Source organism: Mauremys reevesii, linkage group 1 (assembly GCF_016161935.1).
Source record: "Mauremys reevesii isolate NIE-2019 linkage group 1, ASM1616193v1, whole genome shotgun sequence".
NCBI lineage: Eukaryota > Metazoa > Chordata > Testudines > Geoemydidae > Mauremys > Mauremys reevesii.
This window is the reverse complement of record NC_052623.1, coordinates 56,470,412-56,542,500: the sequence shown is the minus strand read 5'-3', so window position 1 is coordinate 56,542,500 and position 72,089 is coordinate 56,470,412. Positions and strand designations below refer to the sequence as shown.

The 72,089-nt window shown below is 43.8% G+C and overlaps 1 protein-coding gene across 3 annotated transcripts; it reads right to left on the bottom strand.

Moving 5' to 3' along the window:
• Positions 1-13,448: 13,448 nt before the first annotated feature.
• Positions 13,449-38,322, bottom strand: SERTM1 (serine rich and transmembrane domain containing 1). Of its 3 annotated transcripts, none has more exons than XM_039524373.1 (3): positions 38,191-38,322; positions 37,461-37,590; positions 13,449-14,672 (listed from the first exon to the last, which is right to left on the bottom strand). In XM_039524373.1, exon 3 carries the CDS (start codon positions 14,484-14,486, stop codon positions 14,163-14,165), a length of 324 nt encoding a protein of 107 aa, XP_039380307.1. In that variant the 5' UTR covers positions 14,487-14,672; positions 37,461-37,590; positions 38,191-38,322; the 3' UTR covers positions 13,449-14,162. The 3 variants fall into 3 exon arrangements, with proteins under 3 accessions (XP_039380307.1, XP_039380313.1, XP_039380323.1); XM_039524379.1 differs by having other exon boundaries at positions 37,461-37,526; positions 38,191-38,257; XM_039524389.1 differs by lacking the exon at positions 37,461-37,590 and having other exon boundaries at positions 38,191-38,280.
• Between the last annotated feature and the right edge of the window lie 33,767 nt (positions 38,323-72,089).

The following is a 72,089-nucleotide window of genomic DNA, read 5'->3' as shown; positions in this document are numbered from 1 at the left end:
ACTGTAAGGCTTACCAGGACTTTGTGCAAGAGGGATGCAGCTGTCTTTCCTCGCTTGTGCGCTATCCAGTGCAATGGCGCCGCCAATGAGAGCGTATTCCGAAATCTCGGACTAGTTCTGAGATCTCCTGAGACTTGGTTCCCTCTTTGGTCTTGTTAACTGAAACTGACTAGACTGTGTTTACTGTTGGCAAACATGTATGTGTTCAAGGAAATCACCTACTTTTTCGCATCACACAGCTTCGGCTCCTTCCCGGACTGCCCGGCATCCCACGCAGAGGCTGGCTCAGATTAGATGCCGAAAGAAAAGACTAGGGACGACATGTTCCAGGAACTGATGGCCTGCTCCAGAGCGGAGGCGGCAGAGCAGAGACAGTGGAGGGAGACCCTGTGTCAGCAGCATCGCACACACATGGAACGGGAGGATAGGTGGCGGCAGGAAGACCAGCAGGCGACTCAAACGCTGCTTGGTCTAATGAGGGAGCAAACGGACACGCTCCAGCGCCTTGTAGATGTTCTGCAAGACCGCAGGCAGGAGGAGAGAGCCCCCCTGCAGTGCATCTGCAACCGCCCTCCAACGCCAAGAAGTCCTGTCCCCCCCTCACCCAAAGTTACAAGAAGGAGGGGCGGTAGGGGCCGTGAGAACTGTCCCTGCACCGCAGCAGACCGATCAGGTGCGCGACAACTCTCGTGCTGTCAAGTTGTACAAGCTCTTTCCTTACAGCATCAACCAGTCCCAACTCCAAGTTTAAACTCCCCACTGTGTACTACATTATTAAAAGCGGTTTGGTGTTACTGACTGTTTCCGTCACGTTTCTCGTGTCAGAAGACTTTCTGTGTGTGTGGGGGGGGGGAGGGGGAATTGTAATTGCAGTGCATAGCCCACAGTGCCATGGTACAGACTTGGGTGCAGGGTCAACTGCAGGGCACACACAGACTGCAGTCACTAGGCACCAGGGACAGTCTGTGTGGTGTATGCTGCCCTGGGTCTTTCCTTGATGTGTATGCTTGTCCAGGGTCCTGGTGCCTGCCATCCCCGAATGTAAAGGCAGGCTTCCCTTCACATGCACTTCGACCGTAGCCACGATCCTCCCTGGTGCCCTGAGCCCCAAAAAGAGCCCTCATCCAGGGGCAGATACTCACCCTTCCCCCACACCCCTCACCCCTTCCAACGCCCAAACCCACAGCCGTCATGTTAACCCCTATCCAAAGACGGCACCCCTTGCCCCTTCCTGCAAACCCACCCATTCCTGCAACCCTCCCCCTACATGCACAACCACCGTAAACCGTCCCCCACCCCACAGACCTATGTAGGAGCAGGAGGCTGTCCGTCCTCTTTTGGACAAGCGGTCTGTACATCAGTGCACACCTTACCCAGCACAGAATGCTTCCATGTTTCAACCAAGAAACAGAAATGCAAAGTCAACGAAAGATTTATTATTAATTACTGAAACATGTCCTTAGTTTTAAAACGTCCTTTGGAAGTGGGGGAAACTTGGTTTGTGATCAGGCTCTCTTAAAATCAAGTGGACAGTCACAGGTTACCCTGCTCTGCGAGGAAACTCGCTTTCAAAGCCTCCCTGATGCACATCGCTTCCCGCTGGGATATTCTCTCGGCACGGGTGTCTGGCTGATCGTAAACAGCAGCCAGGCGATTTGCCTCAACCTCCCAAGCGGCCAAAAAGGTCTCGCCCTTGCTCTCACAGAGATTGTGGAGCACACAGCAAGCAGCAATAACTACGGGGATATTCTTTTCACTGATGTCCGAGCGAGTCAGTAAGCTCCGCCATCTCCCCTTGAGACGTCCGAAAGCACACTCCACCACCATTCTGCACTTGCTCAGCCGGTAGTTGAAGAGTTCCTTTTCAGTGTCCAAGGCGCCTGTATAGGGCTTCATGAGCCAGGGCATTAGCGGGTAGGCCGGGTCCCCGAGGATCACTGTAGGCATCTGCACATCCTCAACCGTTATTTTGTGGTCCGGGAAGAAAGTGCCTGCCTGGAGGCGTCTAAACAGACCAGAGTTCCTGAACACACGCGCGTCATGAACCTTGCCCGCCCACCCGACGTTGATGTTGGTAAAACGTCCCCTATGGTCCACCACAGCTTGCAGCACCATTGAAAAGTAGCCCTTTCGGTTAATGTACTCGCTGGCCTGGTGGGCTGGTGCCAGGATAGGGATGTGAGTCCCATCTATAGCCCCACCGCAGTTTGGGAATCCCATCGCGGCGAAGCCATCTATGATGACCTGGACATTTCCGAGAGTCACTACCTTTCAACGATTGCGTGGGCTACTTGAATTACAGCAATCCCCACGGTAGATTTGCCCACGCCAAAGTGGTTCGCTACTGACCGGTAGCTGTCTGGCGTGGCAAGTTTCCAGAGGGCTATGGCCACTCACTTCTGCACACTCAGGGCTGCTCGCATCCTTGTGTCCTGGCGCTTCAGGGCAGGGGACAGCAAGTCACACAGTTCAAGGAAAGTGCCCTTACGCATCCTGAAGTTTCGCAGCCACTCTGTGTCATCCCAGACCTGCAGCACTATGCGGTCCCACCAGTCTGTGCTTGTTTCCCGGGCCCAGAATCGCCGTTCCACACCATGAACGTGACCCATTGCCACCATGATCTCCACTGCCCGGCGTACCCTGGTTTCTGAGAGGTCTGTGCCACTCTCCTCACCGCGCTGCCGGAGCCTCCTCGCCCGGTTTCTCAGCAGCTGACTGTGGAAGAGGTGGACGATAAGGTGCGAGGAGTTGACAACGGCCATAAGTGCAGCGATGATCGCAGCGGGCTCCATGCTCGCAGTGCTGTGGCGTCCGCGCTGTAACCGACCAGACAAGGGCGCGAACAGATTTCCCGCCGGCGCTTTCAAGGAAGAGAGGGAGGGCGTGATTGACGGTTCAATGACGACACTAACCCAAAACCACCCTCGACACATTTTTTCCCCCAGCAGGCATTGCGAGCTCTACCCAGCATTCCAATGGGCAGCGGGGACTGCGGGAACTGTGGGATAGCTTCCCACAGTGCACCGCTTCCAAAGTCGACGCTGGCCCCGTGAATGTGGACTCAGAAGTTCGAATTTGTGTATTTAGTATGGATACACAAATTCGACTTATTAAGGTCGAATCCACAAATTCGACTTAAGTAGATTCGAAATAGTCCTGTAGTGTAGACAAGGCCTGAGATGATGATCATTGATGCTGAAGCTGTGGAGCATGTCCAGGACTTATTGTGCTTGCCTAAACTTGAAAACAAATGTACAGTTGCCTAATGCTGCATCAGTATTAAAAGAGCTGCCTGGAGCAGGATGTGTTTGTGGAAGTTGGGAAAAGCGCAGACATCTTAGTCTCTAGGAATAGAGCAAGAATCAGGCTAACAAACTCAGGCTGACACTGACTCTAATAACGCGAGACTTGAAGCCCTAGGCAAGTAGAAAGTGAGTGGGAAAGAACTGTAAGAGAGGTTGTTTTGACCTTGTATTAGATGAGAATGGAATGCAGACTATAGCAGAAATTAATGAGAAAAGTAAGATATCAGAAGGAGTGTTTGTTAAACAAAAAAAAGTGTCTTTTTCTGCTCCAGCAAATCCTCATATTCCTTCCCCCATTGCAGCTCTATTGGTGTCTTGCTAAACTTTTCTGAGAATATCTTACATTTATAGGGTGACTTTTGGTCTGAAGGTTCCCAGAGCACTTCATATAATTCTGTAGTTACATATAGCACTGCTGAAATATAGCTAAAAAGGCAGCAACCAGGGAGACAACCAATACACGGTACCACCAGTGGAGAGAGAGACACCAAGACAAAACCTTCCAGCAGAGTAGGAACATTGACTCTGCATGTATTGAAAACACTAACCCAGAGGCTGAAACAGGAAGTGTGTATGTAGGGGGAGGAATATACTGTGAACTATCTTAGCGCCTCTTAAATAATTAGTGAGCGAAGTTACCAACCAGTAATGTGTAGTTTTTCAGTACTAGCTCTGGAGACATATTTTAACAGATTATTTCAAAGGCACTGAGCTCAAGACTAAGTTTCTGTATTGGGTTCAGTTAAGATGATCAAAATGGTCTTTTCTGGGCTTATCATCTATATTTGAATATGAGATTGTGCAACACAGTCAGCTGAAATTTCAGGCATGACCAATGTAGAGAAATTTGGAGCTGGTCCAAAATTTTTTCCTCGCAGAAATTTTTGAATTTTTACCCAAAATTCAAAAACTGAAATATTTTGGCTAAAATATTTTTGGTATTGGCTGAAAAAAACAACCCACCCTACATGGAAAGCAGTTAATTTTTGTAAAACAACTGTGTTTAGTTGAAAAAACAATCTCAATGGAAAATTTTCAACTGGCCCTAGTCTGAACCTTTACTTAATTACAGAGTTAAATTCAATAGGAAATTCACCTGGGTAAAGATTCAAGTCCTGATCCTGCAAACCCTTATTCATACTAGTCTCACAAACCTCACATGCTGTTCCATTCCATCTCCCTCTTCCTCATCTGTTTGTTTTGGCCATTTAGGGATAGATTCTGCAATGGAGCCAAGCCAACCACCTCCTAAGTTCCACCTCATGGCTAGAGGTGGCTCTGCAGAAGGCCTGCCTCAGTTTCTCCTCTTCAAGGGGCTTCTTAAACTCCACACCAGCTTTCATGAGTCCAGTGACATCAGCCCTCCTTAGAGTCTGATTTATTAATTTCAAATTCAAAAATAAACCCAAAAGTCTTCCCCCCCCCCCCAGCCCTACACTGGGCATAGCCCGAAACTCCCCTGGTGTCCCAGGCTGCTTCCTGTTTTAGCAGGTTAATCCCAGCCCTTCCCTGCAAGAGCCCACCTTTCTCTCTACAGCTTCCTAAGCATTCCCCAACCTGGCAGCCTGCTGCTGCTCTTTGTAGGAGAATCAGCTCCTCCATGCCCCAGAGGTTCTACTAATTAACCCCAGGCCACATCCCAGGTGCGGGGGAGGCTAACTGAATGGGGATAAGCAGCTCCGGGCCTCCAACTCTTAAAGGGGAAGGCCACCCCATCACAGAGCCACACAGGTAGACCCCTGAGTCCATACACAGCCCCATTTATGTCAATAAGAGGGCGCAGGGGTCCATAGTCACCATCCATTTAAGGATCTTGCTCTTAGGTTGTAAACTCTTTGGGGCATATCAGGTTTGCTTAGGGCACCATATAACTAATGAATTAAAAAAATAAGTCAAACTCTAAAGACCTTAGACCAATGGGAGTTTTGCTCAAGTAAGATCTTTATCTTGATCCATTAATGATAACCAGCAATTATTTGTCCCTTGATCTTGGAAAATGGTACTCTCAGTTTCTCATGACTTTTTTGGGGGGGTACTGGGAACTATTTTTATACCAGTGTAGCTGAGGGATTTATTTTTCAGAATTTCTCATGAGTCCCCTGGAGTTCCTTCACAGACAGATTTAGGGAGCATACCACTCTAGGACATGCTGGTCACATGCAAAACCAGATGTTGCTCTGACTTCCTCCATCACTTGTATTTCTGTAAGGTTTTATAACCAGTGTAACTTTATATGCATTCTGGGACTGCACCCATCATAATTGAGAAGGGAGAATTTTGCAGATTGTGTATTCTTGAGGAATTTGATATAATGTGCAATAAAAATAATTGTATTCACATTCTGCAGCAAGAAAGTATCTGTTATTAGCAAAGCTAATGAAAAAGTTTTCTTCCAAACATTTTCAGCAAAAAATTTTAAGGTAACAAAAGCATTTTTTTTATGAAAACAAGAAAAAACAAAAATGAAACATTTTAATTTTTGTCTAAATTTAAATGTCCTGACCAGGTCTAGTTATTAGCTCATGTACTATTTTTTCTATAAAAGAACTAGCGCTTGGTAAGCCCATAAAACTTGATGGTGAGTATCTACTAGCCTGTGGTTACTCCTGCAGGTAGTCTGTTAGAATTTGCTTGTTATGAGCCAGATTCAGTCTGGTACCACTCCTCTGCAATCCTGATGGCTGAATACAGTCCCACATGTCACTGAAGGATGGAAGTAATAATAATTTTATAAAAACAGGTAAATATTTCCAGCAAAGTCAACTTCCTACAGTTGTTGTAGAAAACTGAAGATCTTTAACATCTTATAAGGACATAATAGTAATGGTGAACACTGCATCACTGTGAATAAAAAAATATTTTTTAAATATACACGCGCACACACACATACACATTTACATAGCTGGTCAAGTCAAGCACGACCCCCCTGTTAAAGCCCCAGGAACTTTTGAATTTTCATTTCCTGTTTGATCGGTGTGGAGAGCTTGTCAGCACAGCTGACAACGGATACTCAAGGCCGCAAACACACTCCAGCATGGTACACACAGGAGGTGGTGGATCTTACTGCTGTGTGGGGAGAAGAGTTTGTGCAGGCAGCGCTCTGAATCAGCAGAAGAAATGCTGCCATCTATGCCAAAATCGCGCAGGGCTTGCGGGAGAAGGGTTACAGCAGTGCCACATGAAAATAAAGGAGCTTCAGCAAGCTTACCAGAAGACAAGGGAGGTGAACAGTCGCTCTGGTTCTGAGCCACAGACATGCCACTTCTATGAGGAGCTGCATGCGATTCTAGGTGGCGAAGCCACCGCTATCCCAAAATGCTCCGTGGATACCTCTCAGGAGCCCCGGGCAACCTTGGGCAACAAGAAAAAGGATATTGTTGACGAGGAAGAGAAGGAGGAGGAGAATGCGCAGCAGGCAAGCGAAGGATCATTCTCCCTGACAGCCAAGAACTTTTTTTAACTCTGGAGTCCATCTGCTCACAGGACCAATTGTCATGTGATGGCGCCTCCCATAAGGCTTTATGGAATATGCTTATGATTGCATATGTGACATAACTGGACTATGTTTTAGGCTACTTATGCCATGTAACGTATCTATGTAAAGGTTATGATCTACTGAATGTATTCATCCTATTTGTATGCATGTATCATTTGTGTATTCAAAGTTATGAATATTGGCTGTGTACTGGCTTGATTTTAACTAGCCTAGTAAAGCATTTGGTCAGCTTCTTGAGAAAAGTGCAAATTAAGTGTCCAATCAAAAACCACTTAAGCTAACAATGAACTTGAAGATGCCAATCCATATCTGAGCCTTCCCAGGAATGTGACTTAGCCAGTAAAAATGGAGTCATACATGGATATGACTTGCCCAGGTGACTCTTAAACTCCATCTTGGAGCTGGACTTTGCATAGGAGTGAGGAGGGGGTCTCAACCCACAAGATAAAGTCTATTTAAACCCCTGGGAGACCCCTCCATTTTGTCTTCAGCTGGCTAAAGAGAGAGCCTCTCCACCCCAAAAAGATACTTGAAAGGAACTGGAACAAAGGGCAGCAACTACAGGGGCTGTGAGTGATTGCTGGACCCAGACTAGCAGGAGACTAGTCTGTAAAAGGAAGCTTAGTGGAACTGGTGAGGTTTTATCTGTATTCAGTTTTCTTAGACATAGACTTGAGTGTTCTATTTTACTTTACTCGGTAATTCACTTTGTTCTGTCTGTTACTACTTGGAACCACTTAAATTCTACTTTCTGCATTTAATAAAATAACTTTTTACTTATTAATTAACCCAGAGTGTGTATTAATACCTTGCGGGGGGGGGGGGGCGGCAAACAGCCGTGCATATCTCTCTATCAGTGTTATACAGGGTGAACAATTTATAAGTTTACTCTGTATAACCTTTGTACAGGGTAAAATGGATTTATTTGGGGTTTAGACCCCATTGGGAGTTGGGCATCTGAGTGTTAAAGACACAAACACTTCTGTAAGCTGCTTTCAGTTAAGTCTGCAGCTTTGGCACATGTGGTTCAGATCTGGGTCTGGGTTTGCAGCAGGCTAGCGGGTCTGGCTCAAACCAGGCAGGACACTGAAGTCCTAAGCTGCCAGGGCAGGAAAGCAGGGGCAGAAGTAGTCTTGGCACATCAGTTGGCAGCCCCAAGGGGGTTTCTGTGATCCAACCCGTCACATCCATCCACTCACAGGACCAATTGTCAGCGGAATGTGATGCTAGGAAAGGCACGTCTGGTGAGTGCACATTTTCAATCAAACTGTAGTGGTTACATGCTGTTATTTTTAATGTTGAATCTGAATTAAAAAATTGGGATAGAAGTTATTGGCGGCCACTCCAGCTACCCAGAGGGTGCTCTCCGAAAAAGACTGCTTATGTGTCCAGGGATGGCTCAGGAATCCTCCCTTGAGATCTCTAGGAAGCTTTCATGGAGGTACTCTGCAATCCTTTGCAGAAGGTTTCTGGGAAGGGCTGTCTTATTTCATCCACCATGGTAAGACACTTTCCCACACCACTCCAGTATTAACTCTGCTGGCATAATTGCAGCACACAGTACTGCAACATAAGGACCAGGTCTGTATCCACATGCTTGCAGCATCTGCTCCTGTTCCACCTCTGTTACTCTCAGGAGAGTGATATCACATAGGCTCACCTAGGGGAAATGGGGGAAGTTTTAAATGCTAGCCCTTAAACCATAAGCAATTCGATAAGTAATCTGCCCCTATCTGGTGAATTCTGGGTCACACAATGACACTTTCGCAAGCATGCCGTGGTTGTGGTTGGAAGGGATCACCGCATATTGCAGCCAGCATTTTAAAAGGGGGAGGGGGCTTCCTGTTTGTATCTCTTCTCCCCCAACCCGGTGCCGCTTTTGTAACAAACTATTTGGGGGGGGCTTTACGCTGGTGCCTGTCCTCAAGCACCATCCAGGCTGCTAGAGGAAACGGGGTTGTGTTGAGGTTGCAACCATTGATCCCAAGGATGTCTTAACACAAGCTGCAGCAGAAGACCTCTTGCCTGTGCCTTGTGGCCTTACTCACCATGGCTGGAGCAGAAAACTGACTCTTGCAGTAGCCTGCGGTTCTGCTTAAGTTGTAGCTTGCAAGGAAGTGCCATTGAGGGGTGTTTCTTTTATAAAAAGATTTAACCTTGCACCAGAAACAACGTATGCACTGTCAATGCTACCCTTGTGTTTTGTATTCTTTGCAGCTGAAACCTTGTCCATAGGCGCATCCTCCACGCCGGGACACAGACATTCCCAGATTAGAAGGCGGAAAAAGACGACTTGGGAGGACATGTTCAATGAGTTAATGCGTGCCTCTGAGAATGACGAGACGGAGCTCAGCGCATGGAGGATTGTACTGTCGGAGAGCCTGCACAATGACCACGAGGACAGGGAACACAAGTGTGACACGCAGGACGAGATGGTGCGGATGGTGCAAACAGACATGTTGGGGCATCTGGTTGAGGTTCAAGAAAGGCAGCTGGATGCTAGAGTCCCACTGCAGCCTATGCTGAACCTGCTGCTATCATTGCCAAGTTCCACATCCGCCTCTCCCAGACGTCCTATGAGGCGGAGAGTTTGGTATCCATTGCACTCAACTCCAGGGAAGGGTACAAGGACCAGAAGGCGCCCATTCCCATGCCTTTGATTGTTGTTGCAGTGCAATTGTAAGCAAGCTGTCCTTGTTTCCCCTGCTCCCTCAGTGTTGTCAGCCGTTTTGCCCCAGGTTATCTTACTTTTCTTTGCGGCCTCTCAGTGTTTGTGAGCATAATAAAACTTAATGGATTGAGAAGAAAAGGCTCTTTATTCATTCAGCACACAGTGGTTAGCAGGGGTGCAGTTTACAGGGGAGTACATGCAATGAAGGGGACAGCTAGGTAAGGAACAACACACATAAGTGTCACATTACTGTTGGTCATTGATGAAACTAGTTTTCAAAGCCTCACGGAGATGCAGCATGCCCCGATGTGCTCTTCTTATTGCCCTAGTGGCTGGCTGCTCAAAATTGGCTGCCAGATGATCTGTCTCCACCCCCCCACCCCACCAGAAACTTTTCTCCCTTTGTTTCACAGATATTATGGTACACACAGCAGGCAGCAATAACAATGGGGATATTACTTTCACTGAGGTCTAACCTAATAAGCAGACTATACCAGGGGTCTTTTAAACACCCAAAAGCACATTCCACCACCATTCTGCACTTGCTCAGCCTATGGTTGAACCGGCCCTTACTGCTGCTGAGGTTGCCTGTGTACAGCTTCATGAGCCATGGGAGCAAGGGATAGGCTGGGTCTTCCAGGATCATAATTGGCATTTCAACATTGCCAGTGGTTGTTTTGCAGTCTGGAAAGAAAGTTCCTGCTTGCAGCTTTCTGAACAGCCCAGAGTTCCCAAAGATGCGTGTGTCATGCACCTTTCCCGACCATCCCATGTTGATGGTGAAACAGCCCCTGTGATCCACCAGGGCTTGCAACACCATTGAGAAGTACTCTTTTGATTTATGTACTCTTTGGCAAGGTAGTCAGGTGCCAAGATAGGGATATGCGTTCCATCTATCGCCCCACCACAGTTAGGGAATCCCATCACGGCAAAACCATCCACTATGGCCTGCATGTTGCCCAGAGTCACTACCATTCTTAGCAGAAGTCTGTGGATTGCCCTGGAAAGTTGGATCACAGCAGACCCCAGAGTAGATTTACCCATTCCAAATTGATACCCCTCTGACCAGTAGGCAGTCTGGCATTGCAAGTTTCCACAGAGCTATCACCACTCGCTTCTCAACTGTCAGAGCAGCTCTCATTTTATTATTGCTGCGCTTCAGGGCAGGGGAAAACTCTTCGCACAGTTCCATGAAAGTGGCCTTGCACATTCAAAAGTTCTGCAGCCACTGCTCATCATCCCACAGCTGCATAACTATGCGGTCCCACCAGTCAGTGCTTGTTTCCTGGGCCCAGAAGCAGTGCTCCACTGTGTAAAGGTGATGCACCACTGTCGCCAGCATCTGTAAATTGCTCCACTCCAGGGCTTCTAGCAGGGCTGCTTGCGTGGCATCACATTGTTCTGCGTGGTGGCTCCTGTATCAGCTGAGCAAATACTGCAGGATAAGGCATGAGGTGTTTGTAATGCTCACAACAACAGTGTACAGCTGAGTGGGGTCCATGCTTGCTGTGCTATGGCATCTGCGCAGGTAACCCAGGGTTAGGAAAAAAGGCACCAAAAAGGCTTGGTTTGTTTGCTGTTGATTTCAAGGAGGGAGGTAAGTGCATCATGGGAGGCTAATACCATGTTCCCATAATCACCTGCTCAAAGGTTTTGGTCCCAGGAGGCATTGCAAGCCCAACTCAACATTCCACTCGGCTCCATGCACTGTGGGATAACTACCCACAGTGGCAGTGCTCCATGCGTTGATGCAAGCCCTGCTAGTGAGGATGTGCTCCGCCGACACAATGTGCATAGTGGGGACATGTAGAATCGACTGGCTTAAATCGGAGGCTCAGTGTCGACTTAAATAAAATCAACCTAATTTTGTAGTGTAGATATACCCTTAGATAATATTACCCATTTTCACGCTGCGGATCCCACCTCCATTTTTTATATGGGTGTTAACCTCATTTGCTGCAAAGGAGACACTGGCGACTGAATTCAGGCTTTGGCAGGTAAATGAAGATGGAGCTGGTTTTCAGCTATCTTGTTTTAAAGTTAATTTATTTGTATTTGGAAGTCTACACACAAACACATTAGGTTACAGCTTTTGGGATCTTAAACAGCTTTCATAAAGGAAATGTTACTTCTTGTTCAACTTTAAATAAATAACTTAGTAGTTCCCCATGTCCTTTCACCAGTTTCTAGTGAAAATGGAGTGAAGCTGTTTCAGGAAAACTATGTCTGGATAAATAGAGTAATTGAGAGACTATATATCTTTACAAAAGCAGAGTGAATCAGCAATCCCAGTGACTTAATTTCTTTATTTTGCAACAAAATGCCTTGGCTCTTAAGAATCTAATCAACACCAAAACTTATTGTATAATACATTAATTTTTAAAAGTTGAAAACACCAACTCCAATTTAATCTGCCTTTGTTTGGCACTGAATCATGATATTTCTAATTACTACATTTACATTTGATGGTAAAAACCCTGCATTTTCATAGAGCACCCAATTAATGCTGGATTTTGGGATATGTGTCCTGCCAGTAGCAAACTGAGAGCCTGGAGGATAAAAATGTTTTAAAAAGTTGTGGAGTGTTCCATGTACAGCTGTGGCCTCATAGGCTGTAATATACCAACAACTCCTTAACTTTAACAACATGCTGGCCAAATAATACATGACTTGATCCTCCAAGGATCCAATTATCTCTTGAAAGCTGCTGGGTGATGGGTGTGAAGGGTGCTGGTACTTTGCAGGAGGCGCACAGACCTCTGCAGGATCGGGCCCACTGTTTGTAAGGGGAACTGTAACACTGGTCAGTTAGAGCGACTAGTGCAGCTCTGCTAGTTAAAACCAGCGATGACTCATTTCTGTTCTTCTCATGGTCCTTTAACTGAGTTGGATCTTGCTCAAGGGCAAAGCACCCATTGACTTTAGGTGAAGCAGGATTGAGCCCAATGTACAACTATTCCCATTGGATCACGTTCTGTAATGATGCTATAATGTAATAACCTGGAACAATTTGGAGGCTGCAATAACAAACCAATCTTTGCATTCCATATCGTATCACTGCCAATTTAATGGGACTAAACCCACGTCAGGTGTGCTGGAGACCTCACAGCATTGTGCTTTGCAATAATAATAATTGCTTTATGACAGTAACCGAATACAGGACTCTGTTTTAATCAAGGAAGCTACTGTATTACATTTGGACACAATGGACAGTTACTGAGAGTATGTCATACCAATTACGTAAGTGTGTATGGGTCTGTTCTCTATGCTGGAATCAGTCCTGCAAACCCTTATTTCCCTGGGGCTAGGTTATGCCATTTCAGCACAGCTCAGACTATGGGGGTGTGTGGAGCATTGGGAGGCATCTAGGCTCAACATACGTGACCCTGAACTCCCTAGAGCAGGACGAAGGCATGCCCACTGCTACACCTCTTAATAGGGTACAGCTTATTCTCCCACCATGCGTACTGGGCCCATTCTGTAGTGTGGAGGAGGGGCTGGGCCATGGCCTCACCTCCCCCCAGCTCTTCTTATCCTCACTGAGGCACTGTGCATCACTGGTGGAGTAGGGAGAGAGCAGGCTCTGTGAAGGGACTGCGACATTGCCTGGCCCTTACACAGGCCATGCCAAGAAGGACATCCATGTAAGGAGAAGGCAGAATCTGGCCCTTCACTAGTTCTGACCGATATAAGTAGCTCCACTGAGGTAAGAACTCCTCATGCCAATAAGGGCTCTTAATACAGGCAATCAGCTGCCAGCAACAGTAATGGGAGTTAGGCGTCTCTCGAGGAGAGAAAAGGCTGCTCAGATTGTGTTTGACTACATTAACAATAAGCTAGAGTAGCACTGAAGTGTGGAAAGGAGGTGTGCTGTATTTGTGATGCAGAGGCAGAAACCATCCCCCTGAGAAGCAGGTAGTCCTGTCAACTGCATGCAAGTAGGTTCTAAAAATATCTTTACAACATACAATACAACTTGAGTTTACAACTGTGCATATTTATTCTAGCTGCTTTTGCTAAATAAAATTAAGCAAATATGTCAAAGTGTATGTGAAAGTTGACTTGTAGAGGCTTTATACAGAAAGATTCAATGGACAGGTATACATAGACAAAATTAATGCTTATTAACAAAAGAATTATTTTAGTTTTGTTTTAATAACATAATTTAAATACTGAAATGACATCACAATTAAAAACAAAAAACCCCACCCAAAACTTTAAAATTGGCCAAGGTGCCAATTTGTCTATTAAATCAGTGTGGTAGCATTTTTGTGAAAGCGATCTTGTCCAGAAGGCGCTATCCAGTGAAAAGTCAATGACACACTAACAAAGGGAAATCCAGGTAAGAGGGATACAACTGCAGACAAGAATTAGAACAACCACCTAGAACCATATTTAAATTTGGCAGGAAGTCGGTGTGTATGCATGGATGTGTATACGTATGAGAGAAAGGCAGCATTGCCAGTACATACATGAAGCTACGACCAGATGCCATTTTCCATGCTCCAAGATGAAAAGCATCGTTAATAGAAGGGGAAATGGAAACTAAAAAGAGGAAGAAAATCAAAGAGAACTTTAAAAGTCACCTCTTTCATGATTAATAGTCCTCAATGGTAAACGCTACATGCACTATTTCCCTCAAAAGCTGGACAAAGTTGTTCCTTTCCCAATGTATTTCCGTCATTTCTTTTCATGAAGAAAGGTTTGAGAAAGCAGATCGCTGGGAAGAAATACTACAAACTTCTAAATTAGTGAAAGAACTTCCAGCATCACTAGTGTATTCTGGGTAGGAGGCACTGGAAGAGATGATGTTTTTCAGCCTCTGAAGTGCAATGATTAATAGCAAAAGAAGAAATGCTAAGAGACTGAGAAATATAGAAACATAGACATAGACATTTGATAAGCGGCCAGATGAGGAATCCACTGAAGTTGACAAGGATGTTGGATATAGCTCCAGAAAAGTCCCATTTTCCATGTTTCCTACTAATCCAGATGAAGGGTCAAGTTCTGACATTTTGTGTGTGTGTTTTGAAGGGAATAGATGTTGTACTCAAAGGCAGTTTTAGAAGTATAAAAAATGCTGTATTCTAGATGCTTTCATTTTTCCATCACAACATAGACATAACAAGTCACCCTGTGATCAGAGTTGTTCTTCACTTCTCAAACCCACAGGTCATATAAGATGCTGTATTCTTCAGTCCTGAAAGAAAAGAAAAACAGAATTAATTTACTATTAGATCATGTGCTTTAATTGTTCACCTGAGGCAATATAATTTTAAAAACAGTAAATTATTTCCCCATAAAGTTGACCTCAAGAACTTAAAGAAAAGAAAAAACAAATCAGTATCTGTTGCTTTATGGTCTGTTTTCCCCAAAAAGCAGGGGTAGAAGGAAAATTCTACAGCTTTTACTAGAGATTAGCCAGATCCAAAACTCCGGATCCAAACAGCTCTGAACTTGGTGTGGGAGAAAGTCTTGGACTGCAAACCCAGATCCAAATTTCTTGCTGACTATATCCACATGGAGCCAAATGAACCCCAGAATCCAAGCACCCTTGAATTTTGTAGTGGAAGGAGATGTTTCATAATGAAGATCCAGATCTGAATTTAGTGCCTCAGGCCATCTCTACTGATGTCATCTACAGTCATGTTTGCCAGTTCATGCGTCATGTGATGCCTCAATATGAACTAAACTGGTGATATCCCAGCTACTCCCAAACCTTGTTGGAGCATGGTGCTGGCCAAATAAATGCTGTTTCATAATCTATGGTGAAGGTTTGTGCTACCGCATGAATTCTTTGCTATGGGGAATCTTTACAAAATGCAGGAATTCAGGAATTGGCCATCGACTTTCTGTTTCCACACCAGAAAAAAAATAAAAAATCCTTGTAAAGAATTAAACTTGTAATCCTAGAGTCAGGTTTTTAAGCAAGGTGAGAGATGGTAAACCCACTACCACTATTAAACCTATGTCTCTGTGATGTCTTGTCTGAGGTAACCAGAACCAGAGAATTTGCTGTGGCTTATTTATTTTACATTTATAAAATGTGCTGATCTAATTTCACAAACTGCATATACAAAGATTAAAATGCAAGAATCAAGTCAATACCAGGCTGATCTGCTATTGATAAGGTGGCTTCAATAAAACACACTTCTCAGCCAAAAACTGCCCCTTTTTCTACCCGCACCCACAATTCAGCAAACTTGGCCTCGATCTAAGGCAGGGGTGGGCAAACTTTTTGGCTCGAGGGCCACATCTGGGTATAGAAATTGTATAGCGGGCCATGAATGCTCACAAAATTGGGGTTGGGGTGCGGGACGAGGTGAGGGCTCTGGCTGGGGGTGCGGGCCAGAAACGAGGAGTTCAGGGTGCGGGAAGGGGTTGGAGTGAAGGGGGGGGTGAGGGCTCTAGCTGGAGGTGTGGGGTCTGGGGTGGGGCTGGGCATGAGAGGTTTGGGGTGTACGAGGGTGCTCCGGGCTGGGACCAAGGGGTTTGGAGGGTGGGAGGGGGATCAGGGCTGGGGCAGGGGGTGGGGATATGGGGGGGTGGCTCAGGGGTGCAGCTCTGGGAAGCACTTACCTCAAGCAGCTCCCATAAGCAGCGGCATGTCCCCCCTCTGGCTCCAATGTGGAGGCGCGGTCAGGAGGCTCTCCTGCATGCTGCCCCATCTGCAGGAACCGTCCCTGCAGCTCCCATTGGCCGCAGTTCCCGAGCAATGGGAGCTTTGGGGGTGGTGCTTTGGGCAGGGGAAGAGTGCAGAGTGGAGCCTCCTGGCTGCCCCTACACATAGGAGCCGGAGGAGGACATGCTGCTGCTTCCAGGAGCTGCACAGAGCGGCCCCTGACCCTGCTCCTCAGCTGTAGAGGGTCAAGCCCCAGACCCTGCTCCCCAGCGGGAGCTCAAGGGCTGGACTAAAATGGCTGGTGGGGCAGATCCAGCCCATGGGCCGTAGTTCACCCACCCCTGATCTAAGGGCTCATCTAGACAAACACTTAGTTCACTGCACTCTGGGGTGCAAATCTACCCTGTACTAACATGCCACACAGTAAGGTGCCTGTGTGGACCCTGCTGCTGCACACTACAAGCTCCCTAGTGCACTTTAACTTACTCCTGTTTCAAAGTGAGGTCAATCAAAGCACACCACAAAACTTTCCATGGGTGGTAGGCTGGCAGAAGGGTCTGCATTGACACTTAAAGTGGGGCAGACTAGTGCAGGGTAGATTTATACCCCAGCCTGCCATGAACTAAGACTTAAGGTTTGTATAGACAAGCCCTAAGAGAGTGGATTCCATAGATGACGAAGGCCCTTCAACTGAAAATACTTTGCTTCCAGACCCCTCATGTTTAAATCTGGAGGCTCAGGTGCCTCAGATGATCCCAACAGTCAGGGTAAAACTGAGGCAAGAGGAGGTCTATACTAGTGGCTTTTGCACCATGTAGCTAATCCCCAGTGTAGATATGCTTCACCAGAGTTAGAATGGGTTTAGTGAGTAGAAAATAGGTGTAAAATACTAATATTCTGTTTTGGTAGCTCTGTACGCCACTGTCCATTAACTTTGCACTCATGTCAATAGCTACTCAAATTATAAGGCATTGGAGACTCACACCAACTACCTATCTATCTATCTACATGTACATCCATCCCTTGAATGCACCTGCTGAATCCTCTTATATTGTTGGGGAAAGGTGGTGACCTTTTCTTCCCCTACAAGAAGAGAACATCTACAGAGAACCCAAGTCCCCAGCATGAAGATGAAGAAGACATGGGTCCCACCTATGATGAACTTGCTTTGAACCTTAAACTTTAGTTTCAATTCAGTTTAAGTATTTTTAACCTTCATTTCCAGGCTTTGAGGAACATTTTTATCTACTCTTTTTAATGCTTTGTAGAGAAGAGAAGGATTTTCCCTTGCCAAGATTTTTCTTCTAAACCTACATTTATTAGGTTTGTATCTGCACCTTTCTACTATATCAGTGAGCATTCTATACTCTCCAGCCGGGGAAAGTAAGCAAAGTTGATTTTACAGGTGCCTTAAAGCTCTGATGTATCCAACCCTGCACAGGTGCATAAGAGAGGAGGAAGAACACAAGTGACTCTTTCATTGTTGTGTCCCTGAGAAAGGGCAGGCAACATTGTAGTCTAGGGATGGAAAAGACTGTGAAAGATTAGTGTCACTAACAGCTCTAGACTATCCAGAGGGACCAGGGAGGAGCCTGGGCCAAGGAGCCCAGGTTGCATGCTGTTCAAAACTAACACGGCAGTCATTTTCCCCTCACCTCCAGGAGGCACTGTACCCTATCTAACCCTAAGCCTCTCTGCACATGTCCAGTTCAGAATCAGCCATGAGTGAAACAGGAAGTTGAACTTTTGATGCAAGGAACTCTTCAGCCTTCATCTGACATCCTCTTAAAGGGCAAAGAGATTACCCAATAGTAAAACAAAACAAAACCACACAAATACAACCCTTAAAAAAACTGAATTACCTGTTCCTAAAATAAGTGGTTTTTATTACAGACTACATTGGCCATCTTGAGAGGCCTCACATTTTCAAACATTGTTATCGTTATTAAGGCCCAGTTCTGCCATTGTTACTGCCATTGAGTAGCATCTTACTTCATAGATAATCCTCTGTGACTTGACTAAAGCTTCCTGCAGCATAGGTTCTATGCCGTGTAAATAGCAGTGGCAGAATCGGGCCCTTAAAATAATCATGTTATCACTTTGTGGTCTTTTTTGGATGTCACACTAAAGCATCTTGCTATGTTTCCATGAAAATGTTCCAACACTCTTGCCCATAATGCTCCACCTTATAATTTTACCTTTGAAATTTATATTTCCTGTCAATTCGCCTAACTTAATTAAGAATCTCTTTCTTCACAAGGCTGACATTTTAACTGCCTGTGAGAAAAGCAAGAAATTGTACTAATGATCCTCAAGAAGGATGAGATAAGTTTCTGCTGGTGCTGTTTCTTCCCTGGCAGACTAATAAAAGCCTAAGGAGACACCTACTGAGAGTGCTAAAAAATCTGACTTGCAGTTTCTATAATAATTAGCATAGAGTTACCCATCATGCTTTGCACTGTAAATTAAATTTAGGAGAAACACTATATGCCATAAATAGCCCTAAGTATCCAAGTAATAATGGCTAAACTAAACAGTAAAGAGTCTTTTAATATTACAATTATTTTCTGTAAACCTTAATTTGTTTTCCATACCTAGACTCCAGTGTGAGTGAATGCAATCTAAGGGCTTGGCTACACTTACAAATTTGCAGCGCTGCAGCAGGGTGTAAAAACACACCCTCTCCAGCGCTGCAAATTGCGGCGCTGCAAAGCGCCAGTGTGGTCAAAGCCCCAGCGCTGGGAGCTCTCTCCCAGCGCTGGCGCTTTGACTACACTTAGCGCTTCAAAGCGCTACCGCGGCAGCGCTTTGAAGTGCTAAGTGTAGCCACAGCCTTAGTGTCTCCATAGATAAATAAATAATTACACTGTGGTATGAAATCTGTCTTGGTTTTATTGCACACTCTTTTGTCTTTCTTAATTAGGCATCCAAATGGCCTAAATTGTGTCCACAAAATAATTAGAGGTGCAAAAATGCACCTGCAAATTTCATACACAAAAAAGAAGGTTTTGAAAATCTGACCTTTTTGTTATATATCTTTATACTGATTCATAAAATATGTTGAAACAAACAATTGTTTTAACCCCAATATTATTTACACCAAGGAATAATATTTAAAGTACACTGTGAAATCAGTTATATTAGACTCAACAGGGAGAGATTCTCCTTTACTTTAGAGGCACAAAGTGAAGTAATGGGATAAAATGTAATGATTTCTTAGTCTGTAATTCCTTAAATGTCTTATGGCTAGATTATGGTTAAAAAGATACGCTTTGATATAAAAGATTTTGTCCTTGATTAATCATCACAGTGAACAGCTGATCAGTTGTTAATTGCATTTCTCTATAATAATCTAAGAAATTAATTCACGCTTGTTTTAATTTGGTAAAATGTGGGAGATTTATTCAAAATTCCTTATAAAACTTTAAATCTAGTATGTCTTACTTTTGCAGTTAAGAATTATGGACCAATTCAACAAAGCATTTTAGGCCCATGCTTAGCTTTAAGCACACAAGTTGTTTCAGTTACTTCAAGGGAACTAATCACAGGCTTAAAGTTAAGCATGCATATCGATAGATCGATATGACTTGCTGTACTGGGGGCCTTTATGCTCAGTGTAGATCATTACAATATCAATTAGATTGTTGTTTTTTAAAAAACTGAATACTATGTATCAATATCATAGACAGTATAAAATCTTATACTCCAATGGGCTAGACTCCAGTTCCCTTACTCACAATGAGTAGTAGCTGAGTATCTGGCCCAACGTAAGCATGAAGTGATGTGAATATGCCTACCACAAGATGACAGGGACTCTCTGGAAACATTTTGGGGAAACCCAGAAAAAAAGGTATTTTATTTAAAATACATATTTAAGAGGAAGGAACTTCACATAGAAATGTTAGATTCAAATGTATCTCAGGTGCATTTGACAAATTTTCATTATCCCGTTGACATTAATGGCAAAGTCCTATTGACTTCAATGGGAACAGGATAGGCCCTGCAGTTCTGATGTTATTCATAGAAAGGCACAGAACCTGTTATGAGAAAAGAAAATGAAATAGACAGGTAGGCTCTATCCTGCTATGTTCCCTTGGGCAGTTTCTGCATCATGAAGAAGCTGGAAAACAGCCAGATCTCTCCATCTAGGCCCTGCTAGCATAGGTGGCTAGCACTGTGTAAGGGCTGTGTAATGGGGTGTATCAGGCCCTTTGAGGCCCCCTGCTGGAGGCCTCTTGGTCCTACCACACCCCGCTCCAGGAAACTGCAGTAGTGGTGGGCCCTCCAAGCTGCACAGAGAGGCTGAGGGGAAGCAGCCAACCAGAGAGAGGCTGCAGGGAGCAGCCAATCAGAGCCCAGCAGGCTCATATAAAAGGAGCTGCTGACAGCAGATCAGGTGCTCCTGGCTAGATGCAGGAGTTACAATATCTGGACAGAGCAGTTCCTGGCTGGAGTCAGAGAAGGTGCTTCTGGTGATGACTGGGACTTAAGCAAGACTTCAGTGCTCTGAAGTAAGGGTGAAGCTGAAAGTGCTGGGGCTAAGGGAAGTGGCCCAGGGAAATGCAGCAGCAAGTACTTAAAGAGAAGCAGCTGGTGGCTGCTACTTATAGGGCCCCTGGGTTGTGACCTGGAGTAGTGGGCGGGCCTGGATCACCTCCCCCACAGGCAGAGTGGCCTGAGCCCAGAGAAGGGAGCTTTAAGCAAGCCCAGAGAAGGGGCCAGAAGACCCTGAAGAGGGTCAGCATTTAATTGAACCATGTTAACTCAAAAGGGGATCAAACTGAACTAGTGACTCAGCTGGAGAGCTGGGGTCTGGAAGGCTCGCTACAGAGCGAAGAGTCACCAGGGAGCGGCCCAGGGGCATGACCTAGACCATCATTGTCAATAGAGTGGAAGAACTAATTGTAGTACTTTGCATTTGTCCTTTAATTCAGACCATTTCTCCAGTTTGTCAAGATTATTTTGAATTCTAATCCTGTCCTCCAACACGCTGCAATCCCTCCCGGTTTGGTATCATCTGCACACTTTATATGTGTATTCTCTCTGCCATTATCCAAATTATTTATGAAGATATTGAATAGAACTGAACCCAGGACAGATCTCTATGGGACCCCACCATATGCCCTTCCAGATCAATTTTGAATCATTGAAAACTACTCTCTGAATATGGTTTTCCAGCCAGTTATGCACCCACCTTACAGTGGGTTCGTCTAGGCTATATTTCTCTAATTTGTTTATGAGAAGGTCATGTGAGACACTATCAAAAGCCTTACTAAAGTCAAGATATAAGACATCTACTGCTTCCCTCCTATCACAAGGCTTGTTACCCTGTCAAAGAAGGATATTAGGTTGGTTTGACATAATTTTAGCCTACCCTATTTACACTAATGTTCAGTATGTTAATTGTCCAATCACTGCCAACTTTTTTGGTGAAAACCGAAACAAAAAAGGCATTATTTTGTCTACACTTGAAAGTTGTTGTGGATTAAGCTAGGGGTGAATTTAAAGTTCAGCAGCTAGAATAGAAAAATTTGAAATGGGATAACTCCATGGGTGGACACTTATTGAAAACATTAAACATATTCGGGTGTCAGGGTGGACACTTATTCCAGAATAAGAGTGTCCACACATGGAGTTATTCCTGAATAGTTTATTCCTGCATAACTCCATCCCACATCAGTCCCAATAGTGAAGACTATGCAAGCCAAATTGAGCTCTCATTTACATTTGCGTAACCTTCCTGCCTTCAGATTAGGCCTTCACTGTGCAATCCCATGACCTTTCAATACGTTGGCATAGCCTGAACTGATTGGAGCTTAGTAAACAAATCTGCTGATCTTGCTAAAAAGGAAAAGAATCTAGCTCCGCTCTTTGTTTTGGCTATTCAGCCCTAATAGGCATAAAAAATAAATGATTTTTGTCACTTAAGACACCAGATATGACCGACTACATACCAGGAGACAGTCTATTGAATATGATTGTGCCATTCTTATATGGTCACTTTTCAGAGTAGAATTGCTCTTTACATATTTTCCTGTCAGCTATTATTCTTCCATTCATCTCTAAGTGTAATTCACAGACTAAACCTGATTAATCTTATTCTAATTTATTGCCTGTTTACATCTCTCTCTGAATGGCACCCCTCTGAAAGGCTATTTCTTGAGAAAATTACAATGAGCTGTTGTCAACAGCACAGACAACATCAATTAATACAACATCCTGACACCCGAATATGTTTAATGTTTTCATTAAATGTTGAGCAGTATGTGAGTCAGTAGTGGTCCCCAACTGCAGACTAAACTGGGTTACAAATGACTGCTGCAATCTCAACATGACATACAGTAAATAGGGTACTTTTATAGACAACCTTGGTTACACAGTGTTATAAATCTGTTACAATGCAGTTGCGTCTCTCTCCACTTTCTTTCATCGCCTGGCCTCAGCAAAAATGGAATTTAATGGATCTTCTTCACAATTGCTGAGGCTTTACAAATAGTTGGGAAGGCTGAGGAGTGGGGAACCAAAATAAGCCTGGGATATTCATTTTCTTCTGAGCGTATTGGTCACAGCCCTTACGAGTTTTTTCAGGGATGGCACCTTGATTTCTTGTTTCTTTCTGATCTGTTGGGACTATGAGTTGAGAGATATTTTAGCTATCACAGAGGTTTGTAAGTGCTCATGAAGAGTGCCAGTTTGAGATCACTGAAAACTGAAATGTTTTAGACACTAGTATTTTTGTTAGAATCTCCCACCATCTCTCTTCTTTTCTCTGGTATCCTAAATAAATCCTAAATGAGCACCTCACAATCATATTTTTTAAAATGTATTTATTTTCACAACCCCATGAGGCAGGGAAGTGCAATCACCACCCATTTTACAGAAGGTGAACTGAGGTACATAAAGATTAAATGCAGCAAAGAATCCTGTGGCACCTTATAGACTAACAGACGTTTTGCAGCATGAGCTTTCGTGGGTGAATACCCACTTCTTCGGATGCAAGCAGATGACTTGACTTCGGATGACTGCTTGCATCCGAAGAAGTGGGTATTCACCCACGAAAGCTCATGCTGCAAAACGTCTGTTAGTCTATAAGGTGCCACAGGATTCTTTGCTGCTTCTACAGAACCAGACTAACACGGCTACCCCTCTGAAAGATTAAATGACTTACCCAAGGTCACAGGAAGGCTGTGGTGGAACAGGGAATTAAACCTGGCTCCTGACGTTCTAATTTAGAATACTAACCACTGAGTGTCCGTCCACTCCGCTCTACTGTCAGTACAGCTTCACTCATTGGAGCACCAATCTAGACCAGCCTGTAGCATTTTAACCACCATGTCACTGGATGACAAGTGGTTAAAATGGCAGCAGTTGGTCTGCTTTACTGATTTCACCATTCATAGAATCCGCAGGACTGGAAGGGACCCAGAGAGGTCATCTAGTCCAGTCCCCTGCACTCATGGCAGGACTAAGTATTATTTATTGCCAGTACTGGTTGGAGAATGTATTGTTTTCCTACATTTGTTTTCCTTTTTGCATAGAGCTTTATGCATATAAGACTCCTTTCAGCTAACAAAGCGTTCAACAAACTTGATATGCAGGGATCCCTTCAGCACTGAAGTGCAACCAACACTGGTGTGGGAGGATGTAGCCTTTAAGTTGCATACAACCAAACTATGCAGTAGCTCAGAAGAGAGATGTAAGATCACTTTTTCCAATTGAAGCTACAGGGTGATTAGTTGGGGAGATAGAACATAATTCCCCAGTGAGAATTTGGCCAGAATTACATGATTAGTACTCCCTATTGCTGTAAATATTGCCATTAGCAATTAAAAGTCCAAATAATAAGAATCTTGTTTTTACATTCATCTGAAAGATGGACCCTCCCACAGCACAGAGTCCTATGACACTATGCTGGGGCATGGGATCAGCTAAGTAATGCCTCAGTGGGAAGAGTGCCACCTAGTGAATCACCAAAACTACTGCCTGCCACAACTAGTTATTTCCTCAGCAGTTTCCTATTAAAGTCCTAAATAGGCCCATCACTTTTTAGCTTATGAACTAACAAGATAGGAATCCCAGGTGATTTGGCTACCGGTTAAATCAGGTGGTATTTGTGCAAGAGAAAATGTTTGTTTTTTCTCCTTGGCTTCGAAAAAGGACACTTAACCTGCTTCAAAATCTTAGGGATACTTACCCTGCCCTTGATTAAATAGGCTGATGTGTGGGGTCTGTGTTTTTACCATCTAGAATACATTTAACGGGTCAGATTTTCCATTGCTCTGTATGTGGTATAGTCAGTTAAACCAATGCAGAGAGGGTGTAAATTGTTACCATTCTGACTCAATTGCACTTTACTTGCACTTTGTACCATGGCTACACAAGGTGCAAGGCAACTTGGGATCAGGCCCAACCTGTGTAACATTTAGCTGTTTTCTTAGGAAGGTGAGAAAGAGGAAGTAAAGCAAAGGAACAAAATACTTACTAGCAGGGAGGTGCAAACCCTAGAAGTCAGATGCCAAATGGCCATTTAAATTAGAGCTGTAGCTGGTTATCTCAGCCAGATTTAAAGGGACAGCTAGCAGGAGAAGGGCATGCTGAGAAAAACTCCTATAAAAGAGTAAACTCAAACTTAAGAGTTTAGCGATGACCAGACTGTCATGGCAAAGGTAACTATGGGGGAAAGTGACTGAATTTCTAAGGGTCAAGCATTTGTATGAAAGACAAACTGAGTGGGTGCCTGGTATGTTGTGTGTCTCTGATTGGTATGTCCTCCTATAGTTTAGCTAAAAAATTATGTTTATATAGTAAAAAAAATAGGGCTATCAAGCAATAAATTAATTGCAATTAATTGTGAGATAAAAAACAGTAGCAATTAATTGCTGTTTTAATCACACTGTTAAGCAATAACAGAATATAATTTATTTAAATATTTTTGGATGTTTTCTACATTTTCAAATATATTGATTTCAGTTATAACACAAAATACAAAGTGTACAGTGATCACTTTATATTATTTTTATTCCAAATATTTGCACTGTAGAAAAGATAAACAAAAGAAATAGTATTTTTCAATTCACCTCATCAAGTACTGTAGTGCAATCTCTTTATCATGAAAGTGCAACTTACAAGTGTAAAATTCTCTTTTATTACATAACCGCATTCAAAAATAAAACAATGTCAAACTTCAGAGCCTACAAGCCCACTCAGTCCTGCTTAAGAACATAAGAACCGTCATACTGGGTCAGACCAAAGATCTATCCAGCCCAGTGTCCTGTCTTCCAACAGTGGCAAATGCCAGGTGCCCCAGAGGGAATTAATAGAACAGATAATCATCAAGTGATCCATCCCCTATCGCCCATTCCCAGCTTCTGGCAAACAGAGGCTAGGGACACCATCGCTGCCCATCCTGGCTAATAGCCATTGATGGACCTATCCTCCATACACTTATCTAGTTCTTTTTTGAACTCTATTATAGTCTTGGCCTTCACAACATCCTCTGACAAGGAGTTCCACAGGTTGACTGTGCGTTGTGTGAAGAAATACTTCCTTTTGTTTGTTTTAAACCTGCTGTCTATTAACTAGGGGTCACCAAATGAAATTCTTGTGTTTACTTTCTTCACACTAGTCATGATTTTATAGACCTCTATCATATCCCCCCTTAGTTGTCTCTTTTCCAAGCTGAAAAGTCCCAGTCTTATAAATCTCTCCTCATACGGCAACCGTTCCAAACCCCTATTCATTTTTGTTGCCCTTTTCTGAACCTTTTCCAAGTTCAATAGATCTTTTTTGAGATGGGGCAACCACACCTGCATGCAGTATTCAAGATGTGGGCGTATGATGGATTTATATAGAAGCAATATGATATTTTCTGTCTTATTATCTATCCCTTTCTTAATGATACCCAACATTCTCAGATTTTTTGACTGTTGCTGCACATTGAATGAATGTTCTCAGAGAACTATCCACGACTCCAAGATCTCTTTCTTGAGTGGTAACAGCTAATTTAGACCCCATCATTTTATATGTATAGTTGGGATTATGTTTTCCAATGTGCATTACTTTGCATTTATCAAATGGGCCATCTTGATTATTACTACAAAAGTTTTTTTTTCTCCTGCTGATAATTGCTCATCTTAATTAATTAGCCTCTTACAGTTGGTAGGGAAACTCCCACCTTTTCATGTTCTCTGTATGTGTGTGTATATATATCTCCTTACTATATGTTCCATTCTAAGCGTCCGATGAAGTGGGCTGTAGCCCACGAAAGCTTACGCTCAGATAAATTTGTTAGTCTCTAGTACTCCTGTTAATTTATCAATACTGAATTTCATCTGCCATTTTGTTGCCCAGTCACTCAGTTTTGAGAGATCCTTTTGTAGCTCTTTGCAGTCTGCCTGGGACTTAACTATCTTGAGTAGTTTTGTATCATCTGCAAATTTTGCCACCTCACTGTTTACCCTTATTCCAAATCATTTATGAATATGTTAAATAGAACTGGGCCCAGTTCAGACCCCTGGGGGCAGGGCCATACTTAGGCATACGCAACATACGCAGCTGCGTATGGCACCTGAAAATTTGTGGCACCACTGGGTCTTAGTGTCCACCCTCCTGGCTTTCCTATCCCTGTTCTGACCCTTGCAGCAGGCTCCCACAGCCCGCTGCTGCAGCCTGGTGACTCTTCCTCATCTATTAGTTAAAAGTGAAAGTCTTCCAGCCTGCCAGACCTATGAGCACAACATTGAAACTGTTAAAGAGCTATTCAAGGGGTAATGAATCCATTTAACAGGCATTTGCCAAACCCCAGGTATATACTGTCAGTTTCTGAATTTGCTGACAAAAACAGCTGTGCATTACTGTAATACAGGGGTAAGCAACCTATGGCATGCGTGCCGAAGGCGGCACGGGAGCTGATTTTCAGTGGCACTCACACTGCCCAGCTCCTGGCCACCGGTCCAGGGGGCTCTGCATTTTAATTTCATTTTAAATTAAGCTTCTTATACATTTTAAAAACCTTATTTACTTTACATACAACAATAGTTTAGTTATATATTATAGACTCATAGAAAGAGACCTTCTAAAACGTTAAAATGTATTACTGGCACGCGAAACCTTAAATTAGAGTAAATAAATGAAGACTTGGCACACCACTGCTGAAAGGTTGCCGACCCCTGCTGTAATATTTCTCAGAATATGTCAGTCTACAGGACCTTAGTTTAAAATTTGCTGTAAAAATATTTCATTAGTGAGTTGGTGAAGATGATAAAATCACATCTCTAAAAAATCCTTGCATAGATTTTTAGATGCACAATCATCTTTAGCCTTAAATGCTTGGATCTTCAGACATATAGTTTTTAAAATAAATCCTTCAAAAGACCACCCTTATATAAAATACACATTTTAATTACTATAGTAAAAAAAACTCGCTTCCAAAGTCTTCCTGTCCTTTCCGTCCACCCCTTTTTCCCTTCACCCCCTCTCCTCCTACCCTCACACCCCCACTGAAGAGAGCCCTTAAAGGGACAAGACTCCTTTGCTTCCAGATAGCTGGACAAAGAGTTTCCCTTTCTTTACTTCTGACTATCTGATGAACTAGTTTTAAGAGAATCCTCCAGCAAAATCAATACTTTAGTAAGATATAAAATCCTTTGTTATGCCTAAAATCTTTGGAAACATTTTTTTAAAGTTGGTGAAATTTCATAAACATGTCTATTGTTATGGAGATCACACAAAGTAAATGTGTTCCCTTTTTCTAAAAGCAATTAACATTGTTATGAACATACTAAACCTCTGTCACTGATTAATTTAAAATAATGTCTTTGTTTCAGTGAGTTAAATATGTAGTAATCTGGAATGATTACTTTATGAAGCTTAAGAGTACATTTAAAAATATAAAATCATCTTAGAAATACTGATTAAGAAAATGTGAAACAGAGAAGAGCTGCATCACATATTCCATAATATTTAATGCTGTATTCAGCAAGACAGCTGACTCACCCTTACTACAAAGTTTTTGCAAATAAATGTCTGACAAACTTCAGGGCATATCAAAAAACCTGTGACTGCCATTTTTTATTCCCAAGCTTAGTGCTTTTAATTCGGTACCTTCTGCATATCCATTTTGCATGAGGGAAAAGGTATGGGGGTCTCTGACTGTGGGGACTGTGACTCTCTGCCACCGTGAGGCGGGATGGACATCTCGTTATCCTTTGCTGCCTCATCCCGCCCCCGGCTCCTCCCCGCCGAGCTGCAAGCTGGGGTCACCAGTTTAATAATACTGCGTAGGGCCCCATAAATCCTAGGGACGGCCCTGCTTGGGAGACACCACTATTTTCCTCTCTGCATTCTGAAAACTGACCATTTATTCCTACCCTTTATTTCCTATCTTTTAACCAGTTACCAATCCATGAGAGAACATTCCCTCTTATCCCATGACTGCTTACTTTGCTTAAGAGCCTTTGGTGAGAGACCTTGTCAAAGGCTTTCTGAAAATCTAAATACACTATATGCACTGGATCTCCTTTGTCCACATGCTTGTTGACCCCCTCAAAGAATTCTTGTAGATTGGTGCGGGATGATTTTCCTTTATAAAAACCATGTTGACTCTTCCCCCAACAAATCATGTTCATCTATGTGTCTGACAATGTTATTCTTGTTTTTGACTTCCTGTTCAGTCAATCAGAAATAAGGATGGCATGGTACATGGTGTATTATCACCCCTACTTCTGTGCTGTTGCTGTGGCTCGTGGTGCCAGGCACTTGGTCAGCGGCTCAAGGCGGGCTCCATGCTGTCGCATGGGGCTGTATCTCGCAGGATCCAATGTCCCTCCTGCAGCCCTCTGGCCACTCCTGGCTCACCACGGATGCCATTTCAGATATTGGTTTAGTATGAGAGTGTGTGTGTGTGTGTCTGGGGGAGACGGAAGTGTGTGTTTTCGGGGGGAGCGCTGTCTTTCTAAGCAGAGCACTCAGGAGCCTGAACACTTTTTCTTCGAGCAGCAGCTGCTGTCGGCAGCAGTCACTCCTGAGCCAGCAGCAGCTGCAGAGAGGCTCTCCCTGTTCCCCGACCACAGCTCAGTGGTGACTGGGTACATGGGCAGAGAAGGGGGACACCCCAACATCAGTTCTTTTGCCCCTGCTCTGCACAGCAGACAGAAGGCAGACTCCTGGCCCACACCAGCTTGGCCAGAGGCGGCTCCATGGGGTGGGAGGGCAGGGGGGGAGCAGCAGAGGAGCAGGGCAGTGGGGGGAGGGGCACCCCCACCCCAAGGCATGCAGCAGCATCCCCCTGAGCACGGTGCCCTGGGTAGTGGCCCACCTTCAAAGTCAGTCCTGTCAAGCAGGGAGGGGATGGTGTAGGCGGAGGGGCTCCTCTCTTCCCCCTGAAAGGTGTTTAACTGGCTGCCTCAAATTGCCCACAGACGACAGGACAGGGTCACAATCGATTAGTGCAGCGGGGGGCTGCTGCTGGAGTCACCCAGGGGGTGGGGTCCTGTGGCAGCGGCTCCAAAGCTCCCTGTCCCTTCATGTCCTTGTGGCTGCTCGCGATTACTCTTATCCTTCTCCTCACATCAAGGAAATCAATAGATTTTCATGGGGAGTAGGGGGCATGAGGCACTTCAGTAATCTGTGCAACTGGCCTGGATATTATGGAGTCTCTTTTCCCTGGCCGCCTCCTGCTCACTACCATGGCCGCTGCCTCCCTCCCCACCTGGCCGCTGCCAAGTCCCATCTCCAGAGATGTGCGATTAACACTTGTTAAAAAAAATAATGTATTGGTTTATTTTAAGTTAATCACATGCATTAACTGTGATTAACTGACAGCCCTAAACAATTCTACATTCGTAAATTTCACTTTCATGCTAGAGATTGCACTACAGTACTTGTATGAGGTGAACTGAAAAATACTATTATTTTATTTACCTTTTTTACAATGCAAATATTTGTAATAAAAAAATTCTGTGTATATTTGAAACTGTAGAAAAACATCCAAAATATTTATAATAAATGTACATTGGTATTCTATTATTAACAGTGTGATTAAAACTGTGATTAATCACGATTATTATTAATCTAGTTAATTTGTCTTGAATTAATCGCTTGTGTTAACTGTGATTAATTGACAGCCCTATAAAAAAAATCCTTTTTAGTCTGTGTTTTACCACCATGTCATCCTACTACCCTTCTCGTCATCCCTCCCCAGGGAGTGAATGAGGAGCACTGACAGCTTGCTTTCCTGTGGCACTGCTTTCCAGCTTTGGAGTCATAGAGCTAGATTCTAATCTCAGGTGGGCTTGCATTAGCTCTGATCTTAATAAAATAAACACTACTACGAATAATTCATAGGTATTATTTATATTGTGGTAGCACCTAAAGGCCCCTCTGCTACACTAGACACTGTACAAACACATAACAAAAAGACAGCCCCTGTCCCAAAGAGCTTACAGTTTGCTTTCTTACCGTGAAAGACCCATCAGTAAGCACAAGGTCTGCACAAGGGCAGCAACAGATTTTGTGTAGCACTACGCATCACATATCTAAGATTAGAATCTGGCCCATGTGCTGTCTTCAGCAATGCAGATTAAATTGACTGCACATGAGGGAACAGTCCAGACCATGCAGATTAAAACAAATAGTGCCACTTTCAAAAAGATCCTCCCTGAAAGGAAAACAGACCCACATAATCTTTATATTTAAAATCTCTACCCTTTCAGCACATTTGGTGTGAACTACTCTCGAGAAACAGCTTTCTAGGGATAAATGTTAACACATCGGTATGTTGCTTTTATCCCTTCTATCGCTGTTTTACTTATGGCTTAAGCCTGTCCAAATTCAATAAAGAAAATTACCTAGTGCTACTAAGTACATTGTTGACATTCAAATGTTTTTATTACATTTATTACACTGTTCTGACCAAAAGCATCAAGCATTATCCTGGAAACCTCTCCCCATTCTGGAGCTAAGTGTTGATGCCCCTTAAGGAAATTGGTCATCATCACATAATAACCCTCCTAAGTAGACAACTCAAAAACTAAATCCTGAAAGGTGATGAGCACCCTCAATACCCAGCACCTCCCAGGATAGAACCTCCATCTACTCATTTCTTTCAGAAAGACTCTCTGGAGGGAAGAAGCATGAGTCTTTTCAAAATGCACATTGTCCTCAAACAAGACAAATACAAATGATTGCACTTGTGTTCCATGTCTCTTTTGTCTACAGAGGACTTTCATGAACAAATTCCTTTCACACTGAACACTGCACTTGCTTATTTATTCTACTGTTACATACAGTGCAGTGGCTCCCATACATAGCAAAGAAAACAGTGCCTACACAAGCCAAAAATGATTATATATGCTGGAGCTGCAATGCAAAAACTAATTCATCCTCAAGTCTATTGGAATGTGTTCATTCATATTCAAATGGCAGCTGTACCCATTGAGACAGACAGGGCTGAGTTTTGAATTATATGAGGAGTACCATTTGAGAAGGACTAGTTAGTCTAGGAGATCAGGAAGCTAATCTACAATAGGTCCTTTGGATAAGCAGTTGTATCACACACTTTTTATTCCTTCTAATATCTGTTTAATGCCTTTAAAAGCTATTCCCAAAGGCTCGGTTGTGCCATTTACGCAGAGCCTATTATTAAGGGGGAGTGCATCATGGTACTGCCCTGGTTATAACTCGGAGAGGAATTCTGCCTTGATGAGCATATATCCACACTTGCTCTATGGACCAGTGAGTTTGGGGGAGGAGGATGGGGCCAAGATCCTGCCTCCTCCCTGCACCTCTGTGGGAGTAAATAGGGAGCAATCTCTGCACTCCTCAGCAAGGACTGCAATTGTGCCTGACCACACAAGGAGGGAAAGCCCGGTGCCCTCCCAAGAAAGGAGGAGGCTGAATCCGACTCAAAGGAACTGTTGTATGTAGTGGGTTTTTGTTTGTTTGTTTGCTTTTTAAATATCTGAGTTTCTTTATTAACCTGAGTATAACATATAACATGTACACAGTATAAAAATGACCATAGAGCATGAGAGGGTTATGGGTACAGCACAGGTACGTGATCTATACACAGGAGTGGGTGGTAATATATTAAGTATTTTGTTATTTGGAAAAAAGCAAGTTCTGATCTGTAAAATTTTTAATTTTAATCCCGTTCCACTGAAATTACACAAAGTACCTTCAATACTTAAAAGCGACTGGAGGGCTTCAACACTTAAAAGTGACTGGAGGGAGGCAGGATCTGAAATTATGTTGGTCCTAGGATATTACCTTTTATTGGACCAACTTCTGCTGGTGAGAGAGACAAAACTTTCAAACTTACATAGTGCTCTTCTTTCCCAGACCTGAAGAGCTCTGTGTAAGTGTAACCCACACACCTTCGGGGTGTGGTGTTCTGTCCCATCTAGTGGCACTGAGACCACCTAGGGAGAGAGAGAGAGATTGATGAGCTTGCTGTACAGCCTTAGCTACCAGCCATATGGCTTTTGGATCACGCATTTAGCTCCAGAGGTCCTAGGTTCGATCCCACCCGCCGACGACTGGGGTCTGTCGCTGTGACATAAGCTCAAAAGCTTGTCTCTCTTGCCAAAAGAAGTTGGTCCAATAAAAAGATATTACCTCCCCAAAGGAAGGGGTCTTGTAACAGATCTGCTGGGGAAATGTTTTTTTTTCTCCCCTGCAAAAAAGTGAATTATTTTTTTCATTGTTTGTTTCAGATTGTCAGGTATGGTTTGGTTTTGTTATTGCTGAAACCAGTCCCCCCCTCACTCACTCACTCTCTCACACACACACAACCAAAATCTCAACAAACCCTCAAAAATCTGATTTTTTTTTGTTTGTTTGTTGGCATCCCAAACTGACAAGTTTTCTGTTAAAACTGCAAATTTTGTGGAGGGGACTGTTGTTTTTTCCATGAAAACCTGCAAGATTTAATTCAAACCCCACTTTTCACGAAACGTTACATTCTCAATTAAGTTTGAATGAAAATAAGTAGTTGAAAAAAATTCAACTAGCTCTGTCTGATGGCCTCCCTTTGTCATTCAGGCTGGGTCAGGTTCTGCCAGCCTCAGGCACAGAGAGTAGGACCTTAGGCTGTGAAAAGTCCAATGGAAATGAGCAGGGTTCATGGACTAAGGTGCTGGTCAACGTGTGTAATGGTGGCACCATCTGTGTCCTCAGAGTAAACAAATGGCAGCTGAATTATGTTAGTGTGATTTGCTGTTAGCAGGCGTTCATGCCCATCTCCTCAAATAGTGACATGCCTTTCTGTTCCCATCAAAGTGTCTTCTGGTCAGTGAGGAGCTCTCTTTGGAGCAAATCCTGCCTGGCCCTTATGCAGGAAAGCAGTAGAGGAATGGGGAGTGTGTGTCCCCTGTAAGGATCAGAGAGAATTCCAGTGCCTGCACTTCAGGGAGAAAAGGGGGCTACTCCATCCTGAATCCCCAGGAATGCACTGTGCCATGCTCCACTCCCTCCCATTGCAACTATGCACTGGCTCACAATGCTAGCTGGCGACACAAGGGGAATTAAGCTGCACCTCCTTAAGGGGTTTGGTAGCAGGCATACAGTCTCTGCCCAGCTAGGAGCTCTGGCAGGTATTCTGTGACCCTGAGGCAGAATTGCTTTCTGGTATTTGGGGCAGTGCAGCTCTGCAGCATCATTTACTATAGGCTACACCTACAAGACACAATTAACCCTATGCATGTTGTCCTTATTAGCACCCCTCATTCACATTGCACAAGTAATGCAATCTTTAGTCACACATTCACTTGTGAGACTAAGGGTTTGCAGGATTGGGCCCCTATGGTTTGATACCACTCAAAATAACATCAGTCAGAAAATTCAATATTGGACCCCACTATCCTTGTTTCCAAAGAATACCGAATAAGGACTCTCATGGTGTCAGTTTCCCCTTAACTAATGAGAAGTGTTGTGGTAATTGAGCCTACATATTTACCCTAATTGTGAACTCAACTGTAAAAAGTGAGTGAAAGTTCATCAAATGTCACAATAACCAATAACAATAAATATTGATGGGAAAAGATGCAAAAGGGAGACAAAAAGACTAGTCTAAACAAAAAGGCCTACTGATATAATTTACGGGTTGTGTTAAGATCATGCCTGAAAACAAGAAAAGCGTGGGACTGAAAATCAATGGACCAAAATTGGTGTCATAAATTAGGCCCAATTGGTGGCCAAAATAATGAGAGGATGGGCTATTCCACTCATCGCTCCCTTTTGGGGTCTTTAAACAGAGACTTTGGGGTGAAAATTAGCAGAGTGGAAATGAACATGACAGTTGCTAGCTGAAAGAAGAGAAAAGGCTGAATTTCAGCATCATGGCTGTCACTCCCACCATTTCCCGGGTCCCTAGACTTCCTTCGTCCTAATCCATCCTGACCAGAGCAGGACAGAGGGAGGGACTCAGATGACATCATCACCTCCATTGGCTCCAGGTGAATACCAAACACCACCTGGCATGTGAGACTTCCGTCTCTCCCCCTACCTCCTCCCCCGACGTGTCCTTTTCCTTCCCCCTACCTGAATTATTCTCTTTCTTATTCCTCTCCTTTTTCCCTAAGTGACTGTCCAATAAGAGACTGTCTTAGCCAACCAGGACTGCTTATTTTGCAACACTGCAGTAAGCCTGTCACCAGAATGGCAGTCAATGCAATGCTCTAGAAAGCCCGATGCTGGTACAAGTTTGCCAGGTTTCGGAGTGGCTGATGAGACTCTGTGCTGTACCTGTGTTCTTCCAGCAGTGAGGTTTCAAGTGAGAGTCCACACCAGAGACAGAGAGCTGCATTTTCTATCTTTGCTGTTCTCTCCTCTCCTCTCTTGTGTGTGTTTGTCTTGTTTGTCTTCTAGGAAATGAGAACTGACTCCATCAACAGGCTGGAGCAGCTGTTATCTCAATTAATTTCCTCTCTTCTCCCCAAAGAGGACAGTTATTACCATCTTTAACAACACCTTTTCATACCATCTAAAAGGCTGTTAGAGGATGGAGGGATATGCTTGTTTCTTGACCCTTCAGATCATATGATGTGACCCTGCCCAAGGGAAGGTATGGGTTAGCAAGACAGGCAATAGGCAGTGACACCAGTGCAAAAATCCTTCATGTGGACAAGCCCTTAGAGTAAAAATATCAAAGAGGAGGAAGTATGGGTGGTTCCAAGCCATGATTCATTTCAGTCCATTACAGCCTGGAGATCTAAGACCATGGCCAATTTGAATTTAAAAAGTGAAGTCATAAGGGATTAGTATGAAACAGCTCCAGTCCTGCATTGATCCATGACTCCATAATTTTTGGTTCTTGAGTCTCTGAACTGGGAAGATTACCCCCATACATCCCTACATTTCAGTCATTTTCACAATAAAATGGCCAGTACTATGTACAGTATGCTAGAACTCTGCAGTCGTCAAAATGTGGCTCTACTAGTAGTACATTCTACCATGTTACTATGATTTCCTCTGAATTCTGTTTAATCTGATTTATTATGCATGATATCTTTTATATGCTTTTATAACTGTTAAGTTTTCTTGAAAATGTTTAGCTCTTTAACCAACTCCTCCCATCTCTCTCTCTCTCTCTCCTGCCTATTGTTTAGCAATGCAAGGATAGTGAGAATTCACTTTCCCTGCTTTCTGTCCCAGGCTTCATCACCTCACATTAAACATGCTATATCGATGATATTGCAACACCTCCTGGCCTTTACTTGGGAAGAAATTGATTTGGGAGCATGTACTTTTCTGCAGATGCATCAACTTATATTTTTTCCATATTGTACTGTCTAAGCCTGATCCTGATGTAAACTCAGTGGGAATTTTGCCATGCATTTTCAATGGAAACAACTCCTGTCATATCCACCCACAAATAATGTGGGATGTAATGCCGATGGCAACCTTAACGATGTCCAGAGCTCCAGAATATATAGTACAGTAACAAATCTAGCTCTGCACTATAGAACTTTCATTTGGCAGGATAGTTAAAGAATAGAAACCAACATGTGCCTATTCTGACTCTGCATCTTTTCCATTCTGAAAAGAGCCAGTTCATGGACACAGTCCATCACCTGGGCTCAGTGAAAGAGTCCATCCCTGTGCCTGAAAACAAAACAATTTCTCTGAAATGAAAAAAGTATGTTTTTATTTAAGTACTTGAATGAGTCAAGAAAAAGCCAGTAAGGACAAAAATAGTACGCTACTCCATCACATCATGTTTGAAAACAATGAAGCCACGAAGGAAAACAGACAAAACAATCCACAAATTAGATGTCATTGATTACTACCCTTTCTTTTATGGCATAAAAAAGACAAAATATCCAGTATTCTCTTTCTAACTACAGTAACTCATCCTGATGCAGAGGGGACAGAACGGGTTTTCCTACAATTAAGTCAGGCTTTCAAATCCTGTTTTGAAAGCTCTGTTAACATTACTAATATGTTGTTCATCATTGATCTCACCAGTCAGTAACAGGTGCAATATATGGTGATGGGAGGCCTGAGATAAATGGATAGATTCTGAGATAAATAGTACATATCTATCTGTATAGGCACCTTTGACTGAGTGCGATATGTTGATCCAGGACTGAAATCAGACAACTCAGATCATGAAGAAAGCACATCATACTGGCTCAGTAGAATGCAGAAAAATTCCCCAACTCCTGTGCAGCAAGCTAGAACTCCAATCAACTGCAAATATTTTTTTTCCTTCTTAATTAAGGACCAGATCCTGATCTCAGCGGAGTCAAAGGCAACATTCCCACTGACATCAGGGGAAGCAGATTCAAACTCAGCAACTGTTTTCTTCTCTTGCTGAAAAAGCATGAATCATTTTCGTTTAGTGACTTTTATGCAGCGCTGTGGGTATCACATTGCATTAAAAGCCCAAGCAGGGGAAATGTACAGCAAACGACTTAAGAAAAATTATAATCTGAAACAGCAAAAAGTATGTTAATTACCCACCCACCCAACCACCAACACATGCAACTATCAGTTTCAGTAGGGTACTGCGAGAAAACTAATGATGCATAAATCAGTAATGAAAAAGTGAGAATGATCGCTTCAGAAATTACACAGCATTGCCATTAGCCCAATCCACACTACTTGCTTTTACTGAACTAAGAACTGTCCACTATACACCACTCTCCAGAGGTAAGATGCATACACCCTTAACGGGGTTATATTATAATTATCATACGCCTGAAATTGATCCACAATGAACCCAATTTTTATGCAACTAATTTTTTCAGAAGGTGCAGAGAAAGTTGTGCAGCAAACAAATCCCAAAGGGACGGACTCCCAGCCCTTCTCCCAACCCCTCAAGATAGCAGCATGCACACACCCAGTGCTGTAAACATCTGAACCTACCACTCTTCTTTTGCAACTGACCGATCCTTGCCTTGCCGCGCACGATGAATGGACCAAGCTGCCTCTCTGGGAAGTGACCATGGTGGGAGGGGAAGTCAAGCAATGAACCAAAGCAGATTCTCTCCTGTCCCTTTGGAAAGTGAAAGGTTCAGCTCTGGAGCAGCCTCAGAGGCTGCCCAGCTGGCGAATCTCTGCACAACATTGGGAGGAAAACGCCTCCTAGCCCATGCCCAGAGCAGAGCAAGCCCAGAGCGGTGCGGCTCAGGCAGGCGCACGGGGGGATGTTTCCAAGGCTGGTATAAACTAGGACCATTTGAATAAATGAGGTTTTAAGTGGGAAGGGGGGCGGGGGGGGCAATGCCTCGCTGACACTGCACAGAGCAAACTCCTTCTTCATCAGAAGAGCGAGTCTGCCTGGAAATGAACCCCCAGGGCAGTGCCAGCTCCCCCCTCTCCCCAGCGCTCACCAACTGAAGGAGACTCAGCAGCTCCTGATGATCCAGTTCTAAAGTCCCGCGAATCGGCTCCATGGCTGGAGCTGACATGAGGCACGGGCAGCCCCGGGAGAGCGCAACCATTGCAGCGCCGCGCCGCGCCGCTCCCGCTGCCCAGCCGCACCACACGGGTCACTCCGGAGAGCCCCGCGTCCCCCCATGCACCCCCCGTACTCCTGCGGATCGCCAGGCGGGCCCGGGGGAGAGCCCAGCCGGGAGGGGGGGCGCTCACTGACCTGCTCTGGGAAATGGCCCGAGCTCCCCCAGTCTGGCTTCAGCGCGTCGGACCAGAGCGAGCGCGCGGCTGCCTCCGGCCGTCCTGCTCCACAGAGCCGCGCGCCAGCCGGGGGGAGCGCGGCTCCCCTGCCCTGGGCGGGGCCGGGCGCCGGGCAGCCAATCAGCGCGCCCGCCACCTTCCTGCTGCAGCTGTAATGACAGCGGCTCTCCACAGCCCGGCTGCTGCACGGTGCCTAGGGACTGGGTGTGTGTGGATCCCTCACCCCAGCGCCCCTGTTCCCTGTTCATCCCTCACCCCCATCCCAGCGCCCCTGTTCTCCGCAAATCCCTCAGCCTTCACCCCACCGCCCCTGTTCTGTGTGCATCCCTCACCCTCCACCCCAGTGCCCCTGTTCCCCCCAAATCCCTCACCCTCCATCCCAGCCCCCCTGTTCTGTGTGCATCCCTCACCCTCCACCCCAGTGCCCCTGTTCCCTGTGCATCCCTCACCCCCCATCCCAGGATCCCTGTTCCCCCTGAATCCCTCACCCTTCACTCCACCGCCCATTCTGTGTGCATCCCTCACCCCCCATCCCAGCACCCCTGTTCTGTGTGCATCCCTCACCCTCCATCCCACTACCCCTGTTCCATGTGCATCCCTCACCCCCCATCCCAGCATCCCTGTTCTGTGTGCATTCCTCACCCTCCACCCCAGCACCTTTTCTGTGTGCATCCCTCACCCTCCATCCCACTACCCCTGTTCCATGTGCATCCCTCACCCCCCATCCCAGCATCCCTGTTCTGTGTGCATTCCTCACCCTCCACCCCAGCACCTGTTCTGTGTGCATCCCTCACCCTCCATCCCACTACCCCTGTTCCCCCTGAATCCCTCACCCTCCACCCCAGCACCCCTGTTCTGTGTGCATCCCTCACCCTCCACCCCAGCACCCGTTCTGTGTGCATCCCTCACCCTCCACCCCAGTGCCCCTGTTCCCCCCAAATCCCTCACCCTCCATCCCAGCTCCCCTGTTCTGTGTGCATCCCTCACCCTCCACCCCAGGATCCCTGTTCCCCCTGAATCCCTCACCCTTCACTCCACCGCCCGTTCTGTGTGCATCCCTCACCCCCCATCCCAGCACCCCTGTTCTGTGTGCATCCCTCACCCTCCATCCCACTGCCCCTGTTCCATGTGCATCCCTCACCCCATCCCAGCATCCCTGTTCCCCTCGAATCCCTCACCCTTCACCCCACCGCCCCTGTTCTGTGTGCATCCCTCACCCTCCACCCCAGCACCCCTGTTCTGTGTGCATCCCTCACCCTCCACCCCACCGCCCCTGTTCCCCCTGAATCCCTCACCCTCCATCCCACTGCCCCTGTTCCATGTGCATCCCTCACCCTACACCCCAGCGCCCTGTTCCCCCCGAATCCATCACCCTTCACCCCAGCGCCCCTGTTCTGTGTGCCAGGGCTGCCCAGAGGATTCAAGGGGCCTGGGGCAAAGCAATTTCTGGGGTGCCTTCCATAAAAAAAAGTTGCAATATTATAGAATACTATATTCTCGTGGGGGCCCCTGCGGGGCCCGGGGCAAATTGCCCCATTAGCCCCCCCCCGGCGGCCCTGCCCTGTGCAGCCCTCACCCTCCACCCCAGCACCCCTGTTCCATGTGCATCCCTCACCCTCCACCCCACCGCTCCTGTTCCGCATGAATCCCTCACCTCCACCCCACCACCCTGTTCTGTGTGCATCCCTCATCCTCCACCCCACCGCCCCATTCTGTGTGCATCCCTCACCCTCCACCCCAGTGTCCCTGTTCCCCCCGAATCCCTCAGCCTCCATCCCAGTGCCCCTGTTCCCCCTGAATCCCTCACCCTCCATCCCACTGCCCCTGTTCCCTGTGCATCCCTCACCCTCCACCCCAGCGCCCCTGTTCCCCCTGAATCCCTCACCCTCCACCCCAGAACCCCATTCCCTATGTATCCCTCACCCTCCACTCCACCGCCTCTGTTCCCCCTGAATCCCTCACCCACTGCCCCTGTTCCCTGTGCATCCCCTACCCTTCACCCCACTGCCCCTGTTCCCTGTGCATCCCACACCCTCCAGCCCCACCGCCCGTTTTGTGTGTGAATCTCTCACCCTCCACCCCCGACTCCTGTTCCCCCTGAATCCTTCCACCCTCCCCTCCATCCACACCTCCCCTGTTCCATGTGAATCCCTCACCCCTCATCCCCACTGCCCCTGTTCCCCCTGAATCCCTCACCCTCCACCCCCACCGCCTCTGCTCCCCCTAAATCCCTCACCCAACATCCCCACTACCCCTGTTCCCCCTAAATCCCTCACCCAACATCCCCACCACTCCTGTTCTGTGTGTGAATCCCTCACCTTCCACCCCCACTGCTCCTGTTCAGTGTGAATCCCTCACCCTCCACCCCCACCGCCCCTGTTCCATGTGAATCCCTCACCCTCTACTCCCACTTCCCCTATTCCCTGTGAATCCTTCCACCCAGGCCTCCCTTCCCACCCCGCTCTGTGTGTGTGAATCCACCCACCACTACCCCCAACCCTATCCCCACCACCCACTCTGTGTGTGTTGCTGCATCTTGTAGGAGATAGTTCTGGAACCCACAAAAGGAGAGATGAATAAGGGGGATCATGACTGGTATGGAGAAAGTAAACAAGGAAGTATTATTTACTCTTTCTCATAACACAAGAACTAGGGGTCACTGAATGAAATTAATAGGCAGCAGGTTTAAAACAAACAAAAGGAAGTATTTCTTCACACAACACACAGTCAGCCTGTGGAACTCTTTGCCAGAGGATGTTGTGAAGGCCAAGACTATATCAGGATTCAAAAAAGAACTAGATAAGTTCATGGAGGATAGGTGCATCAATGGATAGGCAGGGATGGTGTCCCTAGCCTCTGTCTGCCAGAAGCTGGAAATAGGCAACAGGGGATAGATCACTTGATGATTACCTGTTCTGTTCATTCCCTCTGGGGCACCTGGCATTGGCCACAATCAGAAGACAGTATACTGGGCTGGATGGACCTTTGGTCTGACCCAGGATGGTCGTTTTTATGTTCTTAATCCTGCCACCCACCCCTCCAGCCCCACCACCCTTCTGTGTGTGTGAATCCTTCCCCCCACGCCTCCCACTCCACCGCCCCATTCTGTGTGTGAATCCTTCCCCCATCCCTCCATCCTCACTGTCCTTTGTGCATGAGAGTATCCCTCTGTACTTACACTCTCTCCATCCCCCACAACTCCTGCTTTCTCTCACTGCATTTCTCTGCCCTCTACTACATTGCTATATTGTCCCTGCTCTGTATGCAATTCCTTGTCCCCCTTATATCCTTCCTAGTGTTTCTGCTCCAAAGTGTGTGTGAATGCTCCTTCCCATCTGTCTTCACCAAATCTCTCCTATTTGTATATGCATGTGAAAAAACCCTCCCACACCTTAAGACCTGTGTTTTTGAACACCCTTTCTACATCTTTTTATTCCCCATTCTCCTGCTAGGTTTTTTGTTCTATGTTTTTGATAGAGAATCCCTCTTTCCCCATGGTCTCCTCTAGTGTGTGTTGGCTCTGTGTGTATATGACTATCTCTCTGCCCATGCTCACTCTTTCTTCCCCTTTGCCAGTCCAGTGTGGGTGAACCCAAATCCCATTCCCACCCTCTCTCCTTCTCCACAGGTCCTAGTCCATGGAGGTTGAATTGCTTAGCTCTTCATTGTGATGGCTAGTAGGAGGGAGGAAGGAATTCCCTCCTTTAGAAAACAGGTATCATAGAATATCAGGGTTGGAAGGGACCTCAAGAGGTCATCTACTCCAAGCCCCTGCTCAAGGCAGGACCAATCCCCAGACAGATTTTTATCCCAGTTCACTAAATGGCCCCCTCAAGGATTGAACTCACAACCCTGGTTTTAGCAGGCCAATGGTCAAACCACTGAGCTATCGGTATCCTTTTAAAGCCTTCCCTCATACCTTTGTTTGATATGTATACACCCCCTATGGTCTGCTTGCTATCAGCACTTCTCATTGCTACTGCTCCATGTTTGAAGGTGGGAAAACAGCTTAATTCTTGCAACGAGTTCTAGAGTTCTAGTTCTAGTCCCGCTGCCACCACTGATTCACTTTGAGAGTGGGTGAGTCACTTTCTCACTTAAGCTGTTTAGTGCATCATTTTCTTCACCCGTAAAACAAAGATAATGATAATGACCTAGGGTGCCTTTCAGTGGCATTGTAAAGATCAATTGATTAATGGAATTTTTGGTCCTCAAATGGAAGGTTCTATCAAGTGTTATTATCTCCAGTTTGGGGAGGAGGGACAGGTTCGTGTCCCCTGGTTTGCTCCTGTCCTTAAAGTAGTCCTTAAATACTCTGTCTACCCTGAATGCAAACCCAGGAATTAGAGCTCTCCCTTTTGTCTCATCGCAGGTGGACTCTAGCTCACTTTTTGGATGAGCAGTTTGATGAATGGTTGGCACAGAACCCTTGCAGACACAATTAGATCTCTTGCTAGACAGGGAAGTCCTTGTTCTCTCCCCCATCTTCTGCCACAGACTTTGGAGGTTCACTAAACACACAAAGTGCTAGGTGGGGTTGTGAGAGCAGCAGCCACTCAGCACATCATCTCAGTATGTCTGTTAGGCTCTTGTGAATTTCAGGCAGCTCTTTATTGATCAGCAGAATTTCCGGACAATTTGAAGGTCATTTGGGAGCTACACATTCTGGTCACAGTTCAGTAAAGCACTTAAGCACGTGACTACTCCCACTGAAGTCAATGAAAAGACCCAGAGAAGGAGGCTGAGCGGCTTCCAAGACAGGATGTGTGGAAGGAAGAACAGTAAATCTATGCTCCCTTTCCCTTGTTTCTGGCCAACCCCTGTTTGGTGCAGGAACCAAGGCAGAGGGCAAAGGTGGTACCAGCACTACTGAGAGAAACTTTTAAGTTCCAGTAGCTTGTAAGGACCCAAAGGGAATATAAGAACATAAGAATGGCCATACTGGGTCAGGGCCAAATCTAACCCAGTATCCTGTCTTCCGACAGTGGCCACTGCCAGGTGCTCCAGAGGGAAAGAACTGAACAGATAATCATCAAGTGATCCATCCCCTGTTTCCCATTCCCAGCTTCTGGCAAACAGAGGTTAGGGACACCAAAGGGGTTGGAAGATGGTCAGGGCTCTGAAGTGAGAGTCAGGAAACTCATATACAATTCCTGGCTCAGACACAGACTTCCTGTGTGACCCTGGGCATGTCACTTAATCTACCCTGTCACCCAGTTCTTCCTCTGTAAAATGGGGCTAACTGTTCCCTCCTCACCGCGGGGTGTGTGTGTGTGTGTGTTGTGGGATAAAAGACATTAGTGACTGTGATACACTCAGATGCTACTGTAAGAAGGGCCATATAGATTCCCAGATGAGTAGATTAAACTAGCCAGGGATCACTGGAGAAAGAATACTGTGGTCATGGTCTCTACCATCCCCAGGCTTCCCCCTATCCTGGGAGTCTGGAAGGAGGTAATGTGGAGTTGACTATGCTGGCTGTACACCCAAATATTAGGTGCGGCATACTGGGAAGAGTTAAAAATATATCAGTCCCAGTAGCAAGTGCAGGTTGGAAGTGTCCTTGGGAAATCCATGAGATACCACCTCAGAGTCTTCTGGAGGACTGCTGAGCCTTTTGAGGATACCGTAGGTCACATTTTGATCTCGGTTACACTGGAGTAAATCTAGAGCAATTCCACTAAAGGCAATTGAATTATCTTATTTCCAGGAGTATAACTGAGACCTAAACAAGGTCCTGTAAGTCCATGCAGACAATAACATGTGCATGAAGCCTGCAAATAACATATCTGCTGGGTCCAAATCCTGGGAAAACACTAGCTGGATGGGACACATTTCTTTCTCTGGATACTGTAGGTGAAAAGCTGTAGTTGGTCTCTGGAGAACTCATCTCATCAGCTTTGTTTTTGTTGGCCAAATGGGTTATAAATCAGTGATGAACAGTGTGAAGAGCAGATGGGTCGTTTAATGCATTCGCTGCTGCTCAGTCTTGTGACTGGCTGAAGCCCATGTGCAGTTTTGAGGAAAATGTTAGAAAAGATTGTTCATCATTTTTAATTGCTCTATGGGAGCTGTGCAGTTCATAATGTGCCATTAGGTACTTCTTCAACATATCGCTTTTCATGATGCAGTTTACATAATTTCATAACAGCAAAGGGGCAGCTTGGTATATCATGATATAAAGCCAGCTTTGGAGGACTGAGTAGCAGAAATAAATACAATATAAATCCTAGAGGTAAAATTATTCCCAAAGAATGGACCAAATCCATTCCTGGTAGAGCCCCATTGACATAAATGGAGGTCATGATGGATGAATCAAGAGAGATGAATTTGGTCCCAAATTGGCAAAATCTCCTTATAGGTTTCACCCTGGGAAAAAGTAATTTCTGCTTTTTTTTTATTTAGATATTTGGACATCATGGCGGTGGGCATGGTATAAGAACCAAAGTAGACTATTTATTTCATATTATCAAATCCCAAACATGGAATTACTTAATGTTGGCTTAGCTTAACTTGCGAACACTGCTGAAAGAGACACATGTGGCTAAGGAGTTACTATGGCAAATTTGCTGTGGCAAATAAAGCACAAATCAAGTTGAAAATATACTGTTAGCAATGATCAGTTCCCAGTAGAGGCAAGGAACCCCACTGAAGCCATTTAAACAAAAATACAGAGAATTTGCTATATTCTTTCTTATTTGGATACTGTGCCCAGAGCAATCCTCATGCCAAGCTCTGTATTTGCATGTCACTGGTTACAAACATAGATAAATGATGACTTCACAGGCTCCAAAACTAGTTCTATTCTGCTAGTATGGCTGGTGGCACTCAACTGCAAAGGACTGGAGAAGTCTGCCTGGTGAGCAAATGTCCTTTAAAGTATAATATCTTTAAAAAAAACAAAAAAAGAAGAAGCAGCAGCAGAAGAATTCCCCAGTCTTACAGGTCAATTTTCTGACTGAGTAAATAAAAGTGGGGTAATTAGGACAGAAAGATTCTCCCTCTGAAGAGGAAGAGGAGAAAAAGCAAGTGCAATGGGAATGAATGTGCAAGTGCAATGGGAATTTTCCAGATCGGAATCATGGCCTTTCTAGGTGGCATCTGTGTCTAGCAGTTCCCAAAATCCAATGCTTCCAAAGGAAGTTAACTCCCTCCCTCCTGGCCATAATGAAGTCTTCCCAACTTCAATGAGCTTTATTTACCTCGAGACCTGAGTGAATTGAACAATGGGGGAATTCCTTCCTGCCCCCTGACAAGTGATCAGTTTGCTCCTGAAAAATGAGGGAGACCTAGTTTACTAATAACTCTTGATGTTGAGAGAGAGTCAGAAGCCAAACCTGGATTCTGATTCCAATTCAGAAGCCAGATTAAAAGCCCATATTTAAAAATCCCTGAAATGTGGTAGAGCCAAATATTACAGCTCTGGCCAAACTCTATTATCGTAGCTTATACAGCTACAAATGTTTATTAGTGCTCATGAAATTAATGAGAATTGAGATCATGCTTCTTAGCTCTGTTTTCCTGCATAAAGCAACGAGGCGGGTCGGTGATACATACAGATAGAGATGCAGTGGGGTGCATGTTTGAAATTCAGGTGTGTTTGTTCAGCAGAGAAGGAAGGAGCAGTGGGCCTTTGTTCCCCAGGAGTCACTGATATTCATTGCTTTTTTTCAGGTCGTGTTACATCACTGATACCATGCTGTTATTCATGAGGTGTTCATTTGCTGTGGGCTCCTCCGGATATAACAGCAGGAGAGGAGTTATCAGCAAGACCACCACTTGCAGAGACTTCAGTTGATGCGTCAGAACCTCACGCAGAGGCTGTGGTTGTATGACGCACTGGAGTTCTACAGCATTTAACTCTTTTATTGCTTTTCCTCCTTTTCATTTTGTTGTGAGTACAACACAATATGATCCAAACTTACTCCGGTCAGACGCTTTCGTACAAACCCAGACTGCTTTGCAGTATTAAATAATACAATGACAGCATTCAGTTGTGGATGAGGCAGAGAGAGAGAGAGATGGAAAGAAGTACCAGAAAGACAAAAAATCCATGTTTGCAGATGAGGTGTGAAAAGAGGTGATGGGTAAATGAGGCAGAGAAATACATGCATGATGCAGGTTCTTCCAGATGTTGGGGGGTGCAAAGGAAAAGGCTCTCACACCTGGAGTGATGAGAATGAGTCACACCTAAAATTGTAGTTGAAACAGGAACCAAATTCTGATCTCACTCACAAATCCAAAGTAACATCTATAGAGTTTATCCTGGATGTACATGGGTGTAATTGAAATCAGATTCTAGCCCAGTATCTTGCTAATAACTCTAGTCCCATTCTGCCTCTAGTGTTCAGCATTCTTTTCTTTAATTTTTTATTTTATCCTTATTAAAATACATGAACTTTCCATAGTTCAGTGTCATTTTCATGGACCCCCTAACCCAGAATACAGAAATGTGAAAAATTGCAATAATAGTTGTTTATATTAATGGATTATGATACTCAAAGTGTGTGTGTGAGGGGGAGTGGGCGCGAGTGTATATATTAGGCAGGCAATTTTGTTGAATCCACAAAGAGACTCAGCCAGAAAGTCTGTCAGCAACAAGGACACATCCACTTTCACTGCATGCCTAGGGTGTTTTTGTTTTCTTATTTGACAGGGCTGGCAAGATATTTCCCTTGTCTCCTTCATGAGTCCTCAATATAAAAAATTAAACATGCCTCCTAAGTGTCTTAACACTGCCTCCTTTTTCTCTGGGAGGGCCAGGAAGCCCAACTTTGTATGAGCTTTTGTACTGTGGAAGGCTAAAATATTTTTTTATTAGGGAATCAAACTATTAACCAAGAAAATATTTAAAAGTGCACTTTGAATATCTAATCCAAGATCTTCATTTACCTTTGTGGATCTCTCTAGGCCAGATTTTTTTAAAAACCACCTTCTCATTTTGCACTCACCAATGCTACATCATTAATATACCCAAGTCCATGATTTCCCCACAGATCAGATAATTGTGCATCCGAGTGAGATCTGTGCTTGCAAACAGTTGTGGGTAAAAAAAAAAAAAAAGCAGGTCCACCAATGCCAGGTTAAAAAAGTCCCTTGGTTTCTTTGATGTTTTGTTCTTTGCTCACACACCTCAGTCTTCTCCTTTCTTGCCCCATTAAACCTCACAGAACAAGATTATGAGATAGTGATTAGAGCTGGGCACAATTTTTCAGTTGACTAGTTTCTTCACTGAAAAATGCAGTTTGGGAGTAACCAAAACTATTTGTGAATATCAGTTGAATTTGGAGAATAATTTCAGCCAAATAAAAATTATTTTTAAATATCTCAATAGTTCATGTCAACATTTTCAAAATAAAATGTTTCAACTTTGTGTTTTGGAACTACAGTTCATTTTGAAATTTAGGTAGATTTTTTTTTAATTAAAGGGTAAAAACACCCCAAAAGATAATGAAATAAAACAAACAGAAACCCTCAAAAATTCATTTTGGGTTGAACAAAATTTTTCATTGGACCAGAATTTTTTTTTCAGATTGTTTAGTTTGGTGACTGAACAAAAAAGATCAATTATTCACTCAACGTTAGTAGTAATCTCATTCTGAACTTGACCATACAGTTTTAGCCACTGCATTTAGTCTGTTCTTGCAGTATTGTAAATTGTACAGCAATAGAGTAGATATTGAGCATATTTTTAGGCTTTCTCTGCTTGCAATGGACAAAACCAAATGTGCTTGCAAGGTAAAGCTTTCAAACATCAAAAGAGCTTCCTCACTAGCATCTACTTACATATTACTGTTTTAAAACTAATGGTAAATGATGCAAGTAGAAAAAGTTCTTAAAGATGTATTGAGGTGATGTTTAAATTTTGATTCCTCAGTCACATTAAAGCTACTCTCTAAACCAGATATGTACAATCTCTTAAATGATTTAGAGCTCTATTTATTCTATAATTTTGTGTCTTTAATATATTGTAAGACCTAGAATACTCCTGGTGTGATATCTTTAGCCCCTTTAATTATCTATAGTTCAGCTAGTCATTATTAAAAGTAGTAACTACAGAGTTCATTCAGTCAATCCATGCTTCTTATTAATTAATTTAAGAATTTTGTCAGCCGGAGTAACCTCATGAGATACAACATCTTTAATGAGAGCCCTATGGGATAGCAGGTAATTCATTTTCCTAAATGTCACCTGTATTATATTAAAAATTTCCCATGCTAATAAAAAGGACACGCCCCCTCACACACTTTTTATATATTATATAAAACACTAAAATGAATCATCTCAATCTGTTATTATTTAACATATATCTTAGATTTCTTTTAGTGTTCATATTTATATATTAATTGTTTAATACCTTGCTCGAGAACAAATAAACACAATTAATTTCCCAAGGTCAGCCATTCTTTTCTCTCATGTCCAATGGTTGCATCAACTCTCACTTCTGGGAACTAGGAAGTTGATGTATGGCCACTGGTTAGCAAAAAACAACCCTCTAACATAAGGCCAGATCCTGCTCACAATTAAATCAATTTTGCCATCTACGTTAAAGGGTGCAGAATACGGTTCAGAACTCCTGATATATACTAGCAATGTTGATGATTTGCATTTAATTTGTACTGGTTTGCACCCAGGACCGGCTCTACAGTTTTCGCCGCCCCAAGCAGCGCACCGAATTGCCGCCTCAGACAGCGGAGGCAGTCCGTGTGCCCTTAGGGCGGCAGGCGCGTTTCCGCGGTGGCGGCAATTCGGTGGCAGCTTCTATGTTTAGCTGAAGCCACTGCAGACAGCTAAATATAGAAGCTGCTGCCAAATTGCCACCACCGCGGAAACGCACGTGCTGCCCTAAGGGCACAGGGACTGCCCCCGATGTCCCCGGCGGCAATTCGGCGCGCTGCTGGGGGCAAAACAACAGGGACTGCCGCCCCTTAAAGATTGCCGCCCCAAGCACCAGCTTGGAATGCTGGTGCCTGGAGCCGGCCCTGTTTGCAACTCCATTGACTTTAATGAAGTGACTTCTGATTTACATGGGTGTATGTGAAATCAGAATTAGGCCCTGGTATCTAGAAACTATTGTGCACTGTAGTCTCAGATCAACAGACGAGGATTTTCCCATGCAACTGCCATTAACATTAAAAGGAGTCCTGTCACTAAGGCTCCAATCCTGCCATGGGCTCTGTGAGACCCTGGCACCCCTATATTCACCACGGTCATATAATTATGATATGTTTTGTACAAAGTATGCCTTGTGAGATATCATTCTAAAAGTCTCTATCTGCTAGATACTATTTCGTTAGATTGTATGTGCTATCATCATATATGAAGTTATGAAGTTTGCCTATGTATGTGTTACTGAAACATGTTGTGAGGTTGAAAATACCCACAAGCAGCCTTTCCAGGACAACAGTAAAAAGGCCAAACAAACTGGTAATCACTTAGACTGATCTCTAGCTACCACACTTAAAATCACCACCAGTGTATGAAGAGCCAATCTCACTCAGAACAACAAACTGTGCGTTTAATCCTGTACAACAATACCACTGTGACAGATTCCCTCCAGGGTGCCACCTGGAACGGGGGTACCACTGAGTCCTCTGACCCATCAGCCTGGGCTCCCTCTCACACTGTGCTGCTGTGGCAAGCTGCAAAGCCTTCCAGCCTGCACTGGCACTAGCATTCATACAGGTAGGGACACACCCAGCTGCAGTTACATGCAGGCTCTCTAACCACCAGCTTCCCAGCCTGGGACCCCAGAGCAGTATCTTCCTGCCCTGGTCAAATCTGGCCAGTATATAGGTTTAATACCCGGTCCGCCTCTCCCTCAATGTGAAGAGGACCATGAACATTGGTTTGGATTAAAACATAAAATAAGTTTATTAGCTACAAGAGGATAGATTTTAAGTGATTATAAGTGATAGCAAACAGATCAAAGTAGACTACTCAGTAAATAAACAAAACTGCAAACTGAGTTTAACACACTTCTCACCCAGAGTGATAAACAGGCTGACAGTTCTTAAGGCAAAAGCTGTCTTGGCTTTTCAGCTTGGCTTTCCCAGGTTTTCATACACAGACTAGAAACCCCTTAGCCTGGGATCATCACTTCCCCCTGTTCAGTCTTTATTCCTCAGGTGTTTCAGGTGTGTTGTTGTAGGGACAGTAAGGTCCCCCCATGGTGTCATTTCCCCCCTTTTATATCTTTTTCCCGCTTGCTGGAAAGCTCTTTTGCTGTGACCTGGGTCAAATAGTTCCCATTGTGTAGTGCTATCTCTGAGAGGTTTCTATTGTACACAGTTCCTGGAGGAATCCTTGTGCTTGTGTGTATTTCCTCAATAAACCATTAACATTGCTTGGCCTTATTATTGTTGTACCTGAAAGGCTGCTTGTGGGTGTTTTCAACCTCACAACATGTTTCAGTAACACATACATAGCCAAACTTCATAACTTCACATGTGACGATAGCACATACAATCCAACAAGATATTAATGTCTAGCAGATCAAGACTTTTAGAATGATACCTCACAAGACATACTTCGTACAAACCATATCCTAAGTGAATATTGGGGTGCCAGGGTGTCACAAATATAATCAAAGTATTTTTGTAAAAAAAATATTCATGCAAATCTTGATGGAAGGAGAGGGAAATTTTAGGTGGTGGGGGAATAAGGTGAAAGGAATTTGGGACTGCATCAATGGGAGGGAGGATTATGGGAAGGGGGACAAATGGGGGTGGGTGGTAGGGGAAGTTGGAGGGATTAGGGGGCTCAGGTGAGAGAGAGGAAAATTGGCGAGGGGGTGAATGGCAGGAGTACTGGGGAAGGGGCTTAATAGTATTAATAATAAATATAGGTCTTACATCTGGATTTACTGATTGTTAGTGGTACTTAAATTACAGTCTACTTAAAATTACATATACAGTTTACACTCATTATTTAATCACCCTTATTTTTTATTTTAACTTATTTGCCATATATGTCAACTAACTCTGAAAAATCAACATTAGCATAAAACCAAATTCTTGAATAAACAGAACTGAGCACTTTCATGTAACTATGAAGCATGTCTCCCTGGTTTTCCAGATATATAAACATTGTCTTAAAATAAAACTACTGTATTTATCTTAATGTAGAAGCAATTGTATTTCCCTTTGGTTAGCCTAAATGTTCACAATGTTCTCTAGAATCAACTTTGCAGTTAAATCAGCTTCTATGTGAAGCAGAGCCAGTGAAGAAAATCCTTCTTCTCCTATGGTTGAATGCAACCAGTTTCTAATCCATCTCATTACAGAAAAGCTTGTTCTGTTGTGGCCATCCCAACTGGCGATCTGAGAGCTAACTGAATGAGTTTGTAATAGTTTGGATACATAATCTGAGACATTTCTTCTTGAAGTCTTAGAAAGGTAACAGGTGATTCTGTACTGGTAAAAATGTCCATTTCTCCAGCTGCAAGGTGAGGACTTATGCTGAGTGGGTCTGCATATTTTTGCAAGAGTGGATGAATGCCGTTTTTGTCACACCTTAACACTGAGTCACGCGCTTCAGCAATCTTCATTGATTCCTTTGAGAATCGTCTCTGTAACTCTGCAATTATGGCATCCAAAATAGGAAGGTACAGCTGCTGATGCCACCTGTTTTTTTCAGGTGCAGTTACAGTCTCGGGCATTTCACAAACATTTGTTGCCTCTTCTACATGCTCTCTTTGACCCAAAGTTATTGGGACAATTCAGTCCATAAGAGCTGCTTCGATGAGTGAAGTGTGTCATCTGGCTCTGCGATGTTATGGTCTTGGCAGAATTCTGTAATTTCTTTCCACATTTCATTCCAGCCTTCTTCACTTCTTCATTTTTCAAAATGCACTTTCACTTTCTCTATGATAGAGGAAGCTTTTGCAAGTGTGGTATCAATGCCTGGTAGTCCTTTGTGAGGGACATGAACAACTTGCATAATATGTTGAAAGATAATCAAGCATTCAATGAATTAAACTCCAGTCATGTGATGATAAAGGCTGTTTGCTTCCACAGGCCACTTTTTGCCTTGTTCACTCAGATCTTTTAGCTACAGCACGATGACAATGTATTGCATATTTACTGAAAACACACTTCTCCACTTACATGCCCAGCGCATATCACTTGGCTGCATGATCTTTTGATGCATAAGACCCAAAGCTGTCTGCATGTTGAGAAACATCTGATAATTGGTTGGCTCTGCAAGAGTGAATACAATTTCTCAAGCACATTTAGAAAGCCCACAGCATTATGATTTACTTTACAGCACTCCAAGAGGACAAGGTTGAGTTTGTGAGCCATGCAATGTACATACATTGCAAATGGATGGTCTTTTTTCATTCATTGCTGAACCCCAGCTATATGTCCTGACATCACAGAAGCACAATCATAAGATTGAGCAACTATAGGCACATTCTGCAATCCACTCTTCTCCAAAGCTGTCTTTATGGCAGTATAAATGCCATTTGCATTTTGGGAAGACGAGCAATTGATGAAGCACAGAAACCTTTCTGTAATCTCTTAAATGACCTGGCCTCATCTGCAATTACAGCAAAAAAACAAAACAAAACACCCCACCCCCCCAGAAAAACTGCCTGTACAATTTCTTTGCAAACCAAATCTGTACAAATCTGCAGCACTTTGTTTTGAAATGCAAGGATTGTGTAATTAAAATAACTTGCCTGCATTTTCTTGAAAGTTTCATCATACTTTGAAAAGAAATCACAACATTCGTGGAAATTCCCTTTCCATTTAGATTCCTTTTCCTCATTGTGCCTTGAAATGGTAAACCAGTTTTCTAAAGTAATTTGACAATATCACCAACTTTACTAAGGTAATCCCAGTTTCTCTCAACGATACTTTTATGACTTGCCAAAATCTTCACTGCTACTGATCCATTTTCTTCAGTATGTTGGAAGAATTGCCACTTTTACATACATTTCATGTGAACCTCGCAAACAGCATATTTAGACAATTTTTCAGAGATTTTCTTCCAGTTTGGCACACCTGTTTTGATAAATGAATCATCCACATAGCCTATTTCAGACTGGAAGGGATGGTAGGGAAAGCAGAATACAGCATCTTGTTGAACAGAATATTCAACCCAAGGAATTTTGTTGTAATGGAAAACTGAAAAAGAATGGTTGTGTGTCCTAAACATTCTCCTTGGAAAATCAGGCAGATGTAGTTGATTAGGCCCATTGCTTTTTTTCTCTGAGATCTGTAGGAACAGTTACATTTCTCACAGCATCTTCAGTCATACCTGTACGGAGAGAACCTGTACTTGCTGTATCCAAAGTTTTAAGATCCGCTTGCTGTGATAAGGTGTATGGTGGCAGGGCCTGGCCTGGAGGTGTTGTAAAATCATGCCGTGAATCAGCCGCCAACAGTTCAACAGTCACTTTCACAAAAAAATTCTGAAAGTCTATTTGAGCTTTTCTCAGTTTAGATAGAGTAAAATAATTTGGTTTCAGCCTGTTTTCATCTCCAGTGAGTATTTCCTTTTATCTGAGAACATCACATTGGGATGAATGGGTCACTTCACACCTCTCTGAACCTGCCGTGCTGCTGATGGACCCGTAAAGCCCTCACCTCCATCTCCATCTAGTTTCACATAATATTCTAGTGGCGTGCCAGCTCTGCTTTAGCTAAGGTCGGGCAGCTCTTCCTGTTAAAAAGACCACTCTTCCTTGTGCTCTAAAATCTACCCGATTACACAGATTGTCTTGAAATTTGCTATGCCTCACGGGAATGTAGGGTATGGCTACTGATCTAAATGTGGGGTCACTGGAGCAAGGGGCAGGCGCAGGAGCAGGAAAAACAAAACAAAACATTTCATTACGTTCACAGATTCCAGGAACTTCGAAGTTTGAAATCTACCCCGGGCAGAAATCTGAGAATGAACTACAAACACTTTGGAAAAAAACTGCCTCTCTCAAGGTTGTGGGGTTTTTGTGTTGTCTTCTTTTTTGAGAAACATAATCTGAGTAGAGCGGATAATTAAGAAGGTTCTGAAGCTATTTTTTAAAAGAAAATAAATTACATGAGCGAGTACTCATTGTGGGAGGGGGATTGGGATGAAAGAGTAGGTGGGAATACAGGGAGAGGGTTTGGGTCTGTAGTGGGGGATAGGGTATTATGGGGAAGGGGATAAATGGAAATGGGTGGTAGCAGAGGGAAGAGGGGTTGGGGCTTTGGTAAAGGCTAGGGATTGGGGGGAATAGGAGGGGAGAAGATGGAAGGGGTTGGAGAATGTGAGGAGTAGCAGAGGAAGTTGGGGATTTTTTTGGAGGGGGGCTGTCAGCCCTGAATTCTCCCCTTCCATGTTTGTGCTGGGATCTGAGGGAGCCCTCCCCCTCTGGCGTAGTCTGAACCCCTCTCCCTGCCCACTGTGTGTTCTGGGATCTGGAGGACCCTCTTCCTCTTGGGGTTTCAGAGCCCCTTTCCCTGCCCCTCCATGTGAGCTTGGATCTGGGGAGTCCTGTCCCTCAATGGGCATCTAAGCCCCTCTCTTTGCCCCCCAGGTGAGCTGGGACGGGGAGGAGGGAGTTGAAGGTAGGGTTACCATATTTCAGTTTCCCAAAAAGAGAACACTACCGAGGGGGAGCTGAAGGGGGTACATTTGGGCCTACTGGAGGGGGTACCTGTGGCGAGAGTACTCACTGGAGGCTAGGGTTGCCACCCGGTTTTACCTGGACAGTCCAGTTTTTGACTTCTGTGTCCGGGAGCCATTTACGGTTGCCAGGTGCCTGGTTGTCAACCAGAAAGTCTGTTAGACCAGGTAGTGTCCAGTTAGATGTACTGTCCAGACACCAAAAGTCCAGTTACCCATGGGGTGGGGAGAGGGGTTGGGTCACTAAGCCACACCTGCCCCTGCTCAGCCAGGGCTGTCTCCTACCTGAAGGCAGGCTCCTTGTCAAAAAAGAGGCAATGTCTGGGAAAACCTGGAGGTGTGGTAACCCTAGCTGAAGGTAACACAAAATTAACATCTCATATCCATAAAATGAATAGTTAAGATACATATTATCCCAGTGTGGGATGGGAGGACTGGCCAGAGTGTGTGGGGGAGGGGCCCAGTTTGGAGAAAGGCAGATTGGGTGGGCCTGGGGCATGGCTGGGGAAGCAATGTTCAGCAAAACTCATACTTGTGAAAACCAGGAAATACAGAGTTATGGTAAATGCCCACATAACCTTAACTTTGCCCACTTTGAATGATGCCCCAAAACACATATACTTGCACTTTGCCTTTCAACTTTTACACTTGTAAAATTTAATAACCACATTAAACCCCTTTACAGTACAAAATTGTTTAGGTTTTGTCAGTAGCAGGGCAATGGGGTCTTTTTGCCCTGGGTATTGTCAGTAGTGAGGTAGGATCTAAGAGCAGTCTGTGGATTTAATTATGGGCAAAGGAAAATTTAGGTTTAGGTGGTATCCTCTGTGCAAGTGTGACAGGGTTGTAAAAGGGTATGAAGTGGTTGTTAAATTTTACAAGTGTAGTATTCAGTCAGGGAAGTAGGCTCAATGTTTAAGCATAGGGCAGAATGTGAGTGAGTGTGTTGTGGGTGTTTTGGAGCATAACTCAGAGAGGGCAGAGTTAAGGGTATGTGGGCATTCATCTTAACTCTGTAGTTCCTGGTTTGTACAAGTTTGAGTTTTGTTGAATGCAATGTTCTGGAACGGGAAAAGCTATCACCCGGCCACCTCAATTGTGTGCTAACAATTTTTTTTGCTATTTAATTTATACCAAGGGTATTTTACACTTTTCTGGCAGTGTAAAGCGGCCTCAAAGTAAGCATAAATGTAATTCAAACCCACTTAAAGGCCCCATTTCACTGCTAGAGCAGTGTGCAATGGCCCTTGTATAAATGAGAATTAGGACCTCCATCACAAAGATAAATGAGCCAGAAAAAGATCAATCTCTCCTTCACAAAAAAAAAAAAATAGATTTGACACAAGTATATGTGATTCTCATCAGCAGCCCTTTGTCTCAGTCCTGTAAAAAGGTATGGGAAGGAGATGGTGAAAAGGAAAAACAAAAACAAAACATAAAAGTCTTGTCTCGCATAGCAATCTGCTACCCCTCGTGACTGAAGCTCAGTCACTATCACCCTATCTATATTTCTCTGTCAAAAGTAACATTTCCACAGAGAGCCTCCATCTCTCTAAAAGGCATTAAAAAGCATTACAAACAATAGGTTCTGAACTGAGGGAATTTCAAAATCAGTCTAAAGAAAGAAGGGGGGAAAACAACCTTCATTAGAATGTAAGGACATGAGAGGTTTTGACAATTTTATCATCTGAAAGGTCAATGGTTGCTTCTTCCCTCAGTTCCTGAGAGGCCATTTTCTTATCCAAAACCCCCCTGGCCTCATCAGGATAAAAGAAAATCTACCTACTATATTATCACCATAGAGAGTTATTCAGAGAATTACATAGTGCCTGGGGACCCTAGTCATGGACCAGGGGCATAAAATTATATAAAAGTATAGTAGCATAAAATTCTGTGACATTAGCTGTGGTGCTAAAAGAATTCTGATAACATATCAAGCTTATGCCTTCTGAGTGTGCATTGGCTCAAGCCCAGCCAAGGAACATCTGAGTATGGTTTTCCTATGAGACTAATTTTTCTTCTCAATCCCTTAAAATAATGCAGTTTCTGTCACCAGGCAAGAGTGGGGAAATAATAACTGTTAGCATCCCCCCTTGTGGTTTATTCTCATTCATAGCTCTGATGAAATTGTGAATTCCCATCCAGCCTTGGAGGTTGATAACACTTGGGATAAATAATAATGGATAGATTTTAGACATTAGCTGGCATGTTGTCTCTGACCTGGGATACAAAAACCTATGAAAGAGGAACAAATACTGTCTCTCTGGATCACCAGCTGACTCAACAGTGCTAATTGGGCTGATCACTTTTACAGAGTTTTGGTTAAGACAATCTTTAAACCTTATGGGTCTGATCCTGTGAGGCGCTGAACAAGCACCTCCTGCCATGTGCTGCAGGTTCTCATCTCCCAGCTCCGCATTTGCTGCTCATTTACTACAGCAAAGGGTGCCCTAGAATTAACAGGTTCACAGGACATGCACAGCACACTGCAGGATGTGGATCTTTGCATCTATATATATTGTTCTTCCCCTAAAGCAAGTCCAGGACGTAAGCTGTATTATGTAACCATGCTTGATCCTTGTTATAAATCTCACAGGACTCTTATTTCTGCCTCCTTTGGTTCTTTCTGATAATGCCCTCTCAATTGTTAAATTCTGCATGATGCCAAATAGGGGGCTTAGTCCAGAGGTTCATTGTATTAACTTTTGCCCTTCTATTTTATGTGCCTTTGTCCAAAGATTCCTGTTATTGTTTCAGATTTGGCTGTTGCCCAGGCCAGAAGTAAACTCTGTGCCTGACACAATGAGGCCCCCAGCTTGTTTGGGGTTTTAAGGCACTACTGGAAAACAATAAGAAGAGTATTGAGAGGAAGAGGTGCCATTTCCACAAAGACCTGCTGCAGACCTATTGACATCTATGAGGACAGGAGACATGTAAGTCAGAGTCTTGCATATAACAAAGTTCCAAGGTGGGTTCCCTGTGTTTTGAGCCTGAAGTCTGCCTAGTTTTAATCTTGGATATATTTTCTCCCCATTTTTAAATTATAATTTCCATTAATTTGCAAAACCTTGGTGTTACTTAAATAAGGCACATATTAAATAAATAGTTTAACAGAGGGACTACGACCATTCTAAGAATATGAGTCCCTTCACATGATGAGAAGAGGAGTGTGCTTCAATTCCCACACACACAAAAAATCAGGGATTTACTTATAGGATGCATATTCTTTTTATAGAGAGACTGTCAATTTAAAAATCACAGGCCAGATCCTCAGATGGTATGAAGCAGCACAGCTCCATTGAAATTACGGAAATATGGATGCTATGAAAACACATCCACATCCTTCCCTTCACTGAAGAGTTCAAGAGGATCCAGCATGACCGAAAATATGAACAGTGCTTGATAGGAAGAGGCTAGAGCATCAGTGGGTGGGGATAATTCAGCTCATCCCATTGGCAGTCTCATTTACAGGGACTTCTGCAAAGGCAGCGATTAAACAAAATCTGTCTTCCCTCCCTTTGGGGGAACTTCCCCATGTGTGTTAAGGGGTGTGCTGGCTCAGAGAGGTGCAACTTGTACCTTCCTGTGCCTAGAAGGAACGATTTGTCTCAGCGTCTCTAATGAGAGCTCTCTCCAGAATTCCACAGTGTCATCTGTAATGTATTAGAGCATTTGAGATCCTTTCCAATGAAAGATGCTACAAAATATATTATTCTCATAAAATTCACCATTAAATAATAATATAGTGAGAAATCAAACATATCAGCAATGCAGTGAGGACAAGTGGGCTCAAGCAGTGACAGAAAATTGGTCGAGGAATTTCAGGGTATTGTGGACCATGGCTGATGACCATGTGTTAATGGCAAAGCCAATGGGACCAGGACTGATTTTCTTCTCATACCAGTTTTACACCTTTGTAACTTCATTGGCATCAATGATTAGTATCAGTATAAGCTGGACCATTGAAACTAATTCAAATACCCTGCTGATTATCCACAAATTAACAGATTAATTTCCACTGTATACTCTGGAATGCAGTCGACTTGCGCCCCCTTTCCAATATTTAAATCTGTGAAATGATTACTACTTGGCAGCTATTTGCTAATGCTGCTAACGGAGCTACTAAAAACAAGACTATAATTTGGTTTATAATAGCTCTTTGTCCATTTCAAGTTGTCCTTTGTAATTGATTAAAAGAGCTCAGCTGGTGAAGATTTTTTAGTCTCTGTAGTTAAAACACCACCACCACTGCTTAGGATCTGGATTTGTATCGTTCTACAGTCCACTGATTTCCACTCATGCAACTCTGTCTACGTGTCTGTCATATTTGTAAGATGCCGACCACCTTGGTTTCTAATCATAGTAGTATGCAGCACAACACAGAAGATATGAAGGACAAATTCTGTCTCTGATTACAAATGCATTGGGCTAGATTAATTGATACACTTTGGGCTGCTTCACACTGCTTTGGTGATGCAAATAGTCTGGAATACATCAATTAATATTGTCCAGTGACTGAAGCTGCACAGGTCTCGCTGAGGGGAGGATTTGGCCCAGTATCTTGTAATTGTTAAGATGAGGTAACTGCTATTTAATAGCATAATTCTCTTATCACTGAAAATGGTTTATTGTTATACATCAGCACTGAATTCCCAGTACAGCCATTGAATATATAATTATGAGGTCTTACAGTAATTAGAAAGAATTTGGGATTCTCAGTACTTATAAGATAGGTACTGGGGTATAGTGTCCTTAGCCCCAAGGTCAGTGGTTCATATCCAGTCCAGGTCAGGTTGCAGAGTTACCACTTCATCATTATTTTATGGTTCATGTGAAATGAGATTGTCTCAATATGTTAGCCATGCTTAGTAAACAGATTCATGTAGTACTGTCCATCTCAAAGGCTCTCAAATAGATATAAGAACATTATATACAAACAATGTATATAATGTACCTTGTATAGTACCTTCATTTGATTTAGGAATAACCCAGCGGACATCAGAACACCAGAATCTTATTGGCCTTTCTGACATGCCTCACACAATTCCACAGCGAGGTTTATCAAAATTCAGTCATCAATTAAATTGAAGCAAAGCCATTAAACATTTTCCAAAAATAAGCCCTTATCAAACTATCATTGCTGTTAATTGTCATGCAGCCCATGATATGATGGCTCCCCGCTTCCAATTAATCAGAGCTAGCAGTGCAATTAATTGATATCAAATGAAGTTATCAAAAACATTTTTTAATTTTCACTGATGTACAGATGTTGCTTTCACAGGGCCTGTTTCTCCTCTCACTTGCACTGCTGTAAATCACAAGTAACAGTTCTGAAGTCAATAGAGCTACACCGGCCTACAATAGGGATAAGTGAGAGAGGAACCAGGACCAGAAAGTACAACAGAGCTGCACACAATCATAAAAAATTCAAACTAACTTCAAACATTGCCTTAGGATAAATAGTCCTTACACTCCTTATTTACTGTGGGTGCTAAATAACTCTCAGTTAAGAGCTTTTAGTTCATGTCCAATCTCAGCTATATAAAAATGATATGAGGACTATGGCCATCAAAAGCACAGCACTTCATATATTTGGGCACATTAACTTAGCAAAAATGCTCACATTTAAGGGGGAAACCACCCCCTTCTTTCATTGATTTTCCTTACGGAGGCACATTTGCCTGATGCTCAGTGCCAAATCTAAGATTTGGTTCCCTGACCGTCTCTACTTTGCCTCTTGAATAAACATGTATTGAACTAGAGATTGTTGAGTTGTTCACTACAACTAAGTTATCTGATAAACGTATATCCCTTATTTCAGTGCCTGTATTGTCCATGAATACTGATTTCTGCAGCCATAATTGTTAGGTATACACCAAATAGTCAGGATAGACAATGTTCATCTAATTGTCTTTCACAAACTGTTTGCATATTTGCTGTGCACTGTTGATTATTTGTTAGGTGTGACTGGGCACCTAAGTCACATGATATTGTTTTTGTTCTTTGGTTTGATGACATAATTGTGAATAATAAATAACAAATTACAGCTGGGCAAAAATATTTGGCCAAAATTTTTTTTGGCAAAAGATGCAAATTTGGATTGATTAAAACATTTCAAGAATTTGTGTACATTTCACTGAATTGTTGGTCAAAATGTTTAAAAAATGTTTTGTTTTTTCATTTTCTAATGAAACATTTCCATTTTTTTATTCAAAATAATTTTTCATTTAATTTAAAACAAAAATTAAAAAATGCTTAAAACTGACAATACATTTCATGTGACCTGAAATGAAATTTTTTTCTTTTCAATTTGCTGAAAAATTTGGTTTTGGATTAACCCAGAACTCCCTCTCCCCCGCCTTCCTCCGAACTGTCAATCCATTAATCACCCAATCCATTATTCACCCAGCTGTATAACCAATAAGCCCTTATCAAACTTAACAATACTTTGATTGTGTCTGAAGTAACCCTCACTTGCATGAACAGCCATTCTGAAAGCATATATGTGTAGAAAAAAACCTGTTTGAATGAATGCACACAAGTAGCAACAAGGTGAAGTAAACAGCTGTTGTGAATTTGAATGAACATGCCGAAACCCTGATTTTGCAGTACTTAACAAGTCCTGCATTATGCAGAATTATCTAGGCCCAGCCCTTGGATCCATTTCTCCCTGGCTGTGTTCTCCTGTGGCTTTAAGATCATGCAGAAAGATTTACTTACAATTATGCTTCATTGTCAGAGTCCCAAAGACCCTTTGACACCTCTTACCCAAAACCTCCAGGCATGACTGGCACTTCTAAGATAGCCAACTGGCTTCTTCTTGGCTGTCTGGTTGACACTTCTTGGCTAGGTGGATTGACTGGCTGTGGACGACAATCTGTCGCTCTCTCGATTGGCAGTGGCAGTCAAACTTTCTGACAGACTCTCTCTCTGCCTTGCACTGCTGAGATGATGAATGGGATTTCTCCCTCCCTCTGTGCTGTCTATGGATCACTGATAGGATTTGTCTCTGTGCAGATTTGGGCTGTGTCAGGCTTTATATCACCTTGATTGGCTGTGGGGTAGGCTAGCAGATGGATAAGCTTCATCTTCATGGAAGGAGCAGCATTTCTAGCCATCTGCAGTCTGGTCACCTCACTCCCCATCTTAGTAGCACTGCTTTAGGCTGGCTATGATCCATCTGTCTCCTCCCCCTCCCCCCTCCATGTCTTGGGTCACTGAAAACTTTGGCCTCTGTGTTTCCTGGCTGTGACAAAGTGCCAAATACTTTAATTTTTAAAGAACTTTTAAACACAGCTCATGCTCTAGTCTCTTGCTGCTCAGCCTGACGCATTTGCTTCTGTACTGCCTTGCCTGTGGCTTTAATTATTTCCCCCTCAAATTTGTGGCAACCTGGCTCAAGCTTCCTAAGGTGGAAAAGTGGCTGTAAGAGGCCCAGGCTCTGATCTCAGTTACACAATTATCTGGATGTAAGGTAATTACCTTCAGTGGAGTTAATTCAGGTTTTACATTAGTGGAAATGAGATAATTATTTGGCCCATTTCATCCAGCTGTTTGAGGAAAGAAGTTTCTCATATCCAGCTCCTCCAATATTAGTACCAATCTCCTCACCTTTCCTCTCTGGATTTTTGTTAAAGCACATGTTCCTGGAAATGAGTACCCTTTCCTCTCTTAGCCATCCGTACTTCTGTGGGTAAGGCATTAAACTGGCACTTAGAAGAACTGGGTTCAGTTTCCTGCCACAGATTTCCCTGTGATGTGGGGCAAGTCATTTAATCTCTTTGTGCCTCAATTCTCCATCTGTAAAACTCGAGCAATAATAATTCCTTTCTTTGCCATGTCTGGCTAGACTGTAAGCTCTTCAGGGCAACACCAGTTTCTTGCTATGTGTTTGTACAGCACCTAGCACAACAGGGCTCGGAACTTGGATGGGGCCTCTAGGCACCAGTGTAATATTGTTGCCCCTTTTTGACCTGAGAAGCTAGTCAAAGTTCAGGACCCTGGGGAATGTTTCAGTTAGGACAAATGCTTGTGAGGCATTTATCAGGCATCGCAGGTCTCAAAGCCAGGCCCATGGGCTTGTCAAGCAGAGAGCCTTACATTCTATCTCACTGTATTACCAGGTCAGATGAGGGAACTGTGTCTAATAATCCGCCACGAGAGGCTGCACATACTGACTCAGCAGGGTCAGGTGATTAGCAGCAGACTGCTGATTGGACACCATCAAGTATAAAGCTTCCTGTTCTTGCCCTACCCCTTGTCTGAGCAACTAGTTGCTAGGCCTGTTGTTGCCTAGACACCTGAAATCAAGTCGTTGCCTCCTCACCTGGCTCCTACTCCTTGATCCTTCCCCCTGCTACCTTGCCTTGCCTTGTTCCTGTTACCATACTTCATTGCTGCTTCTGCTTCCATACCCAGATCCTGCTGCTGACTCCTTCTTTGACCCTTGGTGTGACTTCTGACTCTGGCTTAATCCTGAGTGTGGTTTCTGACTTTGGCTTGGACCCTTGGCATGATTCCCAACTCTGACTTTGGCTGGTTGTTTGGTGTGGCTTCTGATCCTGACCCTAATTCAACTCCAAGCTCTAACCATTAAGTCAGACCACCCTGTTATGGGCCCTGACCATTTCCTTCCAATCTTGTTTATTTACTAAGAATGTACAAAGTCCTACTTCACCAAACTCAGAAAGCAAGAATAAAAAGAACAGTTTCTTATCTTATAACCCCAAACCTTTTTAGCCAACACCAGACCCAAAAGCTCTCTCTAGCTTTTTCCAGGGTCCACTGTGCTCCCTGGCTGGTGCTCTGCTTTTGTGCTTTTTTGCTGATGCCTCTCTTTCTGTTCTTGTCCATTCTCAGCTTCTGTGTGTTTGCCCTTCCTTCACATGCACACCTCCCCAAACAAACTCCTGGGTGGGTTCACAAATTCCTGGGTGGGTTTGTCTTGGGTGGAGGGCTCCTGATTAACCGGACAGTTTTGTTAATGGAAGGTTGTATTCAGATCCGGTCTCAAAGAGGTTTGTGATGAAAGCAGTCACCAGTACCTATCAGCATAACAATACTAAAAATAATGTGGATGATGATTACGAGAGAGTAGCACTGGGCCTTTAGTAGGACTACTGATATCGAGGCAGTGGAATTCAAAATAAGGCTGTGTATTAAGTGATTTTAGTCCAGGTGTATTGATCTTAAAAGGATGACAAAATCAGCAAGCTCTGAAAAGGCTGATATGACTCAGAAGCTGTGTGCATGTGTGCTCTCTTTTCGCACCATCCTCAATGGCAGCCATTTGAAAAGTCAGCCTTATGACCAGTTACCATGGTGAAGTAGTTGAAATACTGCAGTATTTCTCTCTCCTTAGAACAGGTAAAGTCTACCATATGCCTGATCCTACTGTGATGATACTGGTGATAAATATATATATATTTTTAATGGTGACATTATATTGCTGTTAGTATTTATACTGCAGTTGCCCCAAGGGGCCTCAATGAAGTTGGAGCCCCACTGTGTTAGGAGCTATGCAAAAGTGAAGGACAGTGTATGTGTTGCCTCTTCCTCAAGCTGAGCTCTGCTATATTTTTAAAAGGGCTCCGTCCCTTGTTTAATCTTGTTCTGGGAGACACTGAAAATGTTTATAAGAGGAAACCTAATTTTATTAGCATTAATGGGAAAAAAGCACAGCATGAATATCTAGGTAGGATAATTAAATAACTAGAAGAGACTCACTGGAGGAAAACACATTGTCCTGATGTCTTCTTAACAGATACAATATTATTCACCATGAGAGCTTAATAAACTCCTGATTGAGGTAGTTTGAAACGCAGCTATAATCTCACTGATCCAAGGTTTATGCATGGGGGAGCAGACAGGCAATTTATTACGGTGGCAGTTTAAGTGGGACAAGGAGGGTAGGCTATTTCTGAAATGAAATGAGCTACTAGAGCTATATATGGCCCTTTTTATTAATCAGATTGCTCCAGAGTAATATAGAGCATTTTCCCTCACTGAGATGAGGCTTTGTTCCTCTTAACTAGAAAGTTATTTGAAACCAATGGCTATCAAGTCACTTTCATGTCAAGACTTTAATGAACTTGAGACTGATTTATCTGATTTTGCCTGTAACTGAAATGACTGAATTTACTATGTTATTGCTCAAGTGAGCAATTTTATTAATCTGCTGGATTTAGGAAAAGTCCCAGGAACCTTAACTGAATTTTATAAAGCTCACAAAGAAATTTTCATTTAATTTTTTTGTAGATTTATTGGTTGGTTTTATGTGGTAGGATTTCACCTGGACCCTGTGATGTAGAGAAAATAGGGAAATTCTGATCTCACTCAGTAAAAATGGTGTAAATCCAGAGTAACTGAGTTGAAATCAATTTACACTGGATTTACATCAGAGCTCAAAATCTGGTCCAATAAACTTTAAAAAAATGAAAATAAAGAACTACTCTAATGGATATTAAGGGGTCTTTTCAATTGCCTTAATTTCATCAACAAAATAAATGGATGTGCAAGTAAGTACATGCATTATACACAAGTAGGCAATATTGGAGGTAGTGTGTTATGTGGTTACAGCATAAGACAGGGAGTTGAGAGACCTGGCTTCTAGTTTTACCTCTGCAACTGACTCATGTGATCTTAGGTATGTCATTTAGTACTAAGGCCCAGATGCTCAAAGGTATTTTAGGCACCTAATTCCAACTGAAATTAATGGGTGTTAGCTACAAACTGCCTTTGAGGGTCAGTGTTGAATGCCCACAACTCCTACTAAATACAAAAACGTAGTTACTTAGCTAAGAACATAAGAACATAAGAATGGCTGTACCGGGTAAGACCAAAGGTCCATCTAGCCCGGTATCTGTCTACCGACAGTGGCCACTGCCAGGTGCCCCAGAGGGAGTGAACCTAACAGGCAATGATCAAGTGATCTCTCTCCTGCCATCCATCTCCATCCTCTGACGAACAGAGGCTAGGGACACCATTCTTTACCCATCCTGGCTAATAGCCATTTATGGACTTAACCACCATGAATTTATCCAGTTCCCTTTTAAACATTGTTATAGTCCTAGCCTTCACAACCTCCTCAGGTACAGAGTTCCACAAGTTGACTGTGCGCTGCGTGAAGAAGAACTTCCTTTTATCTGTTTTAAACCTGCTGCCTATTAATTTCATTTCGTGACCCCTAGTTCTTGTATTATGGGAATAAGTAAATAACTTTTCCTTATCCACTTTCTCAACATCACTCATGATTTTATATACCTCTATCATATCCCCCCTTAGTCTCCTCTTTTCCAAGCTGAAGAGTCCTAGCCTCTTTAATCTTTCCTCATATGGGACCCTCTCCAAACCCCTAATCATTTTAGTTGCCCTTTTCTGAACCTTTTCTAGCGCTAGAATATCTTTTTTGAGGTGAGGAGACCACATCTGTACACAGTATTCGTGATGTGGGCGTACCATGGATTTATATAAGGGCAATAATATATTCTCAGTCTTATTCTCTATCCCCTTTTTAATGATTCCTAACATCCTGTTTGCTTTTTTGACCGCCTCTGCACACTGCGTGGACATCTTCAGAGAACTAACCACGATGACTCCAAGATCTTTTTCCTGACTCGTTGTAGCTAAATTAGCCCCCATCATATTGTATGTATAGTCGGGGTTATTTTTTCCAATGTGCATTACTTTACATTTATCCACATTACATTTCATTTGCCATTTTGTTGCCCAATCACTTAGTTTTGTGAGATCTTTTTGAAGTTCTTCACAATCTGCTTTGGTCTTAACTGTCTTGAGTAGTTTAGTATCATCTGCAAACTTTGCCACCTCACTGTTTACCCCTTTCTCCAGATCATTTATGAATAAATTGAATAGGATTGGTCCTAGGACTGACCCTTGGGGAACACCACTAGTTACCCCTCTCCATTCTGAGAATTTACCATTAATTCCTACCCTTTGTTCCCTGTCTTTTAACCAGTTCTCAATCCATGAAAGGACCTTCCCTTTTATCCCAGGGACCTTGTGAAAGGCTTTCTGGAAATCTAAGTACACTATGTCCACTGGATCCCTCTTGTCCACATGTTTGTTGACCCCTTCAAAGAACTCTAATAGATTAGTAAGACATGATTTCCCTTTACAGAAACCATGTTGACTATTGCTCAACAGTTTATGTTTTTCTGTGTCTGACAATTTTATTCTTAACTATTGTTTCCACTAATTTGCCCGGTACCGATGTTAGACTTACTGATCTGTAATTGCCGGGATCACCTCTAGAGCCTTTTTTAAATATTGGCATTACATTAGCTAACTTCCAGTCATTGGGTACCGAAGCTGATTTAAAGGACAGATTACAAACCTTAGTTAATAGTTCCGCAACTTCACATTTGAGTTCTTTCAGAACTCTTGGGTGAATGCCATCGGGTCCCGGTGACTTGTTAATGTTGAGTTTGTCAATTAATTCCAAAACCTCCTCTAGTGACACTTCAATCTGTGACAATTCCTCAGATTTGTCACCTACAAAAGCCAGCTCAGGTTTGGGAATCTCCCTAACATCCTCAGTCATGAAGACTGAAGCAAAGAATCCATTTAGTTTTTCCGCAATGACTTTATCGTCTTTAAGCGCTCCTTTTGTATTTCGATCGTCAAGGGGCCCCACTGGTTGTTTAGCAGGCTTCCTGCTTCTGATGTACTTAAAAAACATTTTGTTATTACCTTTGGAGTTTTTGGCTAGACGTTCTTCAAACTCCTCTTTGGCTTTTCTTATTATACTCTTGCACTTAAGTTGGCTGTGTTTATGCTCCTTTCTATTTGCCTCACTAGGATTTGACTTCCACTTTTTAAAGGAAGTCTTTTTATCTCTCACTGCTTCTTTTAGATGGTTGCTAAGCCATGGTGGCTCTTTTTTAGTTCTTTTACTGTGTTTCTTAATTTGGGGTATACATTGAAGTTGGGCCTCTATTACGGTGTCTTTAAAAAGTGCCCATGCAGCTTGCAGGGATTTCACTTTAGTCACTGTACCTTTTAACTTTTGTTTAACTAACTCCCTCATTTTTGTATAGTTCCCCCTTTTGAAATTAAATGCCACAGTGTTGGGCTGTTGAGATGTTCTTCCCACCACAGGGATGTTGAATGCTATTGTATTATGGTCACTATTTCCAAGTGGTCCTGCTATAGTTACCTCTTGGACCAGCTCCTGCGCTCCACTCAGGATTAATTGGACATAGAACAATTAATAACTATGGAAACCACAGCTGGACAATTTGTATTAAACTTTTTGCCATATAGCAATCTATGCTTTTACAAAGCCCAATAAAGTTACTAATTAAAAACTGGGAATCATCATGAGCAACTCCCCTTGCATGGGGAAGAGTGGAGTGTGGTTTAAACTAGAGGTAGATTCCACAGTAAAATGTAGCGTTTATTGTTACTGATATGTGTATGGACAATGTTGTAATCCTGCTAGGTTGCAAGGGATTGGGAGAGATGGTCCTGACCTAGGTGTTACTACAATATAAATAATAAAAGATAGTGTGTCTCACTAATGATGCCCTACAGTAGGCGCAAATGGATATACGATATAAGAAAGTAATAAACTGAAGCTACGGTGGCTCAGGCTTCTCATTGATATTTTGAAGCTATTTGGAACTACTGTGATATAGAACCTGATCCTAAAATTATCTCACTCATTCTTTCTTGAGAGCAAGGAGGGACGGTAGCGGATGATTAAATTACCAGTCATATTACTGGCGTGCACTCAGCTATGTATTTACAAGAAGATGAAAGGATAAATTCCGAGCCATTCAAAAAGAATCAAAGGAAGAAGGCTTGATTTCTTTTGAATGGATGGTATTATGCATTTCAATGAAAACAGTCGATTTTCAAAGAGAAAAATGTGGACATTCTGAACTTTTGGAAACCATGTGTTGGAAATATTATTGCTTTCTTTTTTGCTTCCTATTTTTGTTGAAACTATTATTAAGACAGTCACCGGAGTTTACAATGGGAATGCAGTAATTAATTATGTACCAGTATTATGTGTTTACTCTCTCAACCTATGCAGTCTAATTAGCATTAATACATTCTTTGAGTCATTTGTGGCTTGTGTTTTGCATATGTGGAAAATATCACTCTACCTATCACCTGCTTTCCCATATCATACCCCTCACTATAGTACCTGAACCACCTAATAGAGCCAGAAATGGGAGCTTGGGATAGAAGCTGGTGGTCCAAAAGAATAAGGAGAGGGTGCTCTACAAGCTTTCTATGTCAGGAAAAGTGAAAGGACATAAAGAGTGATGGCTTAAGGATCAGGGGGTGCAGTCTATATATTTATGCACATGTACTGTCTGCCCAGAAATAGTGCCTATGCGCAGTCATCAGGGGCGGCTCCAGACCCCAGCACGCCAAGCGCATGCTTGGGGCGGCATGCCGCGGGGGGCGCTCTGCCAGTCACCGGGAGGGCGGCAGGCGGCTCCGGTGGACCTCCCGCAGGCGTGCCTGCGGAGGGTCCACTGGTCCCGCGCGACTTGGGTGGAGCCGCAGGACCAGCGGACCCTCCGCAGGCACGCCTGCGGGAGGTTCGCCGGAGCCGCGGGACCGGCGACTGGCAGAGCGCCTCCCGCAGCATGCCGCCCTGCTTGGGGCGGCAAAATGTCTAGAGCCGCTCCTGGCAGTCATTCCACACAGATTATTTCTACCTGTAGTAGAAATAGATGAAGTGAAGATGCTTACTATGAGGTTGGTTTTAGCCATAGCTTGCTCAGAGCACACAGAAGCAGCAAAGGGTAAGCTAAGATATTCTTCATTTTATTCCTGTCTTGTTTGCAATGTCTGAAAATAAGTGTATTGTGCATATGTTACAAAAAGGTTGGCATATGTCTTGCAATTCATATCATGTCCTTTTATGCTGGAGGAATCAAAGGATTCATCAATTTATGTAATGTTTGTACAGTTCTTTGAAAATGTAACATGCAGTACAAGTGCTAAAGATTGTTATCATTCAGTATCTTTACTAGATGCAGATGTAAAGCACTGGTTAGCAATATTCTGAGAGACTGTGAGAAAGTATTAGTCTCATGGAAATGAATGAATAATAAAGGTCATTTTGGAAACTTCAGCTTTCCCTAGGGGTGCTGGAACCATTTTTATAGCAAGGGGGCTGAGAGCCTGTAGGGGGATGATTACTCTGCTCCTGCCCTGAAGGGCTTTAAACAGCCCTGGGAGAGGGCTGTGGAAGGGGAAAAGCTGGGCTTGTTGGGAAAGCAGCCACAGTGGTAGCCCGTGCAATCAGGGCCCAGCTGGCCCTTTTAAGAGGGCAGTGGGCCAGAAGGATGAAGACAGACTCTCTCTCTAGCCTGCTGAGAGAGAAGGACCTGGCTGCCTGGGAAGCTGAGGAGAGTTACTAGGGTGGAGCAGTGCTGGGGAAGGGCAGAGGGAACTGGGGAGCTCCAGCTTAGCTAAACCCTAGGCTGCGTTAAGGGCCCACAAAAGGTTACTAGGGCTGCATAGGAGCAGCCCAGGAATAGGCAGAGGCAGCTGGTCCAACCTCCCTTGCCGATGATGAGTGGTTCACAGACTGCCATCTGCCCCAGTGCGCAGGGGCTAAATGGAGACTGTCAGTAGCCACTGAGACAAGGTGGGGATAGGGGCTTGGGTGTTCCCCTGGGTGGGGAGACCCAGATTGTGGGTTGCTGCGGTGGGCAGAACCCCTGGGCAAAGGGCATCAGGGTCCGGGAGGTGAGACATCAGCCGGCAGAGGGCAATCTGGAGCTGGAGAGCTAATTCCCAAGACAACCAGCAAGAGGTGCCGTGCCAGTGAGTCTTCACCCCGCCACAGAGCCATTGAACCAAACTGTAAACCCTGGATATGATGGAAATCACTTCAAGACAGGGGGCGCTGCAGCACCTCCAGCACCCCTAGTTCCAGCACCTATGGCTTCCCCTGCTTCTTAATTGTTTATGAATGTATTCCTTATATAGCACTATAGATGTGCATGCATCTTTGCAAAAGTGGGTAAGGATGGAGTCTCTGCCCTAAAGAGTTTGCAGTATAAATCAAACAACCAACAGGAGATGACAATGCAGGGAAAGGTTGAGGTGGGAGAACAAATGTGAAGACAATACAATGTTTGGTCACTTGAAGAATAATGTATGTGGCCTTCTTTATACTTACCTTTGCGTTCCCACCCCCCATTGCTCTGTCCCCATTTTCAGAGCTAATATACACACTAGCATTAACAAAGGGCCACATCATAGACATGAAGGGTCCTTTCTGTGAATGGAGATTCAGGCATCAGCCTACACGGTTGCACTTTCCTTGCTGCTCTGGACCTCACAAAAATCCATATGTGGGGTTGGGGATCCACACACGAGGAGGGGACAGGCTAGGAGTGAGACTGGACTGCATGTCCATTTTCCTCCCCCCACCAATACCACAGGTAATCTGTGGAACCCTCCATTCTTATTACATGAATATGGTTGAAAAGCCCCACTGAGAATTTCTTCATTTCCTCCAGCTAGTGAGCTGCATTTTCTAAAGCCTGATTTGACTTTTGATAAATGCCCCCCACCCCGATCTTGTCCACCAATAATGCAACCTCCACTTTAGGAAGCATGGAAAACTCAGTCTAGGAATTTTCATCCTCCCACCAGTTAGGTTTAGGCAGCATTTTGACTGACTTAGAGCTATGAGCCACCAACTCATTTGAGAGACACTCTAGTAGTTGCTCTGTGAGCAATCATTTATTCCACATCTTGCATAGCAGATGTATTATTGCTATTGCAAGCTCCAGCACAGGGATACAGAGGGGGTGAATCCTCTTTGCAGGTCTGACTACTGCCAGCTCTGACATCTGAAGCTTTTGACAAGTTCACTCATGACGAGCTGCCTATGACCGTTCTGTGACTTTGTGCTTCCTGAAAGAGTACGCTACCTTAGAGGACAGTGGCAGTGCACACGGATAATGAATTCCCAGAGCCACAGCCAGGATTTACGGGTCTTGGCACAAGATGTAGAAGTAGGGCCGCATTAGATCTGACAGGTGCCCTGGGAGACAGCAGAAATTGGAGTCATCTTAAAGTGAAAAGGCAATGCTGACACGTAAAGGTGTTCAGATCTTAACAGCAGCACTCACACTGTAAGTGGAAGAGGGAATTTACTTCCACTCCTAGCTGAAAAGTTGATCAGTGGTGTAGTATGAGTGGAAATGTAGAAAAAGGGTCAGGTAAGGGTTTCAGGAGGAACCT

Bases quoted from the DNA above. Each gene is read 5' to 3' on its own strand.
- SERTM1 (XM_039524373.1), bottom strand. From the start codon at position 14,486: ATGTCAGAACTTGACCCTTCATCTGGATTAGTAGGAAACATGGAAAAT.